Source organism: Tamandua tetradactyla, chromosome 21, assembly GCF_023851605.1.
Source record: "Tamandua tetradactyla isolate mTamTet1 chromosome 21, mTamTet1.pri, whole genome shotgun sequence".
In the NCBI taxonomy this organism is placed as follows: domain Eukaryota; kingdom Metazoa; phylum Chordata; class Mammalia; order Pilosa; family Myrmecophagidae; genus Tamandua; species Tamandua tetradactyla.
The window spans coordinates 9,853,864-9,925,952 of NC_135347.1; positions in this window are offsets into that span (position 1 = coordinate 9,853,864).

A 72,089-nucleotide genomic window follows, 5' to 3' on the forward strand; every position below is an offset into this window, starting at 1 on the left:
TGGGCTTTACCTCCCTGTCATGCTTGAAGCCTTCCCTTGCTGATCTTCCTTGCAACCTCTCAGCCAGGCCCTGTTCTGTTCTATAGCCAGTGTGTGACTGGGGTTGAAAGCAGGGAAAGATAGAGAGCTCCAGTTCTGTGAAGAGCAGGACCAATTCTATTCTGAAATCTTGTGGTTGTGTAGGGAGGGCTTTTCCCAGCAGGTTCTGGGTGTTTCCTCTTTGTATTTACTTTAACTTCTGCAGCAAGAGTTACAGAATAGAATAGCAACCATTTCTTACCAATCTTTGACCCCCAAAATACTATCAGGGGAGCATAGCAGCCTGGCTAAAGAAATCTGATCCAACACCCAAGAGTTGCAGGCTTCCGTTCCCCTTTATGTGAAGAACAGTGACTCTGAATAATGATTTGCCTCTTGTCTTCTCCAAGGGCTTGCCCTTTGCCTGGCTGTCTTTGGGGGTACTGGTATAGCTACATGGGAGTGGAGCCTTGGTAGGACATCATGTCTCTATTGCTGACATGTCTCTGTTGTTGAAGCCAAGTAGGAGGATTGGAAGTGATCCTGGTCTTTCCAACATGGATAAAAAGTAGTCTCAACTGAAGCATCTGCAGTATTAAAAGTCAGCTCAAAGTGTCTTGGTCTGGACGCTTTTAAATCTGTAAAGACCTCTGTCAGATCTCTTTTCCTAGGAGTCCACGATTCTGCAATACACATGATTCACTGGCTTGGGGAAAATGAGGCCAACAACATGTGAGTAGGGAAACTGCACTGGAATCAGGTGACCAGAAGGTGGCACTGGTAATATTTATAAAGTGCTGCTACTGAACATTAGGTAAACCATGCAGCTGCTGCTTCCTTCCGACTGCCTAAAAAGTGAAACAACTGTGTTTTGTTAACACCATGTTACACAGAGCTTTTTTGTGTGTGTGGATTTCTGCTTTTATCCCAACTATCACAGCCTACTTTCCTCCCTTGTTAAGAGTGTTACTTTACAATGAATTCAAAGGCCGGAAGGTTTTGTTTGTTGAAGTTTGCTCTATGTATTTATGATGCTTTCTGTTCTTTGAAGCATTGACAAAAACAGCCTCGAATTCTCTGGGAAATAAGAGACCCCATTTGTTTAGCAACTATTCTTCCTGCCCCCTTTGCCCACTTTGGGAACGTTCCAGAGGTCTAGATGCAAGGTTGTTATTGTCCACCCTGTCAAGCTTTTGCCTGTCAAGACTTTTAATATTCTTTGTATAAGTTTAATGTAAAAAGACACCATGTTAATGTTGCTTTCACATGACTAATAGGCTGCTTCATGAATAAGTAACTCTGTGTATGTATTTTTAATAGTAAAAGAACTTTCTTAAAAAGGAACTTGAAAACTACTGAGAAACTTGGGAGAACTCAGCAAGAAGCCTCCCTGTCTGTACCATTTTGTTAAGCAAAATAAGAATTTCTAGAGGAAGAACTTGGCACTAGTCATTTTAAGGCAACATAGAAACCTGTCCCTTTTCCTATTTACTTGTAGCTTTCTGGAATAAGGGCTCCCATTCATGGGAGTTTCTGATTTGAAAAACAGTTTGCGAAACTACAGGGGAGGTCTGCAAACTTTTCTGTGAGGAGCCAAATAATAAATATTTTAGTCTTTGCAGGACATACGGTCTCAGTTGCAGCTACTTAACTCTGCCATGATAGCTGGAAAACAGTCACAGACAATAGGTAAATGAATAAGTGTGGGTTTGTTCCAATAAAACTTTATGAAATCAGACAGCAGGCTGGGTTTGGCCTACAAGTCATAGTTTGCAGACTCCTGCGCTAGAAGAGCGACTTTTTCCTTCTCTGATATGGATACATCTTTCAAACCCCCTGTTTTCCTAGAGTGGTAGTTGAGAGTTCTTTAGAGGGTGTTTGGCCTAATCCTAATAGAGTTCCTGCTGGTTATTACTGTACCTATAGAAATAAAAGGGAAACAGCAGATTTTGTTTCTGCTATTGCCACCTCAAGTAGGGAATCATTGCCAAAAGTAAGGAATGATGGACATTTGTTTTATCTCCTCCTTGTTTCTCAAAAGCGAGGGTTTGTATTGGGTCAAAAGGATTCAGCATCATCTTCTGGGAGTATTGCATTTGGCCAACGCCCATCCAATTAAGAGCTGGCACACTACAGCTGGCCCAGTGCCTGCTTTGATAAAGAAAGTTTTATTGGAACACAGCCGCACGCAGTTGCTTGCATGTTATCTGTGGCTGCTTTTGTGTTACAATGGCAGGGTTGTTGTAACAGAGACCGTACGAACTATAAACTGTGTGGTCCTTAACAGAAAATGTTTGCCCACCCTATAGTAGTGCTTTTCAGACTCTGTTATGAAGGGTTAATTTGCCCTTTTCTTTCCTTTTTTTTAAATCTATCATGATGTTGTGGGGTTTTACTGCACATGACTGTTAACAGCTTATGTCACATTAGACTCACCCCAGAAGTTCCAAAACCTCAGACTGCTCCATCCCCTATGTAGAAGATGAGTCTTTTGCTCATGTGCTTGGATGTGGCTGCAATGCCAAATGAAAGTTTTTAAATGGGACCTTCTCAAATTTCATATTTACTTATTAGTGGACTAGGAACAGATCGCAGAACAGCAGCACAGTTCTGAAACCATGTTTCTAAAAGTGTGGTCCTTGAACCATCATCATCACTTGGGTATCTTGTCATAAGGCATTCATTCAGTAAATCTGGTATGAAGGTTGTCACTCAGAATTTCTGACAAACTTCTAGGTGATGTCGATGCTATTGGTTCATGGGCTTTCCTTTGGTGGCAGTGCTGTAGAGGCATTTCTAAAAGTGGTCAAATTAGACATCAAATATGGGCTGTATCCCCCAAATGGTACTGGCTGCGTTATTCCCATTTCACTGATGAGAACTGTTACTTAGAAAAGTGAAGCATTTTGTGCTGGGCAACCAAAAAAGAAACACAAATACAGCTAACCAAGGGGATGCCTAAGAATGTAGTCCCTCTTACCCTCTACCCCATAGATAATATTTTAATCCAGAAGTCAGCTTTCTTACTGCTGACACTAGACTTGCTTGCAACGTAGCTGAAATCAAATCAGTAGTGATATTGATTATAGCTTGTTAAACAAACATAAAGGGAAATGCAAATTACTTTTAACCTCTTCTATCCCCTTCCCCACTATCCCCTTCCCCACCTCCTTCATTTTTTTTCTCCTCTCACATTATTATGTGTTGTTTGGAAAATCACCAACTCTTGATTTGAACATGCAAGCCATTGGGACCGAATATGTCAAGCAGGAAATGGAATCCTTTTTACATTCTTGTAACATTAACACATTAAAAATATACCAAGTAAAGAAGTCTGCATGCAAGTGCCTTTCTGTGTCATTAGGGGGCACTGTTGTAGCCACATATGTCAGTCTTCATTGAAATTACATTTAGAGATTTATGTCACTAGAGCTGAATTCTGTGCTTTTCCTGTCCTCCCTTAGCTGCTGTTTATCATCAGCTTTTTGTGTAGTTTAGCTGCTTCTTATCAGTTTAAATGATCTGGGCCACTGAGAAGAATGGAAAAAGAAGCTAATAAGGGAAGCTTAACTTCCTGGATTGCCTACCCTGAAAAGTTCATTTAGATGCCAAATCTCCTCTTAAAGTATTCATCCCATATAGTTCACTAAAAATGCTGATGGTGTTTCCTCATCAATTCTACAACCAGTACTGCTTTTGAATGTAAGTTGTTGCTCTATAGTTTTCTTTTATCAGAAATCAGTTTCCGTTGGAATTCATTCATAATGCTTCAGATCAGAGTTGTGATGTTTTCTTTTAAAATAAAGGGCCAACCCAAGGCAAATGCATTTGTATCAAATTCTTGAAAGGAGCCCCTTCCTTCTCTTCACGATTCTCTGGCTTTTCTTATATTTTCTTTGTGATGCATTGCCAGAGATGAAAATATCAAGACCATGATGACTTTTCCCTAGTAGTGTGACCAATGTTGAGTAATGTCACGGTGACATTTGAAATGAGTGATAGTGTACTATTTACAAAACACTTTTGGCTTATTTGTGTTGAACATGTTACCTCGGGTGGAAACTATCAAAGTGTAAGCATACTTCTCACTTGAATTCTCAGAACATTTTATCCTTGAAAAAACAAAAATCAAGATGAATTAGCTTTCCATAAGCTAAAGAGCTTAAATTAACCAACAGAAGACTAAAATGAGGAGAAAGGAGACACTTGCAACTCAACATATCCAAGTTTTTCTCCTTCCTGACCACGGAATACAACCACTCGTCCTGCAAACTCTTGCCATCAGCTGTAGGACCATCCACCCAGGCTTCCTACAACATTTTGCTCCGTTTCTGCCCCTCCATCTACTCTTCCAGTTTAAGTGCCTTGTATCATCTTGTGTCTCAACTTGAGACATAGCTTCTGAGTGGTCCCATCCCACATGACTCTTCCTATGTCCTCTTTTTTTTTTTTTTTTTTTTTTTAAAGAGAGAGGGAGGAAGGGAAGGAAAGACAGAGAGAAGGAAGGAAGGATGGAAGGAAGGGAAACATCTTTAAACATTTTCTTGTTTTATTGTATTTTGTTCGTTTGTTTGTTTTTTACATGGGCTGGGGCCGGGAATCGAACCGAGGTCCTCCGGCATGGCAGGCAAGCACTTTGCCCGCTGAGCCACCGCGGCCCGCCCCCCTATGTCCTCTTATCTTTGAAGAATAACCTGCCTGAAATTCATATCTGATGCTGTCACATTGTTTTAAGGTTTTACACCAATACACACTCACACACGCACGCGCACACACACGCATGTACACATACACACTCATACAACCCGTTGGGTCTCTGGTCTGGCAAGACATCTTATTTGCTTCCATGATTCATTTCTTACTATGCATTCCTTTCAGTTTATAACTTGAGAAATGTCTCAGACGGCATCCTTTTGAGCATTGTTCTTCTCTGTCTTTTGCAAAGGCTCTGGAGGGAAAGGGGTTGGGTCCGTCTTCCTCTGGAGGACTGTTACTTATTTGCTGGGCCTAGTGTAGAATGAAAAAGTGGGGCATCTCATTAAAAGATGCTTAAGAATTTGAAGACAGTGACAGCGGAGCGTTAAACCAACTGTAGAGCCCTTTTGAACCCAGGACCCCATGGATTGCGTAGGTTGCAATCCCATGAAGCTGGCCTTGGCTTTCTGTGAGATCTGGAGCCAAGCTATTACCTTTACTGGGTCACCTATATAGCATGCACATTTTACAAAATCATTAGTAAATTTTCCTCAGAGGTACCATAGTTATGTGGATCCCTAGAAAAGAATAGTTACCTGCTGGCATGATTCTGGCTTTGTCCTCCAGAACCAATACATAGCCCATTGATTATGCAGAGATGCATTTGAGTCTTAACCATCTGCTTGGGCCCTGTCAGTATCCCAAATAGAAAAACATGCTGGCTTTTCGTGCTCCTCTCTTTTTCAGAGAATGGTGCTATTGCCAGGTGAATTATTTTGATTCATTCTTCCTGCTGACCAACGAAGGGGGCAGGGGCTTCTGATTCCTTTTATTGCATCTGTTTCCCTGAACTAGAATTCTCCTGAAGGCTGAGAACACGACCTATTCATCTGTTAATATCCATGGCCTTTCATGCAGTAGGCACTCAGTGCATGCTGTATTTACATTCAGCAGAAAGAAATAGAAAAGAAAGCTGTTACTGTATTACCTTTGCAAATGAATTAAAACCTATCCTATGGTTAGTGATGCTTGTCTCTGCTGACAATGCCCCTCTTCCTTCCCTGAGAAATAATGGGAATAGATTTTTCATATACAGATTGATATGTCTTTTATAGTGTCCTGCTGACTTCTACATTATAGGACATCTAGGAATTCGCAGTAAATTGAGTAATACATACTTAAACATATAAAGCGTGTATCTTAAATCCTTTCATAAACAAAACAGAGAATCATTAACTCCCAAGTTATATTTGTATCTCATCTTGAATTCTTCCATGGGGCCAATGCTGTTCAAATGAACAAGAATGTTATTTTACATGAAGTTTTAATGTGTAATGCAAGGAGACCACTTTACATGTGTTTGAAAGCTGTTTGGTTAAATGTGTTAAAATGTAGGTTTAGAAAGGAAAGGGCTCAGATTGATCAGTGTCTGCTGCTTTATCATCTCAACAAATTCAATATGTATTTTTATATAATTATTTGAAGTTCAGAGACTGGAGGGAAGTCTGGCAGACTAGTAAGGCTAGATGTTGAAGAAACTTTTTGACCGAAGGAAAATGGCTTTTATACTCCTTCAGCTTCTACATTAAAATAAATAGTTTGAAATGAAAAGTGAAAAGATGCAAAGCAGACAAATGGAAAGAGGGATGTTGCAATTGTTAAAATGGAAATATGTCCCCAAAATGATCCTTTCTGTGATAAATTTCAGCAAATAGCTATAGGCCAAAATACAACTGCCTACATAAGCTTTTCAAAGCTAAATTGCTTTGATGTAATGCTGTCATGTTTTTTTCTGGAAGCATTTTCTTTTTTGTAGGGGTATGGGGTTCACTGAGATGTACAACTTTTTTTTTTTAAACCCTTTTGTTTACATACCGTACCATCCATCCAAAGTATACAGTCAATAGCTTTTGGTATAATCACAGAGTTATGCATTCACCACCACAATCAGTTTGAGAATATTCTCATTGTTTTGCAAAAAAATTCCATAATCCTAATACACCCCATTATTGAAGCTTAGCTTTGATGTAGTACTTTCATTACAATTGATGAAAGAATATTATAATATTACTGTTAATTATAGTCCTTAGTTTGCATTAATTGTATTTTTTGCATGTACTATCCTATTATCAACAGCTTATAATAGTGGCATTTGTTCTAGTTCACATAAGAACTCTCTTGTATTTGCACAATTAACCACAGTCATCATCCATCACAGGTTTGACTGTGTTCTACAGTCCCATGTTTTGCCTTCTAGCTTTCTTCTACTGACATACATGACACTAGACTTTCTCTTTTAACCATATGTTCAGCACTATAATTACACTTACAATATTGTGCTACCATCATTTCTGTCCATTTCCAAACATTTACAATGAACCTTATTTAACATTCTGTATAACTTAAGCATCATCTGTCCATTCTCTACCCTCTTTCTATCTCCTGGTAACCTATACTCTAAATTTTAACTCTCTAGGAGGCATTTTTGAATTTTAGAAGAGACTGAAGGAAAATATTATGGTTGGGTCTGGAAAATGGTTCTCCATTGGACTCTTTTGAGAAACAGTATGTATCTCTCTCTTATTCATAGAAGAGTCAAAATTACCTGTTGGTCATATATTTATACAACCCATAATGATACCTGGGAATTTCTCCTCGTTCTCAGATATATGGGGAGTCTATAAGAATCACATGGTGTGCTGGTTTGAAAGGATTATGTACCCTAGAAAAGCCAAGTTTTAATCCTCAACAATCTTGTGGAGGCAGCCATTTCTTTTAAACCCTAATCAGCACTGTATATTGGAAACTTGATTAGATCATCACCATGGAGATGTGGCTCTACCCATTCCATATGGATCTTGATTAGTTTACTGGAATCCTTTAAAAGAAGAGGCATTTTGGAGATAGCCTCAGAATGATGGGAGAGCCACAAGAATCACAGAAACCACCAGCCAGCGACCTTTAGAGATGTAGGAGAATGTCCCCAGGGGAGCTTCATGAAGCTAGAGCCCTGGAGAGGAAGCCAGCAGATGTTGCCATGTTTGCCATGTGCCTTTCCAGTTGAGAGAGAAACCCTGAACCTCATCAGTCTTTTTTGAGTAACAGTAACCTCTTGTTGGTGTCTTAATTTGGAAGTTATTATAGGTTTGCTTTAATTCGGACATTCTCACGGCCTTGCAACTTAATGAATTCCCCTTTTTAAAAGCTATTCCATTTCTGGTATATTGCACATTGGCAGCTAACAAACTAGAACACATGGTTAGAATCAGCAGATCATAATATTAATAATGATAATATATGATGATTACTCAAGGATGCCTTAACATTTGCCCTTGAATAGCAATCTTTTTTTTTTTTATCTTGTTCTAAATTGTAGCTATGTTAGGGAACATTTACAGTTGTATATGCTTATTTAAATTAGAAATTCAACATTTTCATTGGGTAGGGTAATGGTTGTTGCAACAAAAAAGCCACAAAATTTCAGTTGCATAGCACGGTAGAATTTTATTTCTTATACAACAGTCCGTTGTGGGTTTTCCTAGTTGATAGGCAGGTGACTTTCCTTCATGTGGTAATTCCGGGACACGGGCTTTTCCTGCCTTCTGGCTCTATCATCTCCTAAGGTCTTGAAGTCGTTCACATGCAGCCATGCAAGTGGCAGACCATGAGGTAAAGGTGCACCCACTTCTTAAAAACCCAACCCAAGCCAGAAGTGATGCACATTATTTCTGTTGCCATTCCACCAGCAAGATCTAGTCACATGGCTACTTCTGAATACAAGAGAAGCTAGTAAATGCAACTTCTGGCCAGAACCATCTTCAGTGACAGCTCTGCCTTACAGAAGAATTTTTGATGGGCAGTTTTCTTTCTCTTCCATATGATTGTAGAAAAGTAACATAGTTATTTTTCTATCAGTTAGTTGGCTTAAAAACCATTGTCTAAACTAACCATGCCGTCCAACCAAGTTGCCTTAATGGTACCTGGGGTGGAGGTGGGGAAACAACTTCTTTAGGGCCATAGGTCCATATAAGCCTACAAATAGATGGGAACACCACTCTCAAAGAATGGCAACACATCAAAAATAAATAAATAAATAAACCATGCATTAGTTTTTAAGTTCATGTGATGGTATAATTAGTCCATACTGCTTGAAACACCAGAAACAGAAGATCTCATTTTTGCAGTAAGGGCCATTGAATCTCTCTCATTCTGGATATACATTATTACTATTAGTAGTAATCTTAATAGTCATAGTAGCAGTAGTAAGAATAAGCTAATGTTAATTGAGTACTTATCATGTACTAGGCATTGGGCTAAACGCTTTGTAAAAACAATTTCATTTACTTTTCGCATTGATTCCATGTATTCTATACTGTTTTTGTTGTAATTAAGAACATTACAAACAATAGAAACAGACTTTGTGTAACTTACTTAAGAGGATAGAATTTACTAGATATTCATAAGTTGGCTCAAATCAAAAAGAAAATTAGACAAGCCTCAGACAAGTCAGGAATTAGGGAGGCTATAGGAATTCAGGTAGAAGGAAGTAAGGGAAGGAGTAACTGTCCTTTTCAGAGAGTGGCAGGAAACCCTGACTAATAGTCTCACTAAGATCACACATGATGAAGAGAAAATAGTTGTCCATTGAAAATAAAAAGCCTCTTCCAGTAAGGTTAACAAATGGTACAGACAGGGTTCTACACCCAGGGGCAGGCCCAATTCAGTGCAAAAAAGTACAGGCACTGGACTAGACAAAACCCAGTGTATCTGGTAGGCAGCCACTTTGATCCTCAGTTTCCTCATCTATAAAAAAAGGATAGAATAACAAGCTATCAAGAATGTCTTAAGTAGTTTTAAAAAATGCTGTCTCCAAAGGAAGAGGGTTGGATGCTGAAAACTGAAAGAGAAATCACAACTTGTAAACATACCTTGACTTGCAAAACAGGTAAACTGTGGCAGGCCAAGCTATGATGTGCATCACAGACAATCTAAATGTACTCTTTTAGGTCTAGCTTTTTTCAGACTCGTGTTCTAGATAAGACCACAGACAAAACTGATGTAGTAGTAACTCTGCGTGGACTCATGTATTCTAATGATATGATCAGTGACTTTTCTATATGCTCCCTAGCTTACAAATTCTGAGCAATGCCTGCTAGGACCATCCCATCCTATGATTAACTTTAGTCACCCCTCTCCCACACCAAACCCAGTGTGATGGTTAATTTCATGTGTCAACTTGGCTAGGCTATGATGATATTTGGTCAAACATTGGCATCCTTGCTCTGTTGAAGGCATTTTGTAGATGAGATTTGCACCTAAAATCAGTTGGTTCATCTAAAGTCCGCAAAGGAGAATGTCCTCAGTGAAGTCGGTAATCTCATCCAGTCATTCTAATGCTCAGGTCTTAAAAGCAAGAACTGAGGGGTTCAAAAGTGAAAAGAAGAATCTCTGTCTTATGTTCAACACTGGCTCTTCTGTAATTTCCAGCCAACCTGCTTCTCCTAGGGCATTTGGACTAAAGACTTCACTGTCGCCTTTATTGGTGTTTCCAGCTCATAGTTTGCCCTGAAGAGTTTGTACATGGACGCTCATGGTCATGTGAACCAATTCTTCTCTCTTTGTCTCTCTCTCTCTGTGTCTATATCTGTATCTTTATCTATTTACATCTGCACCTACACTACATCTGCATCTATATCTATATCTGTTCTGTTTCTCTGGAGAACTCTAACACTCTGTAACACTTCTTTAACTCCCTTGTTTTGTTATGCTTTATATATCCATCTGCTGCTTCAAATTAATAAATCTAACTTGTATTCCTGCCGGTCTTTGGATACTAGGCTTTATCAGCTGACGTTTCTACTGAGATTTGTCTAAGACCTCATTGCCACAGACTGGCACCTCAATTCAGCAATAGTGTGCATATTTGAGATCTCTTGAGTCTACACCTGCTGAAGGTCAGCCTGTGCACGACTATGAGGAAAGTTTAGCACTGAATTGTGCTTGGAGTACATAGTTGAACCATGCAGCAATGTTAAATTAATCTGTTGGTTGCTTGGACTTTTGGTTATCTGCTCAGATTTATACTCATTTTCCTTGGTTAAATCTCTCAAAGATAAGAAAAAAAAGTAGTCAGTTAAGAAAGGCACAGCTATCCTTGGTATTGAGGCTAGAAAACAAGCAAGCCATGAACATATGTAAAATTTCCACTGTGTGTTTGCAAAGAATACAATGATTGTTCCTGGCCTAAAGGCTTTCTCGGAGAGTGATATCATTTATATTTAGGAATATAAAACATGCCTCTCCAGTTGGGTCCTCAACCCTCCCTGGCATCATTTCTTGTTACCTCACTCTCTAACTCTCTGCAATAACCCTTTAAACCTTTTCTACTTTATTTCCTAACCCTATCTACCCACCCCCTACCCCTGGAAATGACCTATTTCAAAGAAAATGAAGCCATTAGATGGAAATCGATTCTGTTTGCTATCATCACAAATGACTCTCCCTTCACCTGCACCTGTCTTCTTTTTTTTTTAACTTGTGTAAAGAGGAGCTGTTCCCTCCTTCTTGCCAAGAACAATTCCTTTCTTTCACAATCTTTTTAATAACCTATTCTAATCTTCTGTCTTGCATACTCAAACCCTCTCTTTTATTGGCTTTGAAATATACTCCAGACTCCCTTATTCTAAAAAAAAAAAATTGCCTCTTGACTGAATCTCTATCCTGAAGCAACTCTCTGATCTCCCTTTCCCAGCTCAAATTCCCAAAAGATAGTCTGTGTTCACTGCCTCCTTCCCACCACTTCCCATAAGTTCTTCAAGCAATTTCTACTGTGGGCTCAACAGAATTGTGCTTGCTAATATCACTAGTGGCATTTGTGAACTGTAACCTATGAAAATTCTTTGCCTTTTGAGTGCTTTAGTGTATTTCAAACAAACCCCCAAACCCTCTCCTTTTTGGATATGTAAACCAGAGTTGGCTTCTGTGGTTCACAAAGAACCCCAATTTCTACTCCAACTCTCCAGCCTTGTCTTGTGCTCCAACCACACTGCCCCTCTTTCTTTATCTTGACCAAGCTGTGCACCTTCCTACTACAAGGCCTTGGCACATGCTGTTTACCTATCTGGAATTCTCTTTTTTTCCTTGAGATTCAGATCAAATGCTCCTTCTTCTGGGGAACCTTCCCTAGACCCGCAGAGATGATCAGTTTCCCCTATTATGTGTTTTCAAAGCTTAGAGATGCAGTTAGATATCTCTTAATGTGGTTATCTAATCATGGTCTTTTCACCCCATGAATCTCAGCAGCAAGAAAGGCAGGTACCATGCCTATTTCTGTTACTGCTTCTCCACAGAGCCTTAAACTCTACTTGACACATTGTTAATATTTGTTAAAATGAAAGAATCAAACTAAATGTTTCCAGATAGTGACACAGAGACTAAGTGCTATAGGAATTTAGTACTTAGTTAATAAAGACAAATTCAGACCATACATGTCAATTCCCCATGAAGTACTGACAAGGAGTGAAGATCATTCTCTTCATGACTAGGTGATAGAGTCTGCATTTTCCAGGTATTTTGTGATATTCCAAGAGACTCTTAATGGGATTCTTCAAGTAGGATGTGTTTTGCCACCTGTGCTCAAACAGTGGTTGGAGCATCCTCTCAAGTTAGAGTGCCTATTTCTTGATGACTCCCAGATCCTTCCAGGATACCTGAGCACAACTCTGCTCATTGTCTCTAATATGACTGTGACAGTCACCAAAAGCAGATGTGAACCAACTCACAGGCCCTGAGCCCAGTCTAGGTGCACCATGGAAAGTTTTTCCCTGGTTGATTTGTGGTTGCTGCTTCTGGTCATGCCTATCTTTGCTTCTGGGAGCTTTCTTGGCAAGTTTCCACTCTCATAGGGCCAGGTTCTTCACCACAATGTAGACTTCCCTTATCTTCTTTTGCTTTGATTATCTCCCTAGTTCAGAGATTCCTTGATCTGGTATGCTAACTGGGTGATCTGGGAAGAAGACTATGAAAAAATGATATTCTATATGGCATTTTATAACTAACATTCATTCACGACTATAACCTATAGGATGAGGGCAGGGCAGTGTTGTAATTTCTATTTTACAAATGGGGAAACTGAGATTAAATAAACAAAATCTAGGAAGAAGATTATGAAACCTCAGCCTGCTGATTGTCAGTGCAATACTATTTTCTGCCATGTTGTTCATTTAAAAATATTTAAAGTATTCATTTTCTTCTTTTCACATAAATTCTCATCTTGATATTATTACCCATTTTCATCTCAAAGTGACAAAGATCTATAGAATGAACGCTATACAGAAGATTCTGGGGGGGGGTATCAAACAATAAAGCAAATTCTCTGTCTTCAAGGTCCTAATTTCTAATGGGAGTGAAGTCGAAACAATCAATATCAATGTCACCTACTCTTTTACCCACCCTTCATAGAGTTGAAATTAAGCCTAATCTTGGATTTTTCTTCTCTTATAGTCCATTCTTTCATATTATTTTTCTCTGGTAATCAGTCTGAGACCAAGGGAAATAACAAAATAACCTTTGAGAAGACCCTACTGACAAATGACTTTGTCTCTTTCCTTCATATTGATCCAAAATGGGGCATGTGACAGATGAGACTTGAGGAGGGTCTTAAATTTGAAAGAATAAAATAATTATTTATTAACATTTTAAGTAGCTTGACTTATTGAGAAAATACCCTGAGCTTTCTTTTTCACTACTGCCAATTCATCATGAAAGAATAAAATGAATGTTCACTCTCTGTGGCATAAACTACTAGTTGCCTATCTAAATATCCAATGTGGCCATCAGGGTAAAGACTACATTTTTGAGCTTCCTTCATAACTAGTCTGTCTGTGTCACTATATCTAGGCCAAAGAAATGCAATGAAAGATTATGGCAGCTCTGAAGAATCTTAAAAGATAGCTGGCATGTACCCTATACCCTATAGCATATGATAAGTGCATGAGCAATTTTCTTGAGTCTTGAAGTGATATGCTAAGGTTGGTGGAGCATTAAGAGAGAAGCTCCCATTACACTTTGAGAGCTATTTCAGGATTCTTTCTTTGTTTTTTTCTTTTACATGGGCAGGCACCGGGAATTGAACCTGGGTCTCTGGCATGGCAGACAAGAACTGTGCCACTGAGCCACTGTGGCCCACCCTAGCTCAGGACTTCTTTTAAGGAAGATAAAATAAAAGCTTTTCTTGTTTAGGCTGTTGCAGTTTGGGGGTTGTGTTACAAGAAGTTGAGCCCAATCCTAACTGACGGCCCCCACTCTTCTGTCATCAGGAGTGCTCTAAGGCCTGAATGGAATTTGTTCCCTGAGAAAGGTAAACAGGATTTTTCTGTGTTTCGAGGGCCTGGGGTATGGCAATCCATAGGAACAAGTCATCAAATACCATTATGAGAAATAAGTCAGGTGTGGTAGATTGAAATAGTGCCCCAAGTTAGACATGTGCTTAATTCACATTCCTATGGGTGTGAACCCCATTGTAGACAGGATCTCTTGAAGATGTTTTTTTTTTCATTTTTTAAAATAGTTAGAGCAGTTATAGGTTTACCAAAAATCATGCAGAAAGTAAAGAATTGCCATAGACTACTTCCCATCCCCCACCCCTAGATTTCCCTATTAACATTTTAATTTAATTTAATTTATATGAACATATTAATTTACATTGATGTGATAACTTTGTTACAATTGATGAAACAATATTATTCCAATTATACTATTACCTATAGTCCATATATATTAGGGTTTGCCTTTGTGCAGTTCTGTTTTCTTTCTGTTTTTATTCTGACAACATATATACAATCTAAATTTTCTCATTTTTACCACTTTCAAACTTACCATTCAGTGATGTTAAATTCGTTCACAATATTGTGCCACCATCACCACCATCCATTATCAAAACTTTTCCATCACCCCACATGGAAACTTTGTACAAATTAAATATTAAGTCCCCAGTTTCCACCCCAGCCCCAACCCCTATAACCTGTATTCTAGTTTCACTCTCTGAATTTGTTTATTCTAATTATTTCATATACGTGAAATCATACAATAGTTATCCTTTTGTGTCTGGTATATTTCACTTAACATGGTGTCTTTGAGGTTCATCCATGTTATCACATGTATCAGAGCTTCATTCCTATTAATGGCTGAATAATATGACATTGTATAGTTCATACCACAATTTGTTAAGCCATTCATTGGTTGATGGAAACTTGGGTTGCTTCCACTTTTTGTCAATTGCGAATTATTCCCCTATAAATATTGTTATGTAAATGTCTGTTTGAATTCCTTCTTTCCATTCTTTTGGATATAAACTTAGAAGCAGGATTGCTGGGTCATATGGTAGTTCTGCGCTTAACTTTCCATAGCAGCTGCACCATTTTACATTCCATTGTAAATGAACGAGTATTGGGTTGGCTTCACCAACCCATTGTGAATGAGGTTGGGTATTAAACCTTTATAAGCTGAAGAAGTTCTGACATAGTAGGATAAAGCTAAGGGGAGGAGCCCAAAGCTGGAAGTTAATGGAACCTGGAAGAGAAAGGAGAGGACATTGTCATGTGACATGAGGCAGGGACACAAGCCAAGAAACCCCAAGGATTACTAGTAGCCAGCATCAAAATATTATAGCCCTTGGGAAGAAAGTATCACCTCGCTGACACCTCAATTTTGGACTTTGCCTAGCCTCAAGAAACATGAGCCAATAATTTCCTGTTGTGGAAGCAAACCACTATGTGGTATCTGTCATAGCAGCTTGTCAGACTGAACCATCAGGTGTGAATTACTGTTTTTGTTTTGGAGGTGGGAAGGGCGAGCACTTAAGGGCAAATGAAAGGAGTTCTGGGAGATTGGATGGACACCTGAGAGCTGGGGTAGGAATAATAGGGTTTACAGTTTCAGTTAGTGGTGGAGTCTGATCTTAGTGGGATGAAAAGCCTTTGGGGAAATGGGAATCTTACATGGGGGTGGCCATGTGGGTGCCCATGTATTTGTGCACTAGGTCATATTTTCTTGGAAGCTTCGGGAGGGTCCCCATGGCTGAGCTTGGTATGGAGGGAGAGGAACTGTGAGTGGAGTAATTTCCTTCACACAGACTGAGAGCATCACGTATCCAAAATGGAGTACCAGTTTTCATTCCATTTTGTGACCCCATAGATCTAGATTTATTGTTTGAAAGAATGGAAGGGGAGGTAACAAAAAAAAAATGTGACTTGTATTGGTTTTCTAAAAAGTTTCTTCTGTGGGGGTATTGAAACATATTTGATTCAATTCAGAAGCACAAAGAAATGTTCTATTTATTGCCCCCCATGGAGCGTTCATACCATTAGTGTAGGATGGAATGCTCACACTCTCCTTTTACTCTCTGCACAATTCAAAATGTATATCTTGTTTCAATATGACAAGTGCCAAAGAATTTAGGATAAACTTTTATAGCAGGATATTCATTAATTAATCAATTTGACAAATATTTATTGAGCTATATTTTGTGTCAGGCACTGTATAGGCCCTTGGGATTTATCAATAAGTAAACCCAAATCTCTGCTCACCACCTTCTAGCTTATTGACAGACAATAAACACAATACATTACTAAATATGGTATGCTCTAAGGTGATTTAGTGGGAGTTTCAGACTGAAGAGACACAACATGCATTTTTTTCCTGCCTGGCATTCAACCTATGGAGAAGGGAAGCTGTCTGTGTAGTGAAAATGTATCAAATGAGAGAGTGCATTTTAAGAGAATTGTCCTTCTTAAGTTTGCATGGAGAATTCTTGAAATTGTCCAGAACAGTACCCTTAGGTGTTATTGAAAACTCTGCCAAAAGTAGCAGATTTAAGGAGCAGACGTCTGATCTCAAGCATTTTGCAGCTTGTAAACAGAGCGGTCCATTGAAAAGAGATAACCATATTAAAAATACAACAAATGAATGAAAGAATTACTTTTGTGAGGCTAAGGATTATGGTGAACTTGGGAGTCAGTGACAATCTACAGGAAAAGGGATTAATTTCTGTAAGCCTTTGAAAGTTGCCCTATTATAGCAAGCTTTCTGAAATGTGTGTGAATTGAGAACACTTTCACCTGATACACTGAATGGTTATAGTGTGTACTGGTTTTAGTACAGGTCAATATCTGTTCAAAATAGTGCTTGCTTGGCAAGCTCTTGATGACATTGGACCTGCTGCATTTGGAGTGTTGGTCTCAGCAGGTGCCTCTTAGGGGAGGGGCCTGAGGAATAGAAATTAGATGCTATAAGAAAAGATAAAATGTAAATAAGCATTACAATATGTGAGGGTATAGGGCAAGGCTTACAGTTGCTGATTGTGGTAGTTAGGTTCAGGTTGCAACCCGGCCAGGTGACGGTGCCTAGTTCTATTGCTGTGGACATGAGCCAATGGTATGTGAACCTCACCTGTTGCTGATTACATCTGCATTCAGCTAGGAGGCATGCCTGCTGAAAGGAATGATGTTTGATTCAATTGGCTGTTGCTTAAATGAGAGAGCTCAACATGGCACAGCCCAAGGAGCTCATCATACCTCATCTCAGCCCAGGCCTTTGGAGATGCAGAAAGAAATCACCCTGGGGAAGGTTGTTGGAACCCAGAGGCCTGGAGAGAAGGCCAGCAGAGATTACACTGTGCCTTCCCACATAAGAAAGAACCTCAGTTGAAGGTTAGCTGCCTTTCCTCTGAAGAACTAATGAAATAAATCCCCTTTTATTAAAAGCCAATTCGTCTCTGGTGTGTTGCATTCTGGCAGCTAGCAAACTACAACAGATTTGGTACTGGAAAAGTTGGATGCTGTTGCAGTTTGCAAATACCAGTCATACTGGACAGTTTTTTGATGGATAAGGGGAAGATTTTGGAGGAACTGTGAAGAGAATGATGGAGAAGTCATGGAGTGCTGGATGAGACTGTTGGTGTAAATAGAACCACTACCAATGTGGACAAAGAGGGACACAAAAGGGGCAAATTGGAGTTTTCAGAGTGAGAGCCATGGAAGCTCTGGTCTGAAACCAAGAAACCTCAGTCAGGAGCATGGACCCACCCATATACATAGAGAGGGTGAGTTTACCTGAAGGTGAGGATGGGTCTCCCACCTCGTTACAGTGGAAGAGTCCTGCCGCCTCAGGCCTTTGAGAAGGTACAGCATGGTCTTTGGGGGACTGGGGAGAGCCTGGCTGCCACCCCCAGAAGGGGTTGAGCATGTGCTCTGGAAATGGCAGAGAGCCCAGATGTGTCCCCAATGCTTGGAGAGGGTGGAGCAGAGAAGAAGGTGGTCTCCTCAATGTCCCCCAAGGTTGATTTGGAAAGAGGTGGGCCACTGCATAGGCCTTTGGCAAGGGTGGGACTCCTCAATGTCCCCCAAGGTTGATTTGGAAAGAGGTGGGCCACTGCATAGGCCTTTGGCAAGGGTGGGACTGCTACTTTCTAAAGCCAAAGGATAAATGACTTTCAGACTTTGAAATTCAATGGAGGTTGCCCTGCAGGTTTTCAGAACTGTTTGGGTCTTGTGACTCTTGTGTTCTTTCCAATTTCTCCCTATGGAAATGAAAAGATGTATCCTGTGACTGTCCTCCTTTGCATACTGGCACCAGATAACTTGTTTTGAGATTCATAGTTCCATAGCTAGAAGATAATTTTTGTACCTTAATATCGTTTAAGGTGATGCATATAGTTGCCAAGTTGACAAGGGGTGGACATATGGTAGTTAGGTTCAGGTGTCAATTTGACCAGGTGATGGTGCCTAGTTCTGTTGCTGTGGACACGAGCCAATGGTAGGTGAACCTCATCTGTTGCTGATTACATCTGCAGTCGGCTAGGAGGCATGCCTGCTGCAAGGAATGATGTTTGATTTAATTGGCTTGTGCTTAAATGAGAGAGCTCAACATGGCACAGCCCAAGCAACTCAGCATACCTCATCTCAGCACTTGCAGCTCAGCCCAGGCCTTTGGAGATGCAGAGAGAAATCACCCTGGGGGAAGTTGTTGGAACCCAGAGAGCTGGAGAAAAGGACAGCAGAGACCACCTTGTGCCTTCCCACATAAGCAAGAACCTCTAATGAAAGTTAGCTGCATTTCCTCTGAAGAACTAATGAAATAAATCCCCTTTTATTAAAAGCCAATTCATCTCTGTTGTGTTACATTCTGGCAGCTAGCAAAGTAGAACACTGATCATCTTGGAAAATGGAAGATAGAAGAGTAAGTCTGGAAAAGGGTTATTTAATATGTCCAGAGCTGACCAGGTCAGGTCAAGGAGTGTGTTCATTGTCTTGGACCTGAGATGAGGTGACTCAGGGAGGAGTTTTGACCTGGAACTGAGAGTTGAATCTTAGGGCTAGCAAAGACTACATAGGAGAGAGTCTGTAGGCTGACCTTGAACCCTGCAGTAAAAGGGTATTTTAATCCATCCCTGAAGGTTGATAAATTAGCTGCTGAAGCATATGCCACACTTTTTTTGACTACAGGAAAAAAGAGAGATATTAACTTTATCCATCATGTGGATATCTCAGGATATAAATAGCCTGACATAGACTACTGCACAGAGCAGGCAGTCAAAATGTTTCTGGAGTTTCAGATTCAACATTGCCATTCAATTAAGTTGCATTCAATGGCTCCCTCATCTTTCCGTGATTTTGTCCTCCACCGAGTAATCAGAATTTTCTCTTGGCATTATTATACGAAAAATTCTATTAGAACTCACATGTTATTTTCTTGTAGCTTTGTTTTCATATATAAATAATGTTCCATAACATTAAAAAGTTTCATACACTTTAAAAGGATTCATTTTACCCATCCAAAAGCTGAATTTACAATTTGGAAATGCTGTCACTAAGTGGCAGATGCCTGATGTTTGAACCACAGGATTTAAATTTTTCTTGAGGTTCATTTGAGTTTCTCTGTTCAAGCTCCAGCAGTTTTTCTCATCTAAGTGAATGTAAAGATGCACAAATGTACACACAGATATTTGTGAACTCACACACATATGTCCACATTCACATATACATCTTTATAAAAAAGAGTTGAACATTGGAAACTTTAGGAAAAATAGCCACACTATGTGTAAATAGATTCCTTCAGAGAAATTTTCTAATGAAATAAATTGGCACACTTTCCATTAAACTTTCATCTGTCACCACATTTTCTAATTTTAATATATTCCACCAAACTTAGATTATTGAATGTGATTTAAAGCTCACCCTATTCCTGGGTGATTTTATGACTCTGGGACTTCATAATCTTGGATCAAAGCTTTGCTATATCTCAGCAGCTGTCTTCACTACTCTAGAGAGAGCAGTTTGAGTCCTTCCAAGCTCACCAACGAGAAGGTGTTACTTTGCCTCTCTCACACCTCTGTTCTCAGAACATCTGCTCCCAGTTTCCCACACGCAGGAGCATAACAGGAGGGAAAGTGTTATGTAATAGGAGGTGATTCTGCTGAGATGATAAATGTCCTCCTGACTAGGTTTTTTCAACCCTAGAAGGTCTTCTTGCCATTTTTCTTTTGATATGTTTGGGAGAAGTTGACAAATCATGATGTGTTGGGGAAGACTGCTGGGAAAGGAATCAGGTGACAGTGATGACTCTCCAGTTCTGCACAAACAAGAGTGTTATTTTGGGCAACTCATGGTTTCTCTGCTTCTTGGATTCTACATTGCATAAATGCAGCAGAAAATATAATCTTCAATTTCTTTATAGTACTATGATACTAACTCATTTCTGATCCCCTTCTTGCCATATTTATCTTATGTGTGTGTGTGTGTGTGTGTATATATATATATATATATATATATATATACACTTTTCTCCCAACTCATAGCTTACTTCAATAATCACTCTGATTTATAAACTTTTCTTTATAAAGATTGAAATTTCAAGATCCCTGTGTATAATCAAACAAAACTCATTAGGCATATTTAAACAGAAGATTCAGCCAAGTTTTATTTTATTTTTTGCTCTGAAGCTTACTATTAATGTGTTGTTCTAGTTTGCTAGCTGCCGGAATGCAATATGCCAGGAACAGAATGGCTTTTTAAAAGGGGAATTTGATAAGTTGCTAGTTTACAGTTCTAAGGCTGAGAAAATGTCCCAATTAAAACAAGGCTACAGAAATGTCCAATCTAAGGCATCCAGGGAAAGATACCTTGGTTCAAAAAGGCCGATAAAGTTCAGGGTTTCTCTCTCAAGGGAGAAGGCACATGGCGAACACAGTCAGAGCTTCTCTCTCAGCTGGAAGGGCACATGGCAAACATGGCATCGTCTGCTAGCTTTTTCTCCTGGCTTCCTATTTCATGAAGCTCCCCGGGAGGTGTTTTTCTTCTTCATCTCCAAAGGTCTCTCTGGCTGGTGGACTTTCTGCTTCATGGTGCTGCAGCATTCTCTGCTCTCTCTCTGAATCTCTTTCATTCTCCAAAATGTTTCCTCTTTTATAGGACTCTAGTAAACCCATCAAGACCCACCCAGATGGGTGGAGACACATCTCCCCTAATCCAGCTTAACAACCACTCTTGATTGAGTCACATCTCCAGGGAGATGATCTAATTACAGTTTCAAACATACAGTACTGAACAGGGATTAGAAGAAACGGCTGCCTTTACAAAATGGGATTAGAATTGAAACATGGCTTTTCTAGGGCACATACATCCTTTCAAACCAGCACATGTGTCTTTATCAGATGTTTGGGGGAAGAGTTGTCATTATACATTAATGTACTATACTGTTGAGAACTGGGGCCCGGGCATTTACTACAGTGTTACAAACTACCTTTAGAAATTAAAAATGTAGAGTCATTGTTTTAACATGACATTTAATATGATATTTAACATTTTAATGTAGAGTGATTATTTTAATAAATCAGATGTATTTTTCATGAAAGGCATGTTAGTTGGTCAGAATAAAAACAGTCCTGAGAGTTTTCAGTTGTAGTGGAGTTGAGAACATGGGATGGGTGCGGTCTCCTGAGGAGAGTGGGCCAAGACCAACACAGAAACCCCAGGTACTGTTAATGTTTAAGAGACTGGTGGAGAAAGAGAAGCCCTCAAAAGTGACTGAGAAGGAACAAGAGGTAGGAGACAGAGTAGAGGAGCTGCCTGTCAGAGAAACAAGGTAGGAATGGTTAGTAATAAAATATTAGGAGGAGATCAAATAAAATAAGGATTGAAAAGTGGCTTTTGGTAGGAAGAAATCTACTCAGACTTTGGTAAATGGGGTTATTTTGAGGAGAGAGTTTATGGAATTTCATGTAAACCCATGGAAACCAAAAATACAACAGAATCTCAAAAAAGACTGGCCACTGGGATCTGGAAAACCACCAGGAACTAAGGCTTTCCACCTTTTCTCAAGGGCCATCTTTGAACAGCTGCTTCCTCATTTATTCCCAGCCACCATTCTCTGTGTTTATATTGTATATGGCTACCCAGTTCCAACTTTTCTGTGCCCTCCTTGGTCCATTGTCTTCTCACTAACTGCTAGCTTTCCTTTGATCTTAGTTCACTTTTGTGGAGCCTATACACACAAATCACAAAATTATGGTCAAAACTATGGATGGGATTTTGCTGGGCTGCCTGTAAGTCAGGTGTCTTCTCCTGGTTAATCAGTTGTGGTTAGGTTGTGGAGTTTCTTTAGGGTAGTCACATGATACAGAAGACAGTAAGGTTTACTTAACAGAACCCAAAGGCCATAGCACAGCAAGTTCACACAGAAGGAGTATGGGTTGTCCACTTTTAGCTAGAAGTTCAATGAAATGTACAGCATGTCCAGTACAGGGCCTATTCAGTTTAGCCAATAAAGTGTAGTGAAAGCTTTCAGTAAAATGGTATGGAGTGACAATAAAATTATAATAGATGGGGAGTGAATGGAAGGTATGCAAGTGAATGCAGTATGTATAGGCGCTATTTTTTTCAGGTGGGGCTGTGGGACTAGGCATAAAAGGAAAAGAGATAAAGATGGAAAGTAAAGTATATGAGCTTGAAAAAGAACCTTTAGAAAAGAAGGAAAAATAGGTATATGATGCTTCGAAGGTATATATTTCCCAGAAAAACATGTTCTTAAATTTAATCCATTTCTCTGAGTGTGAACCCGTTGTAAGTAGGATCTTCTGATGAGGCTACTTCAGTTAAGGTGTGAGCCATCTCAATCAGGAAGAATCTTTTTTTTTTATTAATTAAAAAAGATTAACTAACAAAACATTTAGAAATCATTCCATTCTACATATACAATCAGTAATTCTTAACATCATCACATAGTTGCATATTCATCATTTCTTAGTACATTTGCATCGATTTATAAAAAGAAGTAAAAAGACAACAGAAAAAGAAATAAAATGATAATAGAGAGAAGAAAAAAAACAAAAAAACATTATATCTCACATGCAGCTTCATTCAATGTTTTAACATAATTACATTACAATTAGGTGGTATTGTGCTGTCCATTTCTGAGTTTTTGTATCCAGTCCTGTTGCACAGTCTGTATCCCTTCAGCTCCAATTACCTATTATCTTACCCTATTTCTATCTCCTGATGGTCTCTGTTACCAATGACATATTCCAAGTTTATTTACTAATGTCGGTTCATATCAGTGGGACCATACAGTATTTGTCCTTTAGTTTTTGGCTAGACTCACTCAGCATAATGTTCTCTAGGTCCATCCATGTTATTACATGCTTCATAAGTTTATTTTGTCTTAAAGCTGCATAATATTCCATCGTATGTATATACCACAGTTTGTTTAGCCACTCGTCTGTTGATGGACATTTTGGCTGTTTCCATCTCTTTGCAATTGTAAATAACGCTGCTATAAACATTGGTGTGCAAATGTCCATTTGTGTCTTTGCCCTTAAGTCCTCTGAGTAGATACCTAGCAATGGTATTGCTGGGTCGTATGGCAATTCTATATTCAGTTTTTTGAGGAACCGCCAAACTGCCTTCCACAGTGGTCGCACCATTTGACATTCCCACCAACAGTGGATAAGTGTGCCTCTTTCTCCACATCCTCTCCAGCACTTGTCATTTTCTGTTTTGTTGATAATGGCCATTCTGGTGGGTGTGAGATGATATCTCATTGTGGTTTTGATTTGCATTTCTCTAATGGCCAGGGACATTGAGCATCTTTTCATGTGCCTTTTGGCCATTTGTATTTCCTCTTCTGAGAAGTGTCTGTTCAAGTCTTTTTCCCATTTTGTAATTGGATTGGTTGTCTTTTTGTTGTTGAGTTGAACAGTCTCTTTATAAATTCTGGATACTAGACCTTTATCTGATATGTCATTTCCAAATATTGTTTCCTATTGTGTAGGCTGTCTTTCTACTTTCTTGATGAAGTTATTTGATGTACAAAAGTGTTTAATTTTGAGGAGCTCCCATTTCTTTCTTTCTTTCTTCAGTGCTCTTGCTTTAGGTGTAAGGTCCATAAAACCGCCTCCAGTTATAAGCTTCATGAGATATCTCCCTATTTTTTCCTCTAACTGTTTTATGGTCTTAGACCTAATGTTTAGATCTTTGATCCATTTTGAGTTAACTTTTGTATAGGGTGAGAGATACGGGTCCTCTTTCATTCTTTTGCATATGGATATCCAGTTCTCTAGGCACCATTTATTGAAGAGACTGTTCTGTCCCAGGTGAGTTGGCTTGACTGCCTTATCAAAGATCAAATGTCCATAGATGAGAGGGTCTATATCTGAGCACTCTATTCGATTCCATTGGTCGATATATCTGTCTTTATGCCAGTACCATGCTGTTTTGACCACTGTGGCTTCATAATATGCCTTAAAGTCAGGCAGCGTGAGACCTCCAGCTTCGTTTTTTCTCCTCAAGATACTTTTAGCAATTCGGGGCACCCTGCCCTTCCAGATAAATTTGCTTATTGGTTTTTCTATTTCTGAAAAATAAGTTGTTGGGATTTTGATTGGTATTGTGTTGAATCTGTAAATCAATTTAGGTAGAATTGACATCTTAACTATGTTTAGTCTTCCAATCCATGAACATGGTATGCCCTTCCATCTATTTAGGTCTTCTGTGATTTCTTTTAACAGTTTTTTGTAGTTTTCTTTGTATAGGTCTTTTGTCTCTTTAGTTAAATTTATTCCTAAGTATTTTATTCTTTTAGTTGCAATTGTAAATGGAATTCGTTTCTTGATTTCCCCCTCAGCTTGTTCATTGCTAGTGTATAGAAACACTACAGATTTTTGAATGTTGAACTTGTAACCTGCCACTTAGCTGTACTCGTTTATTAGCTCTAGTAGTTTTGCTGTGGATTTTTCAGGGTTTCAATGTATAGTATCATATCATCTGCAAACAGTGGTAGTTTTACTTCTTCCTTTCCAATTTTGATGCCTTGTATTTCTTTTTCTTGTCTAATTGCTCTGGCTAGAACCTCCAACACAATGTTGAATAATAGTGGTGATAGTGGACATCCTTGTCTTGTTCCTGATCTTAGGGGGAAAGTTTTCAATTTTTCCCCATTGAGGATGATATTAGCTGTGGGTTTTTCATATATTCCCTCTATCATTTTAAGGAAGTTCCCTTGTATTCCTATCTTTTGAAGTGTTTTCAACAGGAAAGGATGTTGAATCTTGTCGAATGCCTTCTCTGCATCAATTGAGATGATCATGTGATTTTTCTGCTTTGATTTGTTGATATGGTGTATTACATTAATTGATTTTCTTATGTTGAACCATCCTTGCATACCTGGGATGAATCCTACTTGGTCATGATGTATAATTCTTTTGATGTGTTGCTGGATTCAGTTTGCTAGAATTTTGGCTTAGGATTTTTGCATCTATATTCATTAGACAGATTGGTCTGTAGTTTTCTTTTTTTGTAATATCTTTGCCTGGTTTTGGTATGAGGGTGATGTTGGCTTCATAGAATGAATTAGGTAGCTTTCCCCCCACTTCAACTTTTTTGAAGAGTTTGAGGAGAGTTGGTACTAATTCTTTCTGGAATGTTTGGTAGAATTGACATGTGAAGCCGTCTGGTCCTGGACTTTTCTTTTTGGGAAGCTTTTGAATGATTGATTCAATTTCTTTACTTGTAATTGGTTTGTTGAGGTCATCTATTTCTTCTTGAGTCAAAGTTGGTTGTTCATGCCTTTCTAGGATCTTGTCCATTTCATCTACATTGTTGTATTTATTAGCATAAAGTTGTTCATAGTATCCTGTTATTACCTCCTTTATTTCTGTGAGGTCAGTGGTTATGTCCCCTCTTCCATTTCTGATCTTATTTATTTGCATCCTCTCTCTTCTTGTTTTTGTCAATCTTGCTAAGGGCCCATCAATCTTGTTGATTTTCTCATAGAACCAACTTCTGGTCTCATTGATTTTCTCTATTGTTCTCATGTTTTCAATTTCATTTATTTCTGCTCTAATCTTTGTTATTTCTTTCCTTTTGCTTGCTTTGGGGTTAGTTTCCTGTTCTTTTTCCAGTTCTTCCAAGTGGACAGTTAATTCCTGAATTTTTGCCCTTTATTCTTTTTTGATATAGGCATGTAGGGCAATAAATTTCCCTCTTAGCACTGCCTTTGCTGCGTCCCATAGGTTTTGATATGTTGTGTTTTCATTTTCATTTGCCTCAAGATATTTACTAATTTCTCTTGTAATTTCTTCCTTGACCCACTTGTTGTTTAAGAGTGTGTTGTTGAGCCTCCACGTATTTATGAATTTTCTGGCACTCTGCCTGTTATTGATTTCCAACTTCAAGACTTTGTGTTCTGAGAAAGTGTTTTGTATGATTTCAATCTTTTTAAATTTGTTGAGACTTGCTTTGTGACCCAGTATATGGTCTATCTTTGAGAATGATCCATGAGCACTTGAGAAAAAGGTGTATCCTGCTGTTGTGGGATGTAATGTCCTATAAATGTCTGTTAAGTCTATCTCATTTATTGTAATGATTATTATTGTATTGATCCTCTGTCTAGATGTTCTGTTCATTGATGAGAGTGGGGAATTGAAGTCTCCAACTATTATGGTAGATGTGTCTATTTCCCTTTTCAGTATTTGCCATGTATTCCTCATGTATTTTGGGGCATTCTGGTTCGGTGCATAAATATTTATGATTGTTATGTCTTCATGTTGAATTGTTCCTTTTATTAGTAGATAGTATCCTTCTTTGTCTCTTTTAACTGTTTTACAAAGAAGTCTAGTTTGTTGGATATTAGTATAGCTACTCCTGCTCTTTTCTGGTTGTTATTTGCATGAAATATCTTTTCCCAACCTTTCAATTTCAGCCTATGTTTATCTTGGGTCTAAGATGTGTTTCCTGTAGACAGCATATAGAAGGATCCTGTTTTTTAATCCATTCTGCCAGTCTATGTCTTTTGATCGGGAATTCAGTCCATTAACATTTCGTGTTATTACTGTTTGGATAATACTTTCCTCTACCATTTTACCTTTTGTATTATATATCATATCTAATTTTCCTTCTTTCTACACTCTTCTCCACACCTCTCTGTTCTGTCTTTTCGTATCTGACTCTAGTGCTCCCTTTAGTATTTCTTGCAGACCTGGTCTCTTGGTCACAAATTCTCTCAGTGACTTTTTGTGTGAAAATGTTTTAATTTCTCCCTCATTTTTGAAGGATAATTTTGCTGGATATAGAATTCTTGGTTGGCAGTTTTTCTCTTTTAGTAGTTTAAATATATCATCCCATTGTCTTCTTGCTTCCATGGTTTCTGCTGAGAAATCTACACATAGTCTTATTGGGTTTCCCCTGTATGTGATGGATTGTTTTTCTCTTACTGCTTTCAAGATCCTCTCTTTCTCTTTGACCTCTGACATTCTAACTAGTAAGTGTCGTGGAGCATGCCTATTTGGATCTATTCTCTTTGGGGTGCGCTGTACTTCTTGGATCTGTAATTTTAGGTCTTTCATAAGAATTGGGAAATTTTCAGTGATAATTTCTTTCATTAGTTTTTCTCCTCCTTTTCCCTTCTCTTCTCCTTCTGGGACACCCACAATATGTATATTTGTGCGCTTCATATTATCATTCAATTCCCTGAGCCCCTGTTCAAATTTTTCCATTCTTTTCCCTATAGTTTCTGTTTCTTTTTGGAATTCAGATGTTCCATCCTCCAGTTCACTAATTCTAACCTCTGTCTCTTGAAATCTACCATTGTAGGTTTCCATTGTTTTTTTCATCTCTTCTACTGTATCTTTCATTCCCATAAGTTCTGTGATTTGTTTTTTCAGACTTTCCATTTATTCTTTTTGTTCATTCCTTGCCTTCTTCATGTCCTCCCTAAATTTATTGATTTGGTTTTTGAAGAGGTTTTCCATTTCTGTTCGTATATTCAGAATTAGTTGTCTCAGCTCCTGTATCTCATTTGAACTATTGGTTTGTTCCTTTGATTGGGCTATCTTCAATTTTCCTGGTTTGATTTGTTATTTTTTGCTGGTATCTGGAAATTTAATTACCTTAATTAGTTTATTCTGGAGATTGCTTTCACTTATCTTACCTAGGGTTTTCTTGCTAAATGAGTTTGTTGTTTATCTGTTCATTGACCTCAGTTCAGCTTTTTCTGGGCCTCTAGCTTAAGTTTTGTTTAACGGAGGGTAAATTTTCAGTTCTTATTTTCTTATTTCTTGTCCTGCTTGTAAGGTGCCTTTTCCCTCCCTACCCTTAGGAGAGTCTCCATAGGTATTACAGACTCCAGATGGGTTTTCCCAGACTAAGCTGGCCTCCTTTGGGGGGAAGGAATTACCTGCGTTAGTTTTCCCTGAGTATGAGACCCAGCAGGTTGAAAGACTTTCCTGTGAATTCTCTGGGCTCTGTTTTTCTTATCCTGCCCAGTATGTGGCGCTTGTTTGTCTGCGGGTCCCACCAGCAAAATATGTTGTGGCTCCTTTAACTTTGGAAGGCTCTCCCTGCTGTGTGCATGGTGGAGACAGAAGAAAGGTTGTAGGCTGGTTTTAATGGCTTCAAATTGTGAAGCCCTGGGATCTGAATTCCTTGAGAGAGGGACTCCACCTGAGTTGCACCTCACCCCTCCCGTGGGGAAGGCCCAGGTGGCAGACAGCCCTGAAAGCAGCCTGCTTCTGCGTTTCGGGCAGTTGCAGCCTGTGCAATCCCAGCACTGAGTCCAGAGGCAGCCAAGCCTCCACAGAAACAGCTGCAGAAGGCTCCATTTCATCCCCTTTCCTCTCTTTCAGTCAGCCCAACAGGCGACCTCTGCCCCGACACCAGTTTCGCCTGCGCTGGGGGCCCACTCCTAGTAGTCAGAATTTGTCCATCAATGCCACCACCGGTGTTTGGTTGGACTCAGTCCCTGCTACTGTTGGAGACTCTTTCCTTTCCCTCTGGGAAGCTGCCTGTGGGGGAGGGGCGCCGGTCACCAGCTGCCGCGGCTTGGGGAACTTGCTTTTCCGAGGCTCGCAGCCGGGTCCGGTAAGCCGCCTGTGGGGGAGGGACACCGGCCGCCGCGGCTTGAGAAAGCGCACGCTGCTTGGGAAACTCACCACTGCGGAGACTCGCAGCCGGTCCAGCTGGTCCAGACTGGGGTACGCTGTGTGTTTGGTCTCTGCCGTGGCTCCGGGAGGTGTTCTGTACTGTTTCTGGTCACTTAGTAGTTGTTCTGGAGGATGAACTAAAATGCGCACACCTTATCAAGCTGCCATCTTGGCCCCCTCAATCAGGAAGAAACTTAATCCTGTTACTGGAGTCCTTTATAAGTGGAATAACATTCAGACAGAGAGAGAGAGAGAGAGAGAGAGAGAGAGAGAGAGAAAGAAAGTCATGGGAGGCAAGAAGCTGAAACCCAGAAGGGAAAAGAGAGACTAGGAGGTGCCACCATGTGCCTTGCCAAGTGACAAGCTAAGGAGCTCAGTATCCCTGGTAGCCAGCCCCAGAATGCTACAGTCTTAAGGCAGAAAGCATTGCCTTAATGATGCCTTGATTTAGACTTTTCTTTTAGCCTCAAAACTATAAGCACATAAATCCCATTGTTTAAGTGGAACCATTGCATTGTTATTTGCTTAAGCAGCCCAGTAAACAGAGCAATTTCTTTTCTGAATGGGAGAAGGCAAGGTTGAAGATGCAGAGAGGATGACTGATGGAGTAAGTTCTATGAAGATGGAGTTCAAGTGGAAAGTTACATCAAGAGAGCAGGAGGGACACCATTTTTTGCTGCTATAGGAGGAAAGATGTATCAGTCAGAAAAGTCTAGATTATGCTGCAGTAACAACATCAGATTTTCAGTGCTTTAAAACAGATTTAATTTTCACTCATGCTCAATGGTCCACCTCTGTTTTGCTCATTCTTATCATCAACCTGATGGAGTTCAAAAATTGCTGCTTTCCATGCCAGAGTTTTGGAGGGTCTCCCGTTGGCAATTAAATGCTCTGGCCCCAAAAGCAATACATGCCATTTCCCCTTATAAATAATTTGTAAGAACTAGTCAACTACTATCCAAGTACTAAGGGGGCCAGGTAGTACAATACCAATAAGTGCTAGAAGAAGTGGATATTTTTGGTGAGTAATGCTAACAGCTACAATCAATAAAGAAGATGGTGAGAGTGGATGTAGATGATGCTGAGTACCTGCTGAGAAACTGAGGGAGTCCTGTAAAGCAGAAAGTAAGGTGTACATTGCAAGGGGAGGATGAATTGGTGAAGGCTTGAAAAAGCTGTTGGGAGAAGGACTAATAGGAACAGAGAGAAGGGTTGTAGAGTATTCCTTGAACCCAACTGAGAACTCACATGACCTTGAATTTGTGACTACATTAATCTGCTGATTCATGATTTAGGGGCCAAGATATAGATGGGAAATGCTGATGATTGGTCCATCTAGGATGAGATTTTGCTGGGCAAATGCAGCAGAGGGACAAGTAGGTAAGAAATTGAGAATATTAGTAAACACATGGTTGAATTATGGGTCATGACTAAATTAATAGGAAAGGTGATATGATTAGAGAGAGTAGAGGGAAAAGCAGGGCAAGTTAAATTTAAATACATCCTTGTCTGAGCAGCTAAGAATTATTGCAGATGGTGTGTTGGTTTGGATGTTTTGGGGGCCATTTGTCAGACAACCCTACTTACAATGGCTGTAAAACCATGAGGGCTTTTATTATTAACTTATAAGATGTGTGGAGATAGACCATCAGTGACTCAGTGACATCATCAGGGACCCAGGCCCTTATCATCTGTCCGTATTGCCAACCATGGTACATTGTTGTTTCTCCACAGGCCTATTAGAACATGGTTGCAAGATGGTGCCACAGCTCTAGACAGCATATCCTCAAACAAATTGGAAGGGAAGGATGGGGACAAGATATTTTTGCATTTCTCCCTGTGATATATTAAAAGATACTTCCTTTATGTCCTCCTGCTCAGAAGTAGGACACATGCCCACATGTAGACCAATCACTGGCAAAGAGCAATGGGATTACACTGAGTGATTTTAGATGGAAAATGGCTCATCTCATGGGACTAGGTACATGGCCACCTGAAGAACATTCTAGTTCTGTAAGCAAGGAAGACTGGAAAATGGCTACTGCAGAACTAGCAGTGATGCCACAGATAGGGCAATGAGTGATGAGACCCTGTACCTGGGAAGCAAAATAATTCTCATTACTTGCTCAGATAGAAAACAGAGAGATGCAGGCTTTGAGCCAGCTCAGAAATTTTCACCAAGGAGAATACATGATAATATTGTTTAAAATTTGAATTCATTTTACAGAAAGTTTATCTGGTGCTCCCGCATGCCTAATGTTTCTTGGGTAATGTTTGCTGGTTGGGGAAACTTCCTTAGACTGATCTATGCAGCTAGTTTTGCTCATGGTCTTTGTCCTCTTTGCTTTCAGGTTGCTCTGTTGAAATGGCTCCCACAAAGCTAAGAAACTCCTGTGTCATACTGGAATAAAAAATACAAGAATAGTAAATGTTTGCCAGTCTGGGCTAGTCTTTAAAAAAACTACACATATGCTTGTTTCCTTACTTATTTTATTTTATTTTGCATGGGCAGGCACTGGGAATTGATATGACAACACGCTACATGATATGACAATATATACCTTCTACCAGATTTTTTTTTCTTTTTTTTTGGGGGGGGGTGCATGGTCTGGGAATTGAACCCAGGTCTCCCGCATGAAAGGTGAGCATTCTACCACCGAACCACCTGTGTACCCTCTACCAGAATTTTGAATTTAAGTTTACTGTCCTGTCAGATATTGCTTTCTAAGTTCTGAGATGTATATTGATATTGATAGAAAATTTATTTTCTCTGTTTTAACTCTTTCCAGTCTGAATAGAACATACAGAATTTACCACATCGTTCAATTCAACAGGCATTTATTTTGCAGTTTCAAAATGAGAAGTAATTTTTGAGTGCTTCTGGGGATTGAAACATGAAAGATCCAGAGTGCTTCCTCTCAGGGAGCTTACATTGTCATTGCTAATATTGCCTCTATGGGGTATATGTAACTGTTTAATTTTTTTTTTTATGATTTCTCTACTACTTGAAACATTTACCTTAAGACCCAGGTACTCTTTGGATGTTCTAGTATATATATATATTTTTGGGGGGGCGGGGGGGAGGGATGCATGGTCCAGGTCAAACCCTGCTTGCCCTCATGGAAGGCGCTAGCATTTATTGCTAATAATAGTTTTAGAAATCTCCTTCTGTCTCAATGCTTGAATTAGCTTTAGCTTGTTTGTTCTTAAAAACTGATTTTTTTTTCTTCTCTAGGAACTTGTAAAATCTCAATCACTGTAAAATTGTTTGTTTTTCCTTGGCTTGTTCTCTCTTCACGGATTCCTGGTTGTAAAACAGAATATTGACTTTAAAATATCACAGCCTGTACACTGAGTCTGCAGGTTGCTTCTTTTATGTCCCTGATCTGTAAGCATACAAATCCTGTCTCTCAAGTCTGAAGGAAAAATGTACTGGTTTCTTTCACGCGGTGTTAGTTACTGTGATGCTCAGGAAGATGTCTGCCCCTCTGGAAAGGTTTCAAACTAAAGAGCATGCTGACAGTGCACTTTATGAATAGTAGCTTTAACTTTAAAAAACAGATGCTATGTTTGAGAAATGAATTCTAGCTGACTGCATTTAGGCCTTCCAAAAGTTAGATGAATAATCCAGGCTCTCCCTCTGGACGCCCACAGCACCAGGTACATTGCTTTTGTACAGCATTCTAGTTGCTCACTTATAGTTGTTCCCCAAAGCCAGCAATTTCTTAAGAGTAGGTGCTATTTTTTCCCTTTATCTGTGCATGCCCAGCACCAAGAATAGGCTTGCTCTATTGAAGGTGCTCAGTAGATTCTCACAGAATGAATGAATGGTTTAGGACCTATGTAGTTTTTCTTTGATCGTGAATTGGTTATTTTAGCCTCTGTGTCTTTCATGTTTTGTTCTGAGAGACATATACACTGTTTCACTATTATGATTTCTGTTGAAAATTACCCTTATGTCATTTACAGCAAATGTCAGCCTGTGAACCATTCCCTCAACTCATCCTTTCTCTACCCCAATACTTAGGGATGATCATAGTTCATTACAACTGGTGGAAGCAGGCACAGTGAAACAAATAGGTTCTGTCTTAGACAAACTTCTCTTCATATTATTTGCCTGCTCCCAGCTGAATCTTTCATTCAACTTGGGCCATACACATAGGTTAAAATCGCTGGTTATCTACTTGGAATAATTTATAAGCATTAATGAAATCAGTAGGTTCTCTGCTGGCTCACTAGGGTCTAACAACATCCATCAATGAAGCTGTATTCCATTGAGATAAAGCTTTGCCTTCCATTATTATGTTACCTCCATGACTTTAGACATTTGTCTAAGACAGAACTTATTGGTTTCACTGTATCTATTTCCACCAGTTATGATGATCTATGATCACTAGTAACACATGGTTGTGTAGACCAGGAAGTGTGGGGTTGTTGCTTTGCCAGTCCTGCCCTTTGGTCCATTTGCTGTGGGATTAGATGGTGGACTGTCAACATAAACCCAAGTGGGTTGGTCGGGGGGAGCTTTGCTTTTCACCAGCCACAGGAAGCTACGAGTTCTATTCTGCATACCTTTCCTCCTGACTCCTCCACCCCCACCCCCAGTTTTCCATCCCAGTCATAAATGTTTAGCTGACCAGGACCCTTTACAAACCCTCCCTCCAGGTGACAAAGATGACCTATCCTTCTGAGAAAATTATGCCTCACAATTTTATCACATTTAAATAACAGGGTTTAAAGGTATGCCCATGTGAAAGTTTACTTGACCTGTGCAACAGTGATTCATCTGAACACTTGTTTGTTAATTGAATTCTTATAAATGTAAGTATTTTTATAACGTTATATGCTCAAAGGAAACTGTTACTTAAAGGAACTCGTTGGTGAAATTTTAGAAAGTAAAAAAAATCCCCCTTTTAAAAGGAAATCACCATGAATTTATGTGTTCTGTGAGTTTAGATAAAGATAAGTCTCTCCCTCTCCCTTTAGTCTTTCTTTTTCTCTCCTTCTACTCTTTAAAGGTGATATTCTGTCATATAGAAATTAGGATTGTGTTCTCATTGCATTACAGGGGATTATTTTCAAATCATGAGTTGATAGTTCACAGGATAAACCTGAATTAATTTTCAAAAATCAATCAATCAGTCTCCGCCTCTCATTTTTTTCTCATACAAACCACATACTTGCTACATAATTATACGTATAAATTACACTGATATGTGATGTGTGGAAGAGGGAAGGATGGTTTAATTAAATCTGAGTACTGAAGGAGACTAAGAAACTTGAAGAATTTTGAAGGTTGAAATTATATTTGAAAAAATGATTTGTAGATCATACACAAGTTTTCCCTGGGGGGGGGGTGTTGTCTCTCACTTATAGCTAGTTTGATCTTTTATACCTGAAATGTGAATTTTGTTTTAAAACTGTAATGATTTAAGATTCTCTTTGCAGACCACTTTGCACTTGGTAATCTGTGTTTCATCTACCCAGGGAAGTTTATCAGGAAGTCAGAGCTGATTTTTTGTAATCAACTTTTTTTTTTGTCAAGGTGCTGTGACAGTTTCACCTAAAAAAATTTTTTTTAACTTTTTAAATTCAAAAATTTTTTAAAAATTAAAAGACAAACTCATTGAATATCCATCTATTTTGAAGTTCTCTTTTCTTTTTGATACTCGTTTATATAAAAACTGTTACTGTTAAAGAAACCAGAGCAGGGAGGATAGTTTTATATTCTAGGCTGTAAGACATAGTGCTGCATTTCCTGGTTCCAGGTAAGACAAGGGTCTCAGTGGGAGGATCTTGAAAGATGACTATTGTCCATTTCAATTAAGTGAAATTAATACCATGTTGTGGGTAAGACAGCTTTCCATGACATAGAATTTGATTTGTCTCTTTTAAGCTCTGTCTGTAGATTGCAGAGACATAGAACTATTCAAATAAACCCTGAACAAAAAGTATCAGTTGTATGTCCCCTGCAAAGAATGCAACTGCTGCAAAGAGAGAAGTGTTAAATATGTGTAGGATTCTCTCTGAAATTGCTTTATATTGTCTTAGCCCCCTCGATTTGAATTTTTCATAGCAACATAAAATCCAGAAAATCACAATAGTGCTTGGATTTTTTTGGGATTCGATTTATGGCAGCCCAGGGTTTCTAGTGGAGCAGGGAGCAACCAAAACTTCTTATGGGGATAATATCCTTTAGGCATTTTAATAAACATAGGTGATTAATTATATTAATTATGTAATGGGGGTCACACAGAGAGAGACTATGGGTGACCTAAAATTCTCATTATTCTTAAGTAACTGCAATGAAAGGGGGCTCATTTATATATACAATGACCCCAGTATATATGAAAATATTTATGACATTAAATAATGAAAAATGAGAAAGGAAGGAAAGAAAAGAAAGGAGAGACAAGGAGGAAGAAATGAGAAGGAGAATGAGAAGGTATCTGCTATACCAGTATGAACTAGGAAGAGATTAGCAGATAAAAAACAGGAAAAAGATGGAGGATGTTGGAGTAGATGGGTGCAACCGGGTCCTTCCTTTCAGATATCAAGATATGGTTCCATGGTTAGAAGCCCGATTCCTTATCCACCTAGCGCCTCAATCCTGTTCTCTGCTCCTGATGTCCTGAATGTATATTCTCCTCTCACCATTTTTAGATGGCACCCCTTTCTTTATGCTTCAGGCTTTTAAGGCCTCTTTATATGTCAAGGCCTAAGTCTCCTCTACCATTTTCACCCATTAGCTAAGTCCAAACTCTCGTCAAGCCCTGGTTGGCCACTGGTCTTTCCAAGGGAGCTGATTTTCCTGGAAACATACACAAATGGCTTTTTTTCTAAAATTGCAGTCTTTTGGTGGGTATAGCTTGAACTTCATTGAAGTGTTGGCTTTTGGGGAGTTATCTCGAATTTTTTGTAGGTTCATTGAAGTGAAGACCTCCCCAAACTCCAGATTAGCGTAGAACCTTGTTTCTCTTTGGCTACAAACTAGGGCTTTGTTTTTTTTTTCTGACTCTTGCTTAGAATTACCATCTCATCTCTTCCTATTAGAGCCTTATGATTGCAATCAGCCTCATGAAGAGCTGCCAACCACTTGGCTTTGCCCCAAACTGGGAACCCAATTTTTTCTCTCTTTGTGCCATCCCTTCACCATGGGTGGTACCACCCTGAGAGGTGGCAGAAACTGTGAAATGAACAGATGGTAGGGAATTCTGTGCCTTTTAAGTGGCTGTTGCCCATCAGAGCAGACTTAACTATTGCAAAGGATGGAAATGCAAGGTATATCTGTTCAAATGGCTGATATATAATTCACTGGGTAATTAGCATTTTTTATTCAATTTACAAAATTTCATACAACTACAGATTTTCCAAAAACTAAAAGTTTTTAGTTTTTGGCTGTAGTGTCTGGTGTGAACTAACAGTGTTTGAGAAAGTCATGTTCATGCAGTGCTGAGGCATAGAAGCACTTCCTCTTGGGTGGAACTTCTGAAATTGTAGGGAGAACGGTAAGACCCAATTCCAGGGCCAGTCTTGAAAAATACAAATTTTTTTTTATGCTTTCGCCAGTTGGACTACCTTACACTTCAAATTGCTTTCCATTTTGGAGAATACTTTCATTTATCCTCATTCTTCAATGGGCAAAAGTTGCCTGCCTAGTACTTTTGGACTAAGAGAAACTGAGATGAGGCAAGAAACAGGGGCCACTTGCCCTGAATGGAGGAGTTGGACCTTTATCCTTGAATGCTGCCAGCTGAGTGTGCAAAATGTGCCAGGTCAGCAAGGGCAGTTGATGATCTTTTTTCAGAATTGTGTAACTGGCCTGAATACAGAGTCACCCGGAGGTTCTTCCTGCTTCCTTCTGGGCCTCTCCATGGATTGTATTTTTGTTTTTTCTAAGCTATCTGCCCCCTGCCACTTTCTAACACACTGTGCTTTCATGAATACCTCTCTCTCATGGTAGTCTTTTTGATTTCTTAAGCATGGGTTGTTGTGAAACTTTAAGACTATGAGTCTTTATTTGTGGCTTTGCTTTGATCCTGGGCCAACACTTTTCCTTTGAAAGGATCTTCTTGTATAAATGCATTAAAACTGCCAAAGGCATCCTTCCTGCACTGACATGGTGAAGAGAGAGGACTGTTGGTTCCGGAAACCAAGATTCCTGAGAAAGTCTGCTTGGCCTCCCATCCAAAAGGTTTTTTGGATGTTGAACCATGATGGCTTGAGTGCCCACCGTTATCTAATTAGCAAAGATTATGCACGTCAGATGAAGGAGTTGTGTTGGGTCAGTCTCATTAAAGACAAAAGATGCGGACCAGGATGGAATCAAGGAGCAGGAAGATAGGGTGTGATTTATGGCTTTTGTGTTTTTGTGAGGGGAGAAAAATGACTCTGCAGGCTGGAATTTTAAAAGATCTCATATTTGGGAAAGTTATTCAAGTGGGCAATGGGTAAGAACACAACCAATATTTCATTCTTTCGAAAATGAAACATGAGATTAGTTACCATCAGAGTTTGGGTTTTTTGAGATTACCTGTGGGGCTCCTATTCTGAAAATATACCTTTTTTTTTCAGAATCAGTCTCTTTTAAGATTTGGTTTGTTAATATCTCTGCTTTCTAAGTTAGCTAGGATACATGTGAAGGTTAACATTTTAAAGAATATAAGTATATATTCAATGACCAAAGCTACTAAGTACAGCTACTAAGTGCCATACTGTGAATGTACAATGAAGCCATTGTGTAGCAAACTCAAACTAATTTTTAAAACGGAGTATTACAATAGGTTAAAAATCAGAGAATCATGTCTGATGTTTGATTTATATGACTGGATTATAACTTCATATTGGAAAATAGCATTACTGTGGTGTAAATTATTGCAAACATGAAGTTAAAACTGAAACTCGGATTATGCCAACTTTGATATCCAGGCTGCTGGATGGTGGTTAGGACAAAATCCACATTCAGGAACCTGGAATGACTGACTGTCACATTGCTTCTTAAAATGCATGTGATCTGATGGTGATAATATACCTATTGTCTTTCTGAAGTAATGGGCAACAATTTTACACCATACTTTAAACCTTAGAGATAATATTGCCTTCTAAAGCATCTATACAATTTATTAAAACAATTTGCAGCTCTCAGGTATGCTTATTTGTATTTATCAGATTATATTCAAGTTTATATTGTTATTGCATCCCAGGAATGTATTTCAATGATCTTTCACACTTCCAATTCTCTTGTGTTGTTCAAATGTCAACAGTGACTCCACAAGTGTATATAGTAATATGTAGTAATTTAAAAACAAATATAAACTTATCTTGACTATGTTGTATATTTTCAAAAGTCATAATATACCAGGTAGAAAGAAAACAGCTTCAGTGTCAATTCCATTGACTGTCCTAGACAAAATTGCTGATTAGCAATCACTGCTTTTCTCACTTCAGAGTAATGAATTCTGATTCAGAGAAATTCGAGCGACTTGAAGACAGAGAAAGGACTTGAAGCAGAAAGAGAAGTTAGATCTCATACCCAACCTCTTGAATAGCTACTAAAATCACCCTTCCCCACAATCCTCACGTTTTAAATTTTTATTTTTAATAAAGCAAATTTTTGAAATTACAAAGAAATTCAAATTAGAATTAGTTTTTGAAATTAAAAGGTTCTAATTTGCAAGTCCTTTCATAACAGAGAAACATGTTTGTTAGATTTGATTTTAAATATAAACTTCTTGACATGAGTAAACCATGAATCAAGGTAGATGATCATTGTGAACAATCGTATATGTTGCCTTTTGGTATGACCTCTTGTTGGAGAGACAAGAGACTTATCAAATATCTCAAGTGGAAACTTCAATTTACAAGCAGATTCTTAGGAGGTCAGCATTTTCCATAAAATTCCAATGCCTTTGCCTTTGTGAGTCGGATTAAGAAGGTGTTCTAAATTCATTTGTTTTGTGAGTGAAGGCTCATCTGTTAGGGTGAAGGATGATTTTTCAACCTACTGCTTTGCCAGTTTTCATAATAGCTATGGCAAAAAGCCTGTTGGCAGGCTACCCCCAATTCCATAAATGGGTTTTATTTTACAGTCAGGGAACTTGTGGTCCTTGATAGGTGGGCTCTAACAGTTTAATATTTGTTGTACACACCTGAACTAAGGAAGTGAGGGTCACACTGGGGACTGATGCTCAACAATCTTCTATGGTGCGGTGGAACTATCACTTGCTTGTGATTCTGCATAGGGAAAGGTGCGGTGGAACTATCACTTGCTTGTGATTCTGCACAATCACTTGATTGTGGAGGGCATACATGTGTGAAAGATAATGCATTTGACTTTCCTCTAGTTTTTCCTAGAACTGCAAGTGCTCAATCGAAAGCTGTTAGTTGATTGGTTAAGATGAACAGTCACTCTATGGGGGATTTTATTTATAAATAGTCACTGTCATCTAAACTTCATCTTCCTTAAGGAAAGAGCCATGGACAAAAAAGGCTGGGCTTGAGAAGCTCTGGATTAAAGAGCTTTGTGGATGCAGAAGGATAGAGGAGCTGAACCCAGAGTGGTTCAGTAAGGCTCATTTGCCAACTAGAATTAAGAACCCATAGGGTGAAATATCTACAGTGCAAATTTGCATATTCTTTTACCACATAATTAGAACCAGGGTCTTTCTAAGATCAGATCTGGTATGACTGCAACTAGCATAGTGTTTCCTGAGAGTAGGATACATAGGGAAGGGTATAAGAGATGTCTTCAGGGCACATGGGCAGGCATTGAATAACTTTGAACTACCTGGTGAGAAAGATATTCCTATTTCAATTAAAAAAAAATCCTTTTGACTACTTTGAGTGAGGGGAGACTCATTTGGGGCTAGTCTATAGCCTTTTATCCCTTTTTAACATGTACTAACCTCCTCAGTGAGTGCTTAGGCTCAGAGCCCTCAGCCAGTCAGTATCTAGTTAGAATTTAATACCATTGATTTATTTTAGGCATTTAATTTACATTCATATATATATATATATATATATATATATATATATATATATTTATGGTATATGTATTTAATTATATTTTTATAATATAATTTTTCTTTCTTGGTAAAAACTACCTGGCTTGAAAAAATAATAATAAGGTTAGTTTGGGTTTCTTAACACTTCAAATAAAATCTACTACTTTAGATAGACTTTTACAAAGCTATACAAACACAAAAAGAAGTACAGAAACCATAAAACGATTTCTTAACCATAGTTGGTAAAGCCTAGGGGTTCTGTGCTGCGGTGATGTTTCTGGAATTCAGCTTAAACTTAGCTTTTGATCCTGGAGAGACTAAATGCTTTTATTCTAGGATGTGAGGCTTTGGAGTTCTTAAATCCCTTCCCTTGGTCCTGAAAAACTGAATGTTGTGCTAGGTTAGCAGTTTATATTTTCAGCTTTGCAATGTCTTATCTATATTCCAGGTGAAAAAACCACATTCATTGACATTCCCACTACAATGAATGAAATCTTGTATATTTTCAAGAGAACTGAAGTCAGAACAAAGGCCAGGCAGCAAATAGTTGTTGTTTGCCTGGTTTAGTCTACTAAAATGACAGGTGCATTTAAAAAATTCAAATTAAAAATATAAATGATTAGTCAGGAGATTACGACATATTGCAATGTAAATATCAAAAACTTCATCTAGTCATAGCCCAAGCCATTTTATTAACTCAAGCAAAAATATTTATTGCATAGTTGCTGTGTATTGGGAAATAAGCAAAAATGCCACAGAGCTGAGCTCATCTTCTTTGCTTGGCTTCTTCTGTTTATTTTCTTATTTCTGTTGCCTATTTTCTCCTCCTGTAGGCTCTCTCTCATATGTGGAGCTCTATCCGATCAGTTAAATTAACCTTACAATTTTAGTCTTTTTCTACATGTCTATGTTTCATTATTTCTGTTCCATCACTCCGTATCAGATGTTTTTTCCCTCAGAGAAGGGTCATTGCTCTAGCACCCCTACTGGTGTCCATGCTGTTGGATTGAGAACTTGATTGCTGAAAGGTCAGAGCAGCACCCTTTGGGCTGGAAGTAGAACTTGACAGAGCATTAAGAGAGGGCAAATGATCTGGAAACCCCTAGAAGCAGGCAAGAAGAGGATGTTGGGACACATATGAAATGCAGATGATGATCACAAGTAGCAGAATGAGGTCAGAGAGGCAATATCATGGAGTCCTGCCAGCAGATATTAAGGGTCTGGAGTCTAGAATCAGAATGTAGGTCCTGTGAAGCCCTAATATTACATATCCTCCCCAAATTAAGCTGGTCTCCAACTGTGTGCAAGGTGTTTGCTTTAAGCTTTTTTTTTTTTTTAAGTACTTTTATTTGAACGTGTGTAAAAGGTGTCCTTATTTTAAGAGGTGAACTGAACCTGGAGACTGGTAATGCTGACTGCTTTGGTAAGTAGACATGATCCATTAGGATTCTGAAATAAAATAAAAGTATAGGGAAGACTGAAGATAGCTTGGCTGGATGACTTCTATTTATTTATTTATTTTTGCTACAGGGTGCCCAATGTAATTTAGGACTCAGTTTATATTATGGTCTAAATTTGACTGAAATGGAAATATTCACAGTAAATTTATGATTAATACATTATAAAATTTTCCTATTGTTTTCCCAGTACTGACTCATTTCGTCTATACATATAACCAAAGGGTATAAGAGGAGACATTCTTAGATAGGATGACCCAGAAGAGTGTGGACAGAGAAGAGAGGAAGCCTCTGGCTAATTATTGAGGTAACTTCACATCTAGAGGCGGGGCAAAGGAGGAGTCCATAAAAGAGTCTGAGAAGCAGAGGCTGTGATAACCATGAGAGTTGGTGTCACAGAAGCTAAGCAAAAAACTGCTTTAAGAATGAAGGAATATTTATCTGTGGCAGAAGCTTCTCAGAAATTGACTAAGATGAGGGCAGAAAATGGGGTTTGTTAGAATAGAGGTCTACTGGTGAAGAACCTTTCTAGGAAGTGAGGAACAAAACTTGACTAGAGTAGACAGAGGAGAGACGTAGAAAGTTATTCTGATAAGAAAGCAGGGAAGTGGGTAGAAGCTGGAGGGAGAAGCAGATTAAGGGATAATTTTTTAAGATGGAAATTAATAGCAAATTTATTCAATGATGAAAATAATATAGGAAACAGCAATAAAATATTTTTTTTTCATGCAAGAGAGGAAATAAGGTTTTTGAGTAGGAGGGTGGGGGATCGAATCCAGTACACACATGGAGGGATTGGTTTGGGGGCAGGGCCACTTTGGCCAAGGTCAGGGCCACTGTTCCCATTATAACAGGTGGCAAGCCAATGAGGACAGGTTGCAAGCCTGTCAATGGATTCTGTGGGAGAAGATGCAGCTATTTTGTTGTGTTTCTGAAGGATGAGAAAATTGCTGGATAGGAAGGGAGAAGGCGTGAAATAGTTAACTCAGATATTTAGAAGGCAGATTACTGGGAAAAAGTGGTAGGATTGCTGTTTAATACTGAGGGCCCATTTGAAAACTGTGGCCATAAATTAGGGAGGCATGTCATGTTTTCTCCTGAAACATTTAGCCATGTGGAAATAGGCACCCAGTGTTTAGGGAGTTGAATTTTTCCAAGGCTAGGAGTTTTAACAGGTACATATTTGTCAGGAAAGGGACACAAAAGCTATGGTATGCTTAAGGGAGTTATTAAGGTGTTCAACCATTGGCTCTAAGCTGAGAGGGAGGTAAAATAAAACACAAAGGGATGATCAACACTGAGAAAAGTGATAATATCAATGAGTTGGTAGCCCCTGCCAGGAGGAAGAATTATTGGAATTGGACACAAAAATTACATGATCTGGAAGAAGAGGATGATGTGGTCAGGGAGTGGGTGTTTTAAATCAAGATTTTGGAGGTGTGTGATGGTGAGTTATTGGAGTGAGTGGATAGGTGTGGTAGAGATTTTTTTTTACATGGGCAGGCACTGGGAATCGAACCTGGGTCCTCGGGCATGGCAGGCAAGCACTCTTACCTGCTGAGCCACCATGGCCTGCCCTGTGGTAGAAATTTTGAAGGTGATAAAGTCCAAGGCCTGAGATGCCAGGGTATTGGAAGCCTAGTATTCATAAATACTGAGATTACCATGAGTGTTTAAAGAATATGCTAGCGAGAAAGACATTAATACAGATTCTATAGTCTTTCCAGAATGAAGGCCCATTGATAGCAACAAAGTGGGGTGGCTGGTGATATGGCTGTGTGTTGTGTGTTTCAGGGGCCGGAGCAGAGAAGGAAGACCGACAAATGTCTTGGCAGTGATAGGTTAGTAGGATCAAAAATCTTCAACTTAAGGGGAGTGCAAAGGTAGTTCAGTGGTAGAATTCTTACCTGCCATGCGGGAGACCTGGATTTGATTCCCAGCCCATGCACTTCCCAGACAAACAGACAAAGAAACCAACAAAAACAAACAAACAAAATTCAACAAATGATTCTGCAATAAAGGGATACTCACATGAAAAAAGAATGAAATATGATTCCACCATACAACATGCAAAAAAAAAAAAATCTTCAACTCAGGGGTTCAAGGACTGTGGGAAAAAAGACAGCTAGCACTTGAGAGGGCCTCGAGGGAAGCAATGCCTTTGAAGCATAGCCAAGTTGCAGTTGAAACAAGAAGCTGAGAATATATGGGTGTTACAGTCAGATAAATGACTATGAATTTCATAGTGTGCAGTTGAAGGTTTTAGGGGTTTGGAGTAGAAAAAGAAACATGGACAGATTAGGAGATGCACACATATAGTGTGGGGATAAGAAGTGAGGTGAAGATGGATAACCTAGAAGTTCACTTATGTAGAAAGTATGGGGCCACTAGACAATGATCATCTTGTAGCTCAGGTGGTGTGGTGGCTTTAGGAAGAGGGAGGGACAAGTGACTGTGGTGGCCCTGGGAAGAAGACTGTAATGAGTAGTTGTGTGTTCTAGTTTGCTAGCTGCCGGAATGCAACACACCAGAGATGGATTGGCTTTTAATAAAAGGGGATTTATTTTGTTAGTTCTTCAGAGGAAAGGCAGCTAATTTTCTACTGAGGTTCTTTCTTACGTGGAAGGCACAGGATGGTTTCTGCTGGTCTTCTCTCCAGGCCCCTGGGTTCCGACAACTTTCCCCAGGGTGATTCCTTTCTGCATCTCCAAAGGCCTAGACTGAGCTGTGAGTGCTGAGATGAGGAATGCCGAGCTGCTTAGGCTGTGCTACATTGCATTCTCTCATTTAAGCACCAGCCAATTAAGTCAAATGTCACTCATTGCAGCAGACACGCCTCCTAGCTGACTGCAGATGTAATTAGCAACAGATGAGGTTCACGTACCATTGGCTCATGTCCACAGCAACAAAACTAGGTATGCTCACCTGGCCAAGTTGACAACTGAATCTAACTAACACATCATGTGAGGACCTCTGAGATCTGTTCAATGCCTTTCAAAGTCACTCAACCGAGGGGAGAAAGCATAGTTGTTTGAGAATGAAGGAAGAGAAACACTAGAATTTTTCATATTCTTATATGTGCTACATATATATACCCTCATATTCCTTGGATTAACCTGTCAGTCAGAAGATTGGAAGATTGGAAGATTCTACAGCAAAACTGTAGAAATCAATGTACTAAGACCTGAGGAATATGGCTTTTTAAATTCTACATCCTGCTTTCCAGTATCTCCTTTTACAGTGTTTGGGAAATAGAGATTATCACATATTTCTGGTTGTCCTGCTCTATAGTCTGCTGTTCTCTTCAGTCATTCTATAGTACATAGTGGCAACTTTGCTGCTCCCAGTGCCACACTGAGCTCCTCCAGACCCAATGATCCCTGGAGTTCTTCCCTCTCTGACAACCAACCAAGGCTTTTCTTTTTCTGTCTACATTAGAACTACAGGGTCCCAAATGGCATTGCAGGTTTATAGACTATAGCAGGAACCGTGACTTCTAATCTTTGGGCCTGATGCTCAGACTGACACATGATGCGGACCTTTTTCCTCTTTCTGGTGATATTCTCTAAGGAGCCCATTATCACACCCTTTATCTGGCCTGAAGCCCAGTTTGAAACTATGTTCTCATTCTCTCCCCAGAGCTCAAGCATCTTGTGTTCATCAGTGCATGTGGCTAGGCATCTGTTTCAATGTCTTCTAATAATCCATAATCAGTTAAGAAACTGCTCAATAGTGAATGATAATAGGAGGCTGGTTAGTTTAAAACAGTAGTTCTCAAATTTTAGCTTGTGTCAGAATCACCTTAACGGCTTGTAAGACACAAGATTGCTGAATTCCATTCTTAGCTTTCATCTGTTTTTAATTCCATAGGCCTGGAGCAATGATTGGGAATTTGATAAGTTCTAAGTGATGTTGATGCTACTGGTCAGGGAATCACACTTTGAGAACCACTGGACTGGAACATTCTGAAGATTTTTATGAAATTGTATTGCCTAATGCCAAATGCCAGCCCAACAGTTTCATCCATGACTTCAACCAAAATATTAATATATAAATAAATAAAATGAAATTTATATTCTTACCTGTATCTTCCTGAGAGTAGCCAACATTTTTTTTTTTAATCTGTATATTCTGTACAGTAGAAACCTAAACCAGAAGAGCAGGGTAAAGCTAAGATGAGGGGATATAGTTAGTGTCCTTTCATTTGTGGAAATATGCCTGAAAATGCAGCTAACTCCGGGTAAAAGAAATTCATATGATGAATGGCTTCCAAGCCTAGAACTTGTGGGAAGGCCAGCCTTCTCAAAGAGAGTTAACATTCATCTAGCCATCAGTCAATCTCACCTGGGGTGTATTGAGCACCCTTATTACTTTCCTTTTCATATGTAGATGAGATCAATTGTACAGAAATGAGTGTTTTGACCACTGGACAACTTGAGCAAGAATAAATAAAAGCACTTAATACTTGAATATATTGAAGCAAAAAAAAAAATTTTTTTTTTGAACAAAAGATGATAGTTCTAGAAGATTGAGGAGAGACAAACAAGTCAACACATCATAATCAGAGCCCAGAGAGATGGCACTCTTAGGGCTGAAGGGCTAATCAACCATAGTAAATAGGTGGTATCCTTAGCTCTTCTTACCTAGAGGAAAGGAAACATTATCATATCACCCTCTTGGTGATAATTCTTGGACTTCTCATACCTTAAAGATTCTATGATTAGTTACATAGGTGGTTAAATGCTTAAAATATTTTGGTTTTCTTCAGGAGGTCTTTCTTTTGATGTATAGGTGACAATAGAGGTCACCTGTACAGATAAGAGCAATTATCTTCTTATCTATAGTCAGGAAAGAAATGGAAGGAATGGTGGTTAGTTTTAGGGCAGAGCTCATCTCTCTATAACACATTTACTTTTCTTTTTTTCTTTGTATGCTATATGGTGGGGGTCACATTTCATGCTTTTTTCATGTGAGTATCCCTTTATTGTAGCACCATCTGTTGAATTTTTTTGTTTGGTGTTTGTTTGTTTTGGGGAAGTGCGTGGGCTGGGGATCGAACCTGGCTCTCCCGCATGGCAGGCAGGAATTCTACCACTGAACTCCCCTCGCATCCCCCCCATAAGACATTTACTTGTTTAAAAATATTCAATTTGTGCCTGACTCCCTTGGTCATCAGTGTAGTAGTGGCTGAGTAAAAACATCGTAATTTTTGTCATTATGTTTGGGTTCATACACTGTTCAGGAAGATGGGATGAAGCAAGCACTTTTTGGAGCAAGCAGAGTTGAATTCTGAATTGAGTTGTAGTCAGAGGTCCCATGAGAGTGCTCAGGAACTAGGAGAAGTAGAGGAGGGAGAAAACAGATGGGGGGGCGGGAGCTGTGTAGGAGGGAAAGGGCCAGGGCTTTGAAATACGAGGCTTTGAACTTGGATTTAGTGAATTCAAGAAGACACCATATTTTTTCTGAGTGTGGAAGGAAAAATGAGGGCTTATGTTTGGAGGGATGAATAGGAACATACAAATGGGCAGTGAGTCACTGACTCCTAAGGGAATGTCCAAACGTGGTGAAACCTGGTTTTGCAAAGCTTTGTTCTGTCACAAGAGTTAATGAAGGGCTGTTCTCTCCCACTCCATTCCTGATATTGCCACCACTAGTGCAAATGCAGACTGTGGAGCAGTGACTTCATGCCTTCCTCCTCTGATTTTTAAGGGCACTTGTTTAATGGTTTTGAGCTTCTGTTATCAAAACCCTAAATTCAAATCAATGTTACAGCATAATAGTTAACCAATGTGATCCATTTATCTGCCATGTTTAAAAAGTTCCCCAGAGAGCTTAGTTCAGTTTGAGCTTCTATATGTGATTGTCTGGCATATCTGATACTCTAGCAGAACACATCATGTTAGTTAATCTCTTTCTGAGATTACAGTCCATTTATTTAGGCAAGGGCTAAAATGTCAGGAGTCCATAACTATACTAACTGTGTGTTAAAGATGAATATGAATATTGAAGCAGAAAGCTAAAAATTTGAGTTTATTATTCTTGATGTTATTCTCCATTTTTTTTATTAATTAAAAAAAGAATTAACAAAACAATTAGAAATCATTCCAATCTACATGTACAATCAGTAATTCTTAATAACATCACATAGTTGCATATTCATCATTTCTTAGTACATTTGCATCGATTTAGAAAAAGAAATAAAAAGACAACAGAATAAGAATTAAGACAATAATAGAAAGAAAAAAAAACAAAAAAAACAAAAACAAAAAACCTATACCTCACATGCAGCTTCATTCAGTGTTTTAACATAATTGCATTACAATTGGGTAGTATTGTGCTGTCCATTTCTGAGTTTTTATATCCAGTCCCGTTGTACAGTCTGTATCCCTTCATCTCCAATTATCCCTTCTCTCTCTTTTTTTTTTTAATTAACGGAAAAAAAGAAATTAACCCAACATTTAGAGATCATACCATTCTACACATGCAATCATTAATTCTTAACATCATCACATAGATGCATGATCATCATTTCTTAGTACATTTGCATTGGTTTAGAAGAACTAGCAACATAACCGAAAAAGATATAGAATGTTAATATAGAGAAAAAAATAAAAGTAATAATAGTAAAATCAAAACAAAACAACACAAAACAAAACAAAAACCTATAGCTCAGATGCAGCTTCATTCAGTGTTTTAACATGATTACTTTACAATTAGGTATTATTGTGCTGTCCATTTTTGAGTTTTTGTATCTAGTCCTGTTGCACAGTCTGTATCCCTTCAGCTTCAATTACCCATTGTCTTACCCTGTTTCTAACTCCTGCTGAACTCTGTTACCAATGACATATTTCAAGTTTATTCTCGAATGTCCGTTCACATCAGTGGGACTATACAGTATTTGTCCTTTAGTTTTTGGCTGGATTCACTCAGCATAATATTCTCTAGGTCCATCCATGTTATTACATGGTTCATAAGTTTATCTTGTCTTAAAGCTGCATAATATTCCATCGTATGTATATACCACAGTTTGTTTAGCCACTCTTCTGTTGATGGAGATTTTGGCTGTTTCCATCTCTTTGCAATTGTAAATAATGCTGCTATAAACATTGGTGTGCAAATGTCCGTTTGTGTCTTTGCCCTTAAGTCCTTTGAGTAGATACCTAGCAATGGTATTGCTGGGTCGTATGGCAATTCTATATTCAGCTTTTTGAGGAACCGCCAAACTGCCTTCCACAGTGGTTGCACCCTTTGACATTCCCACCAACAGTGGATAAGTGTGCCTCTTTCTCCGCATCCTCTCCAGCACTTGTCATTTTCTGTTTTGTTGATAATGGCCATTCTGGTGGGTGTGAGATGATATCTCATTGTGGTTTTGATTTGCATTTCTCTAATGGCCAGGGACATTGAGCATCTCTTCATGTGCCTCTTGGCCATCCGTATTTCCTCTTCTGGTAGGTGTCTGTTCAAGTCTTTTTCCCATTTTGTAATTGGGTTGGCTGTCTTTTTGTTGTTGAGATGAACAATCTCTTTATAAATTCTGGATACTAGACCTTTATCTGATATATCATTTCCAAATATTGTCTCCCATTGTGAAGGCTGTCTTTCTACTTTCTTGATGAAGTTCTTTGATGCACAAAAGTGTTCAATTTTGAGGAGTTCCCATTTATTTATTTCCATCTTCAGTGCTCTTGCTTTAGGTTTAAGGTCCATAAAACCGCCTCCAGTTGTAAGATCCATAAGATATCTCCCAACATTTTCCTCTAACTGTTTTATGGTCTTAGACCTAATGTTTAGATCTTTGATCCATTTTGAGTTAACTTTTGTATAGGGTGTGAGAGATGGGTCTTCTTTCATTCTTTTGCATATGGATATCCAGTTCTCTAGGCACCATTTATTGAAGAGACTGTTCTGTCCCAGGTGAGTTGGCTTGACTGCCTTATCAAAGATCAAATGTCCATAGATGAGAGGGTCTATATCTGAGCACTCTATTCGATTCCATTGGTCGATATATCTATCTTTATGCCAATACCATGCTGTTTTGACCACTGTGGCTTCATAATATGCCTTAAAGTCAGGCAGCGCGAGACCTCCAGCTTCATTTTTTTTCCTCAAGATGTTTTTAGCAATTCGGGGCACCCTGCCCTTCCAGATAAATTTGCTTATTGGTTTTTCTATTTCTGAAAAATAAGTTGTTGGGATTTTGATTGGTATTGCATTGAATCTGTAAATCAATTTAGGTAGGATTGACATCTTAACTATATTTAGTCTTCCAATCCATGAACACGGTATGCCCTTCCATCTATTTAGGTCTTCTGTGATTTCTTTTAGCAGTTTTTTGTAGTTTTCTTTATATAGGTTTTTTGTCTCTTTAGTTAAATTTATTCCTAGGTATTTTATTCTTTTAGTTGCAATTGTAAATGGGATTCGTTTCTTGATTTCCCCCTCAGCTTGTTCATTACTAGTGTATAGAAATGCTACAGATTTTTGAATGTTGATCTTGTAACCTGCTACTTTGCTGTACTCATTTATTAGCTCTAGTAGTTTTGTTGTGGATTTTTCCGGGTTTTCGACGTATAGTATCATATCGTCTGCAAACAGTGATAGTTTTACTTCTTCCTTTCCAATTTTGATGCCTTGTATTTCTTTTTCTTGTCTAATTGCTCTGGCTAGAACCTCCAACCCAATGTTGAATAATAGTGGTGATAGTGGACATCCTTGTCTTGTTCCTGATCTTAGGGGGAAAGTTTTCAATTTTTCCCCATTGAGGATGATATTAGCTGTGGGTTTTTCATATATTCCCTCTATCATTTTAAGGAAGTTCCCTTGTATTCCTATCTTTTGAAGTGTTTTCAACAGGAAAGGATGTTGAATCTTGTCGAATGCCTTCTCTGCCTCAATTGAGATGATCATGTGATTTTTCTGCTTTGATTTGTTGATATGGTGTATTACATTAATTGATTTTCTTATGTTGAACCATCCTTGCATACCTGGGATGAATCCTACTTGATCATGATGTATAATTCTTTTAATGTGTTGTTGGATACGATTTGCTAGAATTTTATTGAGGATTTTTGCATCTGTATTCATTAGAGAGATTGGTCTGTAGTTTTCTTTTTTTGTAATATCTTTGCCTGGTTTTGGTATGAGGGTGATGTTGGCTTCATAGAATGAATTAGGTAGTTTTCCCTCCACTTCGATTTTTTTTAAGAGTTTGAAGAGAATTGGTACTAATTCTTTCTGGAACGTTTGGTAGAATTCACATGTGAAGCCATCTGGTCCTGGACTTTTCTTTTTAGGAAGCTTTTGAATGACTAATTCAATTTCTTTACTTGTGATTGGTTTGTTGAGGTCATCTATGTCTTCTTGAGTCAAAGTTGGTTGTTCATGTCTTTCCAGGAACCCGTCCATTTCCTCCAAATTGTTGTATTTATTAGCGTAAAGTTGTTCATAGTATCCTGTTATTACCTCCTTTATTTCTGTGAGGTCAGTAGTTATGTCTCCTCTTCCATTTCTGATCTTATTTATTTGCATCCTCTCTCTTCTTCTTTTTGTCAATCTTGCTAAGGGCCCATCAATCTTATTGATTTTCTCATAGAACCAACTTCTGGCCTTATTGATTTTCTCTATTGTTTTCATGTTTTCAATTTCATTTATTTGTGCTCTAATCTTTGTTATTTCTTTCCTTTTGCTTGCTTTGGGGTTAGCTTGCTGTTCTTTCTCCAGTTCTTCCAAATGGATAGTTAATTCCTGAATTTTTGCCTTTTCTTCTTTTCTGATATAGGCATTTAGAGCAACAAATTTCCCTCTTAGCACTGCCTTTGCTGCGTCCCATAAGTTTTGATATGTTGTGTTTTCATTTTCATTCGCCTCGAGGTATTTGCTAATTTCTCTTGCAATTTCTTCTTTGACCCAGTCGTTGTTTAGGAGTGTGTTGTTGAGCCTCCACGTATTTGTGAATTTTCTGGCACTCTGCCTATTATTGATTTCCAACATCATTCCTTTATGGTCCGAGAAAGTGTTGTGTAAGATTTCAATCTTTTTAAATTTGTTAAGACTTGCTTTGTGACCCAGCATATGGTCTATCTTTGAGAATGATCCATGAGCACTTGAGAAAAAGGTGTATCCTGCTGTTGTGGGATGTAATGTCCTATAAATGTCTATTAAGTCTAGTTCATTTATAGTAATATTCAGATTCTCTATTTCTTTGTTGATCCTCTGTCTAGATGTTCTGTCCCTTGATGAGAGTGGTGAGTTGAAGTCTCCAACTATTATGGTATATGAGTCTATTTCCCTTTTCAGTGTTTGCAGTATATTCCTCACGTATTTTGGGGCATTCTGATTCGGTGCGTAAATATTTATGATTGTTATGTCTTCTTGTTTAATTGTTTCTTTTATTAGTATATAGTGTCCTTCTTTGTCTCTTTTAACTGTTTTACATTTGAAGTCTAATTTGTTGGATATTAGTATAGCCACTCCTGCTCTTTTCTGGTTGTTATTTGCATGAAATATCTTTTCCCAACCTTTCACTTTCAACCTATGTTTATCTTTGGGTCTAAGATGTGTTTCGTGTAGACAGCATATAGAAGGATCCTGTTTTTTAATCCATTCTGCCAATCTATGTCTTTTGATTGGGGAATTCAGTCCATTGACATTTAGTGTTATTACTGTTTGGATAATATTTTCCTGTAACATTTTGCCTTTTGTATTATATATATCATATCTGATTTTCCTTCTTTCTACACTCTTTTCCATATCTCTCTCTTCTGTCTTTTTGTATCTGACTCTAGTGCTCCCTTTAGTATTTCTTGCAGAGCTGGTCTCTTGGTCACAAATTCTTTCAGTGACTCTTTGTCTGAGAATGTTTTAATTTCTCCCTCATTTTTGAAGGATAATTTTGCTGGATATAGGAGTCTTGGTTGGCAGTTTTTCTCTTTTAGTATTTTAAATATATCATCCCACTGTCTTCTAGCTTCCATGGTTTCTGCTGAGAAATCTACACAAAGTCTTATTGGGTTTCCCTTGTATGTAATGGATTGTTTTTCTCTTGCTGCTTTCAAGATCTTCTCTTTCTCTTTGACCTCTGACATTCTAACTAGTAAGTGTCTTGGAGAACGCCTATTTGGGTCTAATCTCTTTGGGGTGCGCTGCACTTCTTGGATCTGTAATTTTAGGTCTTTCATAAGAGTTGGGAAATTTTCAGTGATAATTTCTTCCATTAGTTTTTCTCCTCCTTTTCCCTTCTCTTCTCCTTCTGGGACACCCACAACACGTATATTTGTGCAGTTCATATTGTCCTTGAGTTCCCTGATACCCTGTTCAAATTTTTCCATTCTTTTCCCTATAGTTTCTGTTTCTTTTTGGAATTCAGATGTTCCATCCTCCAAATCACTAATTCTATCTTCTGTCTCTTTAAATCTATCATTGTAGCTATCCATTATTTTTTCTATGTTTGCTACTTTATCCTTCACTTCCATAAGTTCTGTGATTTGTTTTTTCAGTTTTTCTATTTCTTCTTTATGTTCAGCCCATGTCCTCTTCATGTCCTCCCTCAATTTATCGATTTCGTTTTTGAAGAGGTTTTCCATTTCTGTTCGTATATTCAGCATTAGTTGTCTCAGCTCTTGTGTCTCATTTGAGCTATTGGTTTGTTCCTTTGACTGAGCCATATTCTCAATCTTTTGAGCGTGGACAGTTATCTTCTGCTGTTGGCGTCTGGGCATTTATTCAGATTTCTCTTGGTGTTGGACCCAGCAAGGTTGTAATATTTTTCTGTGAAATCTCTGGGTTCTGTTTTTCTTATCCTGCCCAGTAGGTGGCGCTCGTGGCACACGTTTGTCTGCGGGTCCCACCAGTAAAAGGTGCTGTGGGACCTTAAACTTTGGAAAACTCTCGCCGTCCTGGGGGTTCGCTAGCTGAAGCGGCTTGAGCCGGCCCGGGGACCAAACGCAGGGAGGGTTGCTGGTCGCCGCAGCCAGGGAAAGAGCCCGTCCGAATTTCCTAGTCGGCCCTGGGCAACAAGTGTGGCGGGAGGGCGCCAGCGGCAGCGGCCCGCCCGAGAGAGTGCACGTTCCCCGGGAGTCACGGGGTCACCGTTCTCCGCGGCCTGGGGGTTTCCGATCCAATTCTCTCAGTTGGTCCGGGGGCTGCGCGTGGTGTGGGCGCCAGTTGCCTTGGTTTCAGGGGACCACCTCTCCAATTCTCCCAGCCGGCCCGGGAAGGGGGAAGGGAGTAACTCCGGCCGCTTGCCACCCCGCCCGGTAAGGCCCGCGCGCCTCGGCGATCTCACCCGAGCTGCTTCTCTCAGCCAGCCAGCCGTTCCAGGATGGGGTACGCTGTCTTTTTTATCTCTGTTGTGGCTTTGGGCACTTTCTGTATCGTTTCTACTCCCCTAGTAGGTGTCCTGGAGAAGAAACTAAGATCCGCGCGTCTTACTAAGCCGCCATCTTCCAGGAAGTCTTATTCTCCATTTTAATTCCTTGGGTTATACATTTAGGAACAAGAAACAAAGTGCCTTAGATGGTCCCATAGTTATCACATCCACCCCCAGCAGTCTCAGAAAGCACAAGCTGCAATTCTATAATGGCAATTGTGCTACCTATTTACTTTTTACCCCATATACTTTTAGGTAGCTATACTTAGGGGTCCACATTTAACTCAGGGAACAATTGTTTTAGCCAAGTGAAAAATGAGATGTTTCCATTCAAGGTATGCTATTCATAAGAGAACTAATCACTCTTTATCAAATCTTATGCAAATGCAACCAAATTAGATTTATTAAGGTGATGAAAGAGAATAGGGACTTTTAAATGGGTAGCAATGCTGTGTATTATCTAAATGCAAGGCAGATGTAATGATGCATTAGAAATGCCGAAAAAATTTAATCAGTGTAGAAAAAGTATAATGAAATAGTTGTTTAAACACTGTAAAGCTAATGTTAGAGTAATTACTTCCCACTGAGCAAGGCATGGAGCACATTTACCCAGGCTCTGTTTGATTAGTCATCCTGCCTGCAACATCTGGCCTTTTGATTCATTTGATTTTAATATAATTTCTAAACTTCTGAATTTAAGCTTAAGAATGAATGAATAAATAAAATAACTTCTACAGGACACAAAGTTTTCGCTAGCTTACAACAGATTAAAACCTTGCCCCACAGCCTCCCCAGTTACTTTTCCATGTCCCACACTTAGCTTCACTGCTCTATCATGAATGAGAACCCTTCAAGTAGGAATGGTGGACTTCATTACTTCTAAGATTAGGCAGCAAATGCTTGAAATATTTTCTTTGGGAGGTCTTTCTCTTGATGTATAGGTGACAATAGGAGTGGTTTTAAGAGCAATTATCTTCTTATCTGTAGTGAGGAAAGAAATGGAAGGAATGGATTATGAAAACTAATCTTTCTGCTTTCTCTTTATGAAAGTTTACATGTTGCAGAAAATTTAGAAAATAGAGATTAAAGATAAGCAAATATAAGAAAAGAAATGGCACTTATAATCCTATTCCACAGAAGTAAAAAGTACTAACATTTTGGAGAATTTCTTCCTAACCGCTAATCTAATCTAACCTAATCTAATCTAACCATCATATAACTAAGGAATTGGCATTGTGATTAAGAGTGCAGGAGTTTAAAAAAAAAAAGAGTGCAGAAGATAAGCTGCCTGGGTCCAAATACTGACTTCATCTTGGACAAATTACTTATTTTCTTAGTACCTCAGTTTCACTACTTATAAACTGAAGAAAATAATAGTATGGACTTCATAATTATGGTAAGTTGACTTATGTACCCCAGGAAAAACATGTTCTTAATTTTAATGTGCCTCCCTGTGGCCATGAACTCATTGTAAGTAAGACTTTTTGAAGGTGTTATTTTTTAATAAAGGTGTGGCGAACTGAGTCAGAGTAGGCCTTAATCTAGATTACTGGAGGCTTTATAAACAGAACCCAGAAGTTACAGAAGCTAGAAAGGAGAAAGCATTATCATGTGACAGGAAACAGATACAAGCCAAGGGACTCCAAGGATTGCCAGCAGTGGGTACTAAAATCTACATACTTGGGGAGAAAGCAAGCCTTACCGATATCTTGGTTTTGGTGTTCTAACCTCAAAACCACGAGTCAATAAATTCCTGTTGTTAAGCCAAAAATAGTTTGTGGTATCTGTCATAGCAGCCTGAAAAACTAAGACAATAGCAGTTTTATGAGGATTAAGTGAGATAATATATGAAATAGACTTAGAACTGTGTCAATCACATAAAAGTTCTTTTTTACTGCTCTTACTATGACGGCTCTCTCATTATAAGAACCACGCTTTGCATACTTTTGTATAACATGCCTTTTTCACTCAGCTATGTGGTATGTTCATCTTCTATGCCAGTACACAGACTTCTATAATATTTTTGCTAATGGGTACATTATCTACCATTATAAGGGCACACCATGGTTTACCTATTTTTAGTGATTCTTTATTGGTGAGTTTTGGGGTTGTGTATAGTGAAAAACTAATTTTACAAAGAGAGGTCTGGCCTTTGTCCTTGGCACCTGGGAAGTGATACCTAGACCTTTGGAAAGTCATGCTTTTCAGGGGTATCTTTATTTGACTGGGGTCTTTAGCCTTTGGACAATCTACCAATATGATTTGGGGGCCATGTGGTATGAGTTCTGACCTCTAGAAGATTTGGAGACTTAAGGCATGAGTCTGCCCTGTAGAAGGGGCTGGAAACTAAAGGTCAGCCACATGAACAGTATGTTACTGAGTCCCCGTAAGAACCTTGGACACCAAAGGTTCGGATGCGCTTCTCTGGTTGGCAGTACTCTGTGTGTGTTGTTAGACATTGAAGCCTAGAAAGTAATATGTCCTGACTCCATAGAAAGAGGATAATGAAAGCTCCACATTTGGTACTTCTCTGGACTTTGCCCTATCACTTCTTCCCTGGGGTAATTTTAGACAGTATCTTCACTCCATAATAAGCCATAACTGTGAGTATAACCACTTTCAGTAATTTCTGGGAATCTTTCTTGAAATTATAAAACCTAGAGATGGCTTTGAGAACCCCCTGAACTTGCAATTGATGTCAGAAGTGAGGGCAGTTTTGTGGATTCTGTGGTCCTTCAAACTTTGCAGTTGGCTAACCTCTTTACATTTTTGGCATCAAAAGTGGAATTTGCTAGAATGGTCCTACTTACTGAAACATGTGGTTTGGAAAGAGGAAGGATGAGAGGGCAGGAGATAATGAACCTTTTATTCCTGGATGGCCCACAATCTCTCATGGCATGGGACTGCTGCTAGGCTGTGATCAGTTACTGGAGATAAAAGTTACGAATGGAATTTAGAAATGCTGGATTCAACTCTTGAGGAGTTAGCTCACTGGATACATAAGGAAATGCAAAATAATAAGAAACAAGCTAACTACAACCCTTTGGTTACCGTTATCTGTAACAGCTAAAATGAAAATAAGGGAGAGTGTTGGGGTAGATCCCGATGGTGGGCCAAGCTTGAATTTCAGCCTGTCCGTGCTGCAAGCACCAGTCTCAGAGCCTTTACTAATGGAAAATGTTAAGCTGAAACAACAGGTAGAAAATAAGGTTTGATTCATTAGAGAATGGAGAAAGAGAAAGAGGAGAGTCAAATGACTTGTCCCAATGGGGTGGAAATCTTTAAAGAATGGTGAAGAAATGTGATGCATAAAATGAATATTGATAGGTGCAAAACAAGGTAGTACTGTTGGAGCTTGGATGGACAGCTGGGATTTCCTGCTTGTACCATAGCACTGAAGGATCCTAAATAGTTCTACTGCATTTACCCTAATTTGGAGGAATTTTAAAAGCTAGAAGGCAATGATGATTATGAGAAACCTGGCTTGGATTTTCTGAGGTAGTGGTTCTGTAATCTACTTAAGATAGAGAATAAGGAAAGGGCCTGGACCATGGCCAGGGACCCAAGGCCATATGCACAGGAGTGGATAAAATAGTCAGAGCGTAGAGACCATGCCCTAGTTCCAAAACCTGTTGATGAAGTCCTAAGAGGGACTACAGTTAGATTGGGAGGATATGGGACTGTGAATGTTGATGGGATTAAGGTGAAAGTTTGGATGAAAATTGGAAATTTGAACAGACTTTAAGTGAAGCAGTTGTCTCTCCTTCACTTGACTATATTATGGGGATGGATATTGTATCTGGTTGGGGAACCTTTATCCTACCTAGTATTGCAAAAACAGAAGGCATGTAAATCTGCCCTTCTGCCAATATTGATTAGCCATGCTAAATGGGAACCAATGAAATGGCCTGAAACCATACAGTCTGTTAATTTGAAACAGTATAGAATATGTAGTGACAAAAAAATATGTTTAATTAATGTCCTATTAGAAGCAGGAGTACTGGTATGGACAGTAGCCTGTGTATACCACCTAGAGGTGACTGCTGGGATTTTATACCAGAAAATTTCCATTTGAGAGACAGTTACTACTTGCTTATGGACAGTTATTGAAACTGTCCCTATGACTGAAGGACATAAAATAATCTTGAAATCTGAAATACTCATAATGTTTTGGGTGATGATGTCAAAGAAATACTCTAAAATGGAAAGAAGTACCTGACGAGTTCCATAATAGGATGGAAATAGTTTACACAGGAACATGCTACTGGGGTGGGGGTTGGGGTGGGAGAAGCAAAGAAGTACTCATAAGCAGGTAACCTTTTCTTCTCCCAAGGCCAACTTTGGAACTACCTGAGGAACTTCTGGACCTTATGGTCAATTGGACCACTTGGGCAGTATCCCATGAACAGCTCTCAATTGACCAACAAAGTGCTACTTGGTTTGTTGATGACAATTCCGAGGTGAATGATGGCTAGCATCCCGTGTGGAGGGCTACCACCCTGATTCATGAAGATAAAAACAAATCAGGTAAGTGGCTGAATTGAATGTTGTTTGCCCCTATATTTGTATTTTTACTGATTCATGGGCAGTGACCAATGTCCTGGCTTGCAGGGTCCATCAGATGGGCAACAGAAAACTGGCTTATTAAAGGGATGCCCATATGGGGAATGGCCTTGTGTAAATCGCTGTGAGAACTTGAGGGCACACTGAAGTAGGGCATGCTGATGTCCATTATAATAGCCTCCTTCCATGATTGAAAGGTGATTGGAATCAGAAAGTGGATTTCCTGGTATGCTTGTGTGAGTGCAGGAAATATACCTGGGTCCTTGAAATGAATGGACGTGGGGGAGTGGGCTGCAGCAATGCAGAGGCAAGCTGAATCTGGATATATTCCTCTGAGGTACAAGATGTCAAAAAGAACCATCTTGTCTGTCAACAAGAGACAGAGACTGCAGATGACAATGGGACAGATTCCTGGGATGGGGGTAGTAGGGGTTGTAGGAGATGGCTCCTACATAGCTGGCAAGTGGATTACATTGGAGCAATGTTGGTAGCCCAGGGTCGGAACTATAAATGGGTTCTGGCAGGAATAGACATTTACTCTGGACCGGGCCTTGTGTACCTGGTAGTAGATACAAAAGCTCAAAATATTATAAAAGGGCTGGAGTAGAAAATACTGTACCAGTTTGCACCACTAAGTTACTGTTCTAGGTTGCTAGCCACCGGAATGTGATGCACCAGAAACATAACAGCTTTTAAAAGGGAGAATTTATTAAGTTGCAAGTTTACAGTGCTAAGGCTGTGAAAATGTCCCAATTAAAGCAAGTCTATAAAAATGCCCAAATTAAAGCAAGGATACAGAGATGTCCAATCTAAGGCATCTGGGGAAAGATACCTTGGTACAAGAAGGCCGATGACATTCAGGGTTTCTCTCTCAACCGGAAAGGCACATGGTGAACATGGAAATGTTTGCAAGCTTTCTCTCCAGGCCTCTTGTTTCATGAAGCTCCCCTGGGGGCATATTCCTTCTTCATCTCCAGAGGTCCCTGGCTGCATGGGTTCTGTGGTTCTCATGGCTCTGAAGCTTTTTCCAAAATGGCTCCCTCTCAAAGGGCTCCAGTAAGAAACCCCACCTTGAATGGGTGGAGACACATCTCCACGTAACCCATCTAATCAGAAGTTACCACCCACAATTGGGTGGGTCATATCTCCATGAGAACAATCAAAAAGCTCCCACCAAGCAATATTGGATGAGGATTAAAGGACATGGCTTTTCTAGGATCCATAGGAGATTCAAACCGGCACAGTTACATTTCTTTAGACCAAGGGACACACTTTACAGCCCATGATTTTCAAAAATGGGCAAAGAGATATTGCATCCAATGGACATATCATGTTGCATATCAGAGTAACGGTTGGATAGAGAATTGGAATGGGCAATGGAAATACTTGTGGTCTAAAACAGGGGGACATAAAGGCATGAAAGGCTAGCTACATGCTTTCATGGGTGTGTGCTCACACTCAATATGAGGGGGTCAAGAAAGGATCTTCACTAGATAGATTCATCTTCCTTTTTGGGTATCTAGAGAAATCTTTTTTCCCTGTATCACCTCAACTTTCCTCTATCCTACTTGATGTAGTGGTCTCAGGACAAGGGCTTTAAATGCAAGTGCCTGATGATCCTTAAGCAAAAAACTGTACACCTTTACACCTTTAGGTCAGAATTCCTAAGGACCTGATGGGGGTAGCTTGTGCTTTTGTCTCATGTGGTGCTAAACTTCATGTGTTAACTTAGCTAGGTTACGGTTGTCTAATTGTTTGGCCAAGCAAGCACTGGAATGATTGCTACCATGAGGGCATTTTGTAGATGAATTTGCATCTACAATCAGTTGATTGCACCTGTGTCTGACTGCGTCTATAATCAACAAAGGAAATTTCCCTAAGTAATGAGAGTAGTCCAGAAATGAGAATTTCAGAAATCAGACAGAATTTCTATCTCAACTTTAATCAATTATTTACCCCTGGGGAATACAGACTTGTAAGACTTCAGAATCACCTTTATTGGAGTTTCCAGTTTGTGGTCTATCCTATTAAAGTTGGATTTGCCAATCCCCATGGTCACATGAGCCACATCCTCATAATAAGGCATAACTCTGACAAATACATCTCATCTGGCAAAATTGGGGTCAACAGTGAATGCAGCTGTATCCTTGTGGTCAAGTTAGCCCACTAACTCTACCTGTGCTATTTGAGTAGAAGTGGACTGATGGAGAGTCATTTGCTAGACTGTTATTGTTGCTGGCAATCTGGACCAGCATAGGGCTAAACCTGGTGTCCCTTCCAAAGGTGGAGAGGTTGGGTATAAAAAGTAAAATAAATAGAAGGAGAAATAGTGGTTGAGGGTAAAGGAATAAATAAATGGATTATATATTAACGAAATACATTGATACCTCAAGAGAGGCTCAGAGCAAGGCATATCTTAGCCCAATTATACCACATTCCTGAAATGGTGACACCATATGTTTCTGAGCCCACTCCTGCTTTTGGAACCTGAGCAGGTCTAATGGAAACCTCTAAACCTGAGTAGAAATGCTCATGGAGACATCTTTTTTTAAAAATATATTTTCTGAGAATCTTCCTACACATACAATTCATACATGGCATACAATCAATGACTCACAATATCAATCATCACATAGTTGTGTATTCATCACTGTGATCATTTTTAGAACATTTGCATCACTCCAGAGAAAGAAATAAAAAGAAGAAAGAAAGAATTCATACATCCCATATCCCTTACCCCTGCCTCTCATTGAAGACTAGTATTTCAATCTACCCAATTTTTTACCCATTATCCCCCTATTATTTATTTATTTATTCTTATTTTTTTACTCATCTGTCCATACCCTGGGTAAAAGGAACACCAGACACCAGGTTTTCACAATTACACAGTCACATTGTAAAAGCTATATTATGCAATCATCTTCAAGAATCAAGACTACTGGAACACAGCTCAACAGTTTCAGGTACTTCCCTCTAGTCACTGCAACACACCATAAACTAAAAAGGGATATCTATATAATGCATAAGAATAATCTCCAGGATAACCTCTTGACTCTGTTTTAAATCTCTTAGCCACAGAAACTTTATTTCTCTTACCTTTTGGTTGAGAAGGTTTTCTCAATCCCTTGATGATGAAATCCAGGTCACCCTAGGATTTCTGTCCCACATTGCCAGGGAAATTTACAGCCCTGGAAGTCATGTCCCATGTAAAGGGGAGGGCAGTGTGTTCACTTGCTGGCTTGGCTTAGAGAGATAGTCCACATCTGAGGAACAAAAGAGGCTCTCTAGGGTTAACTGTTAGGCATAATTATAAGTAGGTTTAGCTCTTCCTTTGCAGAAATAAATTTCATAAGGGGAAACCCCAAGATTGATGGCTCAGTGTATTGAATTTGCTGTCCCCAGTGTTTGCGAGAATATCAGAAATTCCCCAAGTGGGGAAATTTCCTCCTTTCTTCAGGAAGACAGCTTGGTCATGCAATAAGATGATGGAGTGGACTAATTGTTAATGACTGAGTGGGACTTTAGTCATGGGCCTGTACTTTTTGACTCTCATTTACAGGTTATATCTATTTCTATACTGTGGTATGGACTAGCACTGATATTTCTGGTAATATCATAATAACATGTCTCTACTTAACTTTCTTATAACCACATCTCCAAAATGCCTGCAGGTCCTTCAATGTACTGCCCCTCACTATGGTGTGAGAAGAGTGATGGAGAGGAAGTTTAAACAGAAAGACACAGCAGCCTTAAACAACTGTTGCTAAAAATATCTTACTTTTGTAAATCTTGCAATAACATGTGGTCTTGTGAATTCATTGCTAAGCTTCTTCCTAGGGCTTTGTAAGGATTCCTGCAAGTGAGGAAAGCAGACGTTTAAGCTTCATGGTAAATCTGCCCCTATGTATCAGATACTCCACCCTCAATTTAATGTCTTTATCACTTAATGACTGTTTTTAACAAATGATTGTGATCATAGGCCTTAGAGATACAAAATATCTTGGATAACATATCAAAAATACTTTGGGCATCACCCCAAATTCCCCAATACTCAGGATTATTTAGCTTTAGCTCCTCTCAAAAACACTTTACCAGTCCCTATCAGAGCGCTGTGAATCATCTCCTTTGGTATCTCCCACCTGTACCTTCATGCCTGCCTTCCTCACACATGGCCCAAATTTACCTTGTTGTGATTTTCTGTTTGTCTCAAAGGTGCTGGTGGAAGTATCTCGACTGTCTTAACTTGTCTTTTGCTTTACTTTATTTCTTTACACACCCTGATACCAGTCAGTTCAGGGTAGGATACAGACACCACTATAAGTATTCCAGTCAGGAAGGATTTAATATGGGGTTCAGGCCTTGAGAGGACTAGAGGAATGGAAGTCAGGGTGTTGACTCTTGTGTATTGATTTCAAGGGGTCAGACTGTAGCTGGAATCCAAAATCAAGAAACTGTTCCTATTCCTGCTGTGATTTCTGCTGCTGCCAAATTGTCCTCTTCACCCTGGAATGCTAGTCTGGCCACAAACCGTCATGCCCCTATGACCCTTTTAGTCAACAGCACCAGCAGCTGTAAGGTGGCCTCCTCTTATTCCCACGCACATTTCATTGGAAAAACTTACTCTGCATCCAGAATACTAGATTTTAACCTTCGGCCTCTGCTGTGTAAGAAGGTACGTAGGAGGAAGTGGGAATTGATGCTAAGTGCTCATGGATGAAAACAAGCGCCACTAGTTCTTTGATGACCTGTCTGAAAACATTGATTTATGAATATTCACAGCCTTTCCCCACCCCTACTTCCTGAATAAAAACAGATCTTTTACTGACAGTGGCAGCGATGGGTCTGGGCTTTGGTGAAAAGAATAAATTGGAAAAGCTGCCAAATTAAAAGGACCAAGAGGGACTAAGTGGGTTTATATTGGGAAGGGTAGAGAGCTCATGTGGGAAGACAAAGAAAAGTTGTGAGCAATGTGGAGGGAAGATGCAGTTTGGGCTGAATCCTGGGGAATTATTTGGGGAAAGGGGCAAAGAGAGAGCAAGATGGAAGGAACAGTGAGAATGGTGGGGGCAGCTGCTGTGAAGCAAAGAGAACTACTTGGAGTAAATAGATAGATGAAGAGATTAGGCTTTTTTTTTTTTCTACATGGGCAGGCACCAGGAATTGAACCCCGGTCCTCTGGCATGGCAGGCAAGCATTCTTGCCTGCTGAGCCACCACGGCCCACCTGAGATTAGGCTTTTGAGCATCAGGTAATCACCCCCTTTGGCATTTTGCAAAGATGGATTGATCGTTTAAATTAAATTGTCTTTAATTTTTTTATGGATCTCAGATTTAATGCTTTTTGTTTTTTTTTCTCTGAATGAAAACCGCACCATGCTGGGCCTGGTCATAGAAGAACCCATCTTTATTCTGGATTCATCTTTTCCTAATATACTAAGAAGCATAGCTCAAAATTTAGGTGAAATAAAATGAGATTTTCATGATTGTGGAGGAGGCATTCAGACAAAAATACTAGAACTTTGAGTAAGATATTCAGAGTCAGCTGGACTTCTTTCCTCACACCTGCTGGGAACACTCCCTACTCTCCAAAATGTCTGAACTTCTGGGTTGAGATGGAGAAGGAAGGAGGAGGACTTTTAAAATGCATTGGAATAATATGAACTACTTCAAACTTAATTAATCAGAATCAATTTGTAAGCAAACCATTCTGTGAGTTGTGTTTAAGGTCTGTTTTATTATATTAAAAATGTGCTAAAAGGTATTCATTGTGAAAAGGCTTGGCACCTCTAAGTCTAAGAATAGATTTATGAGAAACGGTTTCTTTCATTAGAATGAAAATACTTAAACTCGAAGGGTCTTGAGAGTAATTAGTTGTTTTTAATACACACTAGTATAAAGTGTTCTCACTTGCAGAGAAAAGCTTCAGAAAAGATGCCAACTGACTTTGTGTTTGTTAAGTGGAACAGGGAAAATTCTGATTCTTTGTTACTCATAAAGCTTAATCATAAGGATGCTAGATGCTTCACTGAAGTCTCCCTTTTTGTTTTAGGTATTGGTTCATGTTGGAGGGGCATCCATGTTCTAATCCCAAAGAGAATTCATAAACACCTTGTTAGAATCCAGAAAAAAGAAGGGTTAGATTGGGTTAGACTGGAAGGCAGAAATGGTATGTTTTCTTTTCTTTAGGATAACAGGAATAGCACAAAAGAGTCATGTATTTCTTTTTAAAAAGGTTATTAGAAATAAGAGGCAATGTCATAATTTTAGAAATGGAATGGACATTAGAACACAGTTGGTCTAGTTTTCTCACATTTCTGATGAGAAAGATGAAAAGTCCAAAAAAGGTAACAAGTTTCCTTAAAATCATACAGCTGGAATTTCTGCCTCTGGTCCACAAATTTTCTTCTGTAACAGAATCAATGCACTGGAGAGAACTATATGAAATTTAGGGCAGGCTGGAAATTTAGGTAAGAGTTGATTTCACAGTCTTGAGTTTGAAATTTGTAGGGAAGAAGAGTAGGCTGGAAACTTAGGCAGGAATATATGCTGCAGTCTTGGGACAAATTTTTTTTTCCAGGGAAACCTCTTATTTTTGCTCTTAAGGCTTTGAACAGATGGGATGAGGCCCACCCATTATCAAGGCTAATGTCCTTTACTTAAAGACAACTGATAGTGGATATTAATCACATTTATAAAATACCTTTACATCAACACGTAGACTAGTGTTTGATCAAACAACTGGTCAACACAGCCCAGCCAAGTCGACACATTATATTAATCATCATACTAGGTAATGACAAATTATTTTCCTATAAGATTGTACAAATTTACTCTCACCAGTGGGTATGCATTTCAGTTGCTTTGCCAATTCTTTGTATTATCAGATATTTTATCTTTACCCACTCTGGGGGGTTTAAAATGGCATATCAGTCTGGCATGATTTGATTTTGGGGGTGATCAAGTGAAAAGGACAAGAAAAACCAGAACATACTGAAAAATTTAATTTATTTATTTAGTCAATGGATATGTATTTAGTATCTATTGAGCCAAGTCAATATAAAGAGTTGTAGGAGAAGCAAAGATAAATTAGACACCCTCCTGCACGTCTAGATTAAAGTTTTTGAGGAGGAGGCTGGAAATACAGATACAATAATTAATTTATTAAATCAAGCCAAATTAGCTGTGATTGAGCAATGGGGATTCAGGGAATAGGATGTTTAATCAATGATTTAACCAGTAATACCTTTCTGTTTAAATCTTTACTGTTAACAGTATTTATATTGTATTTAACTTCTTTGATAATGGATACAGACAGAACAAAACTAATGATTCAGAATTTTGCAGTGCCTGAAGGCCATCATTCCAAACATCAGGGTATAAGGCAAATTGTCAACTAGGTGAAAATTGTTTTCTCACACCCCACTTCTCATTTCTTTATCCCTTTAAGGCTATATGAATTTAAAAATAAAAACAGCCAGAAAAAGCAAAGCTGAAATCAAATGAATCGTTCTCTGTCAGTGGCATTCAGACACTAGTAATGGACTAGTTGTTGAGATATCTTTGGGCAGGAAACTGTCTTATACATAAGCAACTGCCAGCTTCATTTATTAGCAGAACCAACAAAAACCTTGTGGGAAATGTCCTGCTGAATCTACTATAAAGAAAAACTAGCTCTAGGTCATTCCTCCAGGAATTATTTTTTGGCTGACTGAATAATTCTGTGTTTTCTATGTTATGCGCAGCACACATACACAGACACACACACACACACACACACACACACACACACACACACACACACACACACAGCATCTCAGAGCATAAAAGGCCTCCCTCCATTTCATGTTCCCTACCAATTTAAAACCCAGGGCTACCCACCTATTGAATATCACACAAAAGGTTTTCAGAATAGATTATTAGTTCTAAACTCCTGAAATTGTGCAGCAGCCTTGTTCTCCTCAAATAGTGGGGTACTGCTCTCACTGAATACTGGGATGAAGGTTGCACACTTGTCAGTTATTGGGATGGTAGCCAGGCTCTAGACTTCACCCTTGTGAAAATTGGGGTACTGGAAGGACTCTGTGCAATCTCCCAGGCATCTGAGAAAACTGGGGACGGCCTGCCCTCTTCATGTGCCAGGGTATACTCACCTTTTCTATACACATGGGTGCACTCATTTTCTTGGCCCAAGAAGATGTCTTCAGTTCATACCACAGCTTCCATGGTTCTGTCTTTGAAGTTAGTTTTCCTTCAGTTTGTCCGTTTTCATCCAGAAATGGTTCCATTTATGCAGCTCTTACAAAAAACTTGTCAGTTTCTCATGTGGTACTCAGGGGTTCAAACCATCAGACAAAAGAACTTTCCACAGATCCTTCCTGGATAACTGCATTTCCAGTCCTGATTTGCACTGAAATGGCTGACTGGTTCCATGTTCAGTTAAACCCTCATATGCAGCATTATTTTCTGGGGATTGTTTTTCCAAAGCTCAGAGTTTTCCAAACCATCAATTTCTTGTGTTTTAGTGTCAAGGAATTCAGCTTTCAGCTTACCCTTTTCATCTCGCATTTTACCGTAAGCTGCAAGGAGAAACCAGGCTGCACTTTCCACATTTTGTTCAGAAATTTCCTCAGCTAAATATCCAAGTCTATCACTTTCAAATTCTGCCTTCTATCTGACATCAGAACTCAGTTTTGCCAAGTTCTATTTTAAGACAATAGTCACCTTTCTTCCAGCTTACAATGAATGACATATTCATCATTTCTATCTCAGGCCTCCTTGGAAGACTTTAGTGTCCATATTTCTATCCAAAATTTCTTCAAAACAATCTAGGCCTTTTCTATTAAGCAACTCACAATTCTTCTGGCCTATATCTGTTACCCAAATCCATTTCCACATTTTTAGTATTTGCAATACTAAACACCCCACTCTTCTAGTACCAAAATCTGTTTTAGTTCACTAGGCTGCTGAAAGCAAATACCATGAAAAGGACTGGCTTTAAACAATGGGAACTTATCAGCTTTCAGTTTAGGGCTGAAAAAATGTTCTAATCAAGGCATCATCAAGGTGTTGCTTTCTTCCTTGATACTGACTGCAGGTGTCCAGGACACGTTTGCCACATGGCAAGACACATGGTAGCATCTGCTGGTCTTTCCCTTCTTTTTTTGGTTTCTTTGCTTTCAGCATCTTGCTTCCATTTTTCTGCCCCCTCCACCCCCATCTCTTTCTCTCTCATTCTGTCTCTGTCTCTTTCTCTTTCTCTCTGTATTCATCCATTGATAATGGATGACTATCCATTGGATAATTATTAATCATTGGATGATAATGATTGGGTATCATCCCCTGGAAGATAATGATTAAGACCCATCCTGAATGAGTTTGGTCACACCTTAATTGAAGGAGCCTCATCAAAGTGTCCTATTTACAATGGACCCACACCGATAAGAATGGTTACAATTTAAGAACATGCCTTTTTGGGGTACATGCAGTTTCAAATCACCACAGTCCCCTTGTCCTCTATTTTATGGTATTATTCCATGGCACCAATTACAGTGGGTTTGGGCCCCAGTGGGAAAAAAAAATGGAAGCTTCCCACCAAGGGGGACTTGTAATGACAAGCAAAGTAGTTGATCAACATCACTTTACTGGGTTTCTGGGTTCCCTGAAAGTGTATATGCAACCTTAATAAGCAGGTACAAATCATCATCCACAAGCAGATTTCCCCAAGGTGCACCTGACCTGATAATTTATACCTACATTTTCCCCTTTCCCTTTTCTCATAGGCTCTGAAATTTTGTTAGATGTATTTTGATAGGTATTTGTGAATCCTGAAAGGCCTAAAATTACCATGTGCTCCTTCTTGCAGCTCTGCTTTGATTTGCACCCTTTTGTCAGTATTGTAAAGCTTTCTGGATCCCTGACCTGTCAAAAGATGGTTCTCCAGAACCAACTTGTTCTGCGTGGCTGCCTACTAGGCTGGACTTGTGTGCCTTTTGTTTCTGAGTAGACCACGGTTGCATGGAATTGTTGCCTCTTATGTTTCTTATGTCCAGTGGCCAGCTTGTGGTCACCCATGATGGCCCCCCACAGACCAGCTGCTTAGACCCAATGTCAATAAACCCAGTAAAAATAGTCAGAAGAAAATTGAAACATTTAAAGGGGTCATTGAACTTCTTGAAACGAAACTCTTATATAATCACAAATTCTTATTTTATTGCTCTCATTGGGGTTTACTTTTTTATTTTATTTTTATATGGGCAGGAAATTGAACCGAGGTCTCTGGCGTGGAAGTTGGGAACTATGCCTTCTGAGCCACCATATCCTGCCCTCTCATTTGGATTTAAATGATAAATGTAGACACATAAAATTAAAACTGACAGGCTGGGAGGATTGGGTTGTCCTACTTCCCAGAAGATAAGGTAGATAAAAGAAGCATCAGACACAAGGTTTTCACAATCACACAGTCACATTAGACTGCTGGAATTTTAATTGGTATTGCACTAAATCTGTAGATCAATTTAGGAAGAACTGACATCTTAATGACATTTAACCCTCCAATCTATGAAAATGGAATGTCCTTCCAATTATTTAGGTCTTCTTTGATTTCTTCTGACAATATTTTTGTACTTTTCTGAATATATGTACTTTACATCCTTGACTAAATTTATTCCTATATATTTGATCCTTTTGCTGTCTGTCACAAGCTAGTTCATTACTAGTGTGTAGAAACACTACTGATCTTTGTATGTTAATAGTTAATAGTTACTGTACTATTAACAATAATCCATGGCATAACTTCGGATTCACTGTGTTGTGTGGTTCCATGGATTTTTTAAAAAGCAACTTTTAGTATACTAACATATATGCAATCTAAAATTTCCCCTTTTAATCACATTCAAATATATAATTTAGTGCTGTTAATTACATTCAGAATGTTGTGCTATGCTCATAACCCCTCCATTACCAAAACATTTCCATCATTCCAAATAGAAACCCTGTGTATTTTAAGCCTTAACTTCCCATTCAATATACCTGTGCAACTTTTGTAGGATCTCAAATGGAGCCCTGGGTGTTCTTTAGGATTAACATGAATGATGCTGTTTGGGGTTTGGCAAGCCATAGCAATTATCAATATACAACTGAAGCATGCATGAGAATAGTGTTGACTCTTGACTCTATTTGAACTTTCTTAGTCACTGGTACCTTATTTTGTTGCATTTCTCTTCCTCCTTTTGGTCAGGAAGGAATTAATAGTCCCATGGTGCCAGGGCCAGGCTGACCCCTGGGAATCATGTCCCATTTCGGGTGGAATGTAATGACTTTACTTGCAGAGTTGGAGAGAGAGAGAGAGAGAGGGAGAGAGGGAGAGAGGGAGAGAGGGAGAGAGAGACCATATCTGAGAAACCAAAGAGGTTCTCTGGAAGTAACTCTTAGACATAATTATACATAGATGTAGCTTCTCTGGTATAGAAATAAGCTTCATAAGAGCAATCCTCAAGATGAGGGGCTTGACCTATTAACTTGGGAGTCCTTAGTGTTTGGGAGAGTATCAGGGGTTTCTCAGATGGGAAAGTTTAATAGTTCTATATATTTTCTCCCATCCCTCAAGGGACTTTACCAATATATTTTAAAATCTTTTTTGAATTGTATAATATAACATATATACAAAACAAAGAAAGAAAAAAAGCAATAATTTTCAAAGCACTCTTCAACAAAGTATTTACAGAACCGATCCCAGAGTTTGTCATGGGCTACCATTCCCTCATCTCAGATTTTCTCTTCTAGCTGGTCCAGAATTTGGGGGACCAGAAGGAATATTTTTTTTATCATTCACAATCCATTTTTTTTCTTTTTTGTGAAAAATACCATATATACAAAAAAGCAATAAATTTCAAAGCATATCACAACAATTAGTTGTAGAACAGAATTTAGAGCTTGGTATGGGTTACAATTTCACAATTTTAGATTTTACTTCTAGCTGCTCTAAGACATTGAAAACTAAAAGAAATATCAATATAATGATTCAACAATCATACTCATTTGTTGAACCCTACTTTCTCTGTATAACTCTGCCATCACCTTTGATCTTTCTCCCACTCTTTTGGGGCATTTGGACTATGCCCTTTCTAACTTGCTTATGTTGGAAGTGGCTGTCAAAGATATGGGATGGGGGATGGAAATAGCTGATGTTCTGGAGAGGTTGCCAGCTCTGCCTTTCAGGCCTTATTTTGTCCAGGTACCCATCTGGAGTTTGTAGATTTCTGGAAAGTTACCCTAGTGCATGGAACTTTTGTAGAATCTTATATAATACCCTAGGTGTTCTTTAGGATTGGCTGGAATGGTTTTGGTTGGAATATGTCAAGCTATGGTTGGTAGAAATGTCTAGCTGAAGCTTACATAAGAGTGACCTCCAGAGAAGCCTCTTGACTCTATTTGAACTCTCAGCCACTGATACCTTATTATTGACACTTCTTTTCCCCTTTTTGGTCAAGATGGAATTGCTAATCCCATGGTGCCAGGGCCAGACTCATCCCTGGGTGTCATTTCCCATGCTGCCAGGGAGACTTTCACCCTTGGATGTCATGTCACATGTAGGGAACAAGGCAATGATTTCACATGCAGAGTTGGGCTTAGAGAGAGAGAGGTCACATATGAACAACAATCAATAATTTTTAATTATCTGCCCAACATACTATGGGATGTATCAGAATAGTACATTAAGCTATACAGAAGAAAAATCCCTCATTTCCATTTTGGGTTCCCTGTGCTTGGGTTGTTTAAATGAACTATCTGGACAGGTTGAATTAGATTGTATGCTATGGAAGATTTAGGTTGTGGACAAAACAAAGCTCCCTTTCTTTGGTCTCTATGGCAGGTGAAGTTCTAAAATACTAACAATGTCATCCTTTACCCTGTGTTCTGATTTACCTTAGTCCCAACTAGATCAGCTTCATTCTAATCTCTAATTGAAGCCTTATCTCTTGTTTTAGTTTCTTTAACATTTGTTATATGTAGCAATGTTGATTTTCAGAGCTGCAGAACTCCAACTCTGAGTCTTAGGTGTCATATAGTTACTCGAAGTTCCAGGGAAATACCAGGTCTTACATATATGGCACAGCATCTCACAATGTAGAAATAACACTTAAAGCTCAGGAATAAATGTTACTGTATTAAAAACTTACAATATGGGTCCCAATTTTCTTAAAAGTGTTTTCTAAAAGAGATCCTACATTGTTTGTCCTTTTGTTTATCACTTATTTTGCACCACATAATGTCCTCAAGGTTCATTCACCTCATTGCTTGCCTCACGACTCCATTCCTTTCCATCGCGTGTGCACACCACAGTTTGCCTCTCTGCTTCTCAGTCATTGTACCCTTCAGCTATCTCCTTCCATTGGGAATGATGGATAATGTCCAAAATAAACAATCCATGTCTGCACTTAGTTGCACAATCATCACTCTCAAATTTAGACAGTTTTCATTGCTCTAAATAGAAAAATACAGATAAACATACCCTCA